This window comes from Pelecanus crispus, chromosome 2, assembly GCF_030463565.1.
Source record: "Pelecanus crispus isolate bPelCri1 chromosome 2, bPelCri1.pri, whole genome shotgun sequence".
Taxonomy (NCBI): Eukaryota; Metazoa; Chordata; class Aves; order Pelecaniformes; family Pelecanidae; genus Pelecanus; species Pelecanus crispus.
The window spans coordinates 132,522,021-132,594,109 of NC_134644.1; the positions used below are offsets into that span (position 1 = coordinate 132,522,021).

At 41.7% G+C, this 72,089-nt stretch overlaps 2 protein-coding genes across 2 annotated transcripts; one reads left to right on the plus strand and one right to left on the minus strand.

Moving 5' to 3' along the window:
• Positions 1–40,145: 40,145 nt before the first annotated feature.
• On the minus strand, positions 40,146–56,710 carry BPNT2 (3'(2'), 5'-bisphosphate nucleotidase 2). The gene is made up of 5 exons (XM_075705847.1): positions 56,324–56,710; positions 44,900–45,059; positions 43,881–43,976; positions 41,883–42,044; positions 40,146–40,440 (listed from the first exon to the last, which is right to left on the minus strand). Exons 1-5 carry the CDS (start codon positions 56,708–56,710, stop codon positions 40,169–40,171), a joined length of 1,077 nt encoding a protein of 358 aa, XP_075561962.1. The 3' UTR covers positions 40,146–40,168.
• Positions 56,711–64,635: 7,925 nt separating this feature from the next.
• Positions 64,636–65,823, plus strand: LOC142592889 (endogenous retroviral envelope protein HEMO-like). The gene is given in 1 exon segment (XM_075705068.1): positions 64,636–65,823. A coding segment is annotated over 1 exon segment (1,188 nt).
• The last annotated feature ends 6,266 nt before the right edge of the window (positions 65,824–72,089 follow it).

The following is a 72,089-nucleotide window of genomic DNA, read 5'->3' on the forward strand; positions in this document are numbered from 1 at the left end:
TCATATTACAACATAACCAGCCTCCATCCAAAAGTTTTAGGCAGAGAGAAACTGCACACTTGGGAATGGTAGAGCTAATGGAGACAAACTCAAGTTTTATATTGTGCTATAGATTTACCATGCAGTATATCATTGTCCCGCCTTGGAGTCTGGCAGAAATTTAGGGGTTTGAGCTGCCACTGCCACTGTAGCTTTAATGAGCTCTCCCCGGTTTGTGGGTTTTTGTCTGTTTCTCTGTGCCTGCACTGGCAGATCATTTTTATTTATTGTTTGTAATGTACTTCTCCAGTCTGTCTCCATCAGGTTACCAGAAATGAGTTGACCTATGAATAACACGCAATAGAAGAAATGAAAACATTTTCCTTAAAATTCAAAACATAGCAGTTTGTTTCTTAACCTGCAATAGGCCTTTGAACTGTGGAATGATCAGTGCAGTCTGTGGTACATTATAGTCTAATATGACAGTTAGAAAACTATACACAGTGCAATGACCCTACGGGAGAAGAGCAAGTGCACAGTTGTGGAACAAGCCTGTGCAGTCTGAATGCAAAATGTTCCAAAGACAAACCTGGAGGTGGGCTCTGTTCTGAACGAGGGTTGAAAGCTCCTTACCAAAACATCCCAACCCATGCTCTGGTCCCAGCCTGGCGTCTCCGTTGTCTCAGGAACCTGTCTGTCACCTGGAATCCCTGGGACGTGGCCATGGGGCTCTCGCACCGCAAGCGCTGGGCTGCGTTTGTTGGCAGACACGGGAGGAGCTGCAGGGCCTCTCACACACATGGAAGGGTGTTGCACGGGTCCCAGCAAGCTTTGTCCTGTGGGAGCAGCATCAACCAGTACAGCTGAGGTTCTGATGGGGGTACTGATCTCTGCAGGAGTTTTTCCACTTCTATATACCAACACTAAAAGATAACTGAAAGATAGCTAAGAAGAATGAAACTAGAAAAAAATCTGTCGTGACCTCTTATTACTGTTAGGGACAAATCCTGACCATTGCTGTGATTTTTGCAGTCTGAGACAGAAAGAGATAGATGGGGCCATTAGTATTTTCAAGAGAACTAATAGATCCTGCAGCTAAATGGCTAAGTAGGATGAATTTTCTCAAAGATTGTGGTAATTTGTTTACACAGGTATTTAGTCTTCTGAACCAGTCATTTAACTACTTCTGTTCAGCAACTTCTACGAATACAAGAAAAGAGAGGATTAAAACTGAACGGACAAAACTTTTTATTTGGTTAATCATTTTAAAACCCCAAAGCTTCAGCCTAAAAATCTGTTTGTGTTACACTAGTGCTTTATAATCTCAAACCCTTGCTCAAGAGGATAAACTTTCCTTGTCTCATCTTACTTTAACATTCACACTACAGGAAATCAATTTTCACATCAAAGGCATATTAATCACCCCAGGCTCCATGCTCCTCCACATTGCAATCACATGTTTTTGCAGTTGTCCCAACTTGGAGGTAAATTAATTTCACATTTGATTGTCATGCATTGTTCTTTCTTTTAATACTGTATATTTGTTTTGCTTCAACAGCATATTTATGAGAGGAAATCCTTCTGACTCTTTTCCTTCAGAACCAGCAAAGCAATTCTGGGCAGCACCACTGAGTGGCCATACTACTTGTTATGGGAATAGCTTGGGGAGAACAGTCTCATTCATTACTTATGATTTTACCATGATTTCTGTGCTTTAGATCTCTTTCTCATTTTATATGCTGGTACTTTGGTTTTTAAAATACCATAAAACATACAAGCACTTATTTTTTTTCAAAGTCTTGAAGTAATTAAAAAAAAAAATCAGAGGCTTTTCATTATATGAATTCTCTGAAGTCCACTGAAATTGTTGTAGATGTCTAATGACTCCTGCAACCTCCTGATCATGCCATATCTCTAGGATAAAATAAATTGTAATAGTAAATGTAAGCACCAGTATGCTGAGAGGTCCTAGTGAAACTTGCACTGATTACCATGTAAGTGTCTATCAACCTGTCAAAATTCAAGAACTGAGAAGGCGTGTAAAACCATATCTGAGTAAAAACAGATGGGAGAAAAAAAGATGAAAACTCTGGCAGAACTAGTTAGAGATAGCAATGAGATATCTCTAAGTAGGAATGATTTATCTTTCCAGGCATGGGGATTTTAACCAACATAGCTTAGAGATTCACCATCAATTTGCTGCCATGGAAAGATTAATTAGTGTTCAAATAAAAAGTCTTGATCAAAACAGTACTGTTAAGAAGACTTCACTTCAGAAAAATGCTGATCTTGTAAATATAAACTGTTTGGAAGACGAGACACAGAATTGTCTTCTGTCTCAAAGTCATGACTCCTGAGGGATGAGGAACCCAGAAGAGAAAAATTTGGATTAGTGTGGGGAAGAGGTTTTCTATTATAACAGATTTATTTTATTCACTAAGTTTATTCACCAGAAAGTATGTTTTTGGATGATCAGAAGTATTCATGAATATTTATCAAATTCCCAAACAGTTTTAACAAAAATGTGCTACATAGAGGGAACAAAGTAATGTCAGAAAAGTTAGAACGTTTCCTTTCTTTGAAACATAAACATTTTGAGATTTCATTTTAAACTTTTCATTACATAAACCAATTTTAAAAAGTAACATCTTAAGTCTATGCAAGCTAAAAAATTACCAATAAATATTTGATTTTATTGTTAAAAATTGGGTTTGTTATTTCAAAATTTTGCAGAGAAGTCTCTACCATTTTTATTTTAGAATGGTTAAAAACTGGGTCTGTTTTCTGCACATTCCAGTAACTAATTCTAATGACAGTAGGCTCAATATGAGTCAGCAGTGTGCCCTGGCAGCCAAGAGGGCAAACCGCATCCTGGGGTGCATCAAACACAGCACAACCAGCCGGTCAAAAGAGGTGATTGTCCCGCTGTATTCAGCATTGGTGTGGCCTCACCGTGAGTACTGTGTGCAGTTCTGGGCCCCACCATTTAAGAAGCATGTGAAGGTCCTTGAATGCATCCAGAGGAGGGCAACAAAGCTGGCGAAAGGGCTGGAAGGCCTGTCCTATGAGGAGTGGCTGAGGACTTTGGGCTTGTCTAGTTTGGAGAAAGGAAGCTAAGGGGTGACCTCATTGCTCTCTACAGCTTCTTGAGGAGGGGAAGTGGAGAGGGAGGTGCTGATCTCTTCTCCCTGGTATCCAGTGATAGGATGCATAGGAATGGTTCAAAGCTGTGCCAGGGGAGGTTTAGACTGGACATTAGGAAGCACTTATTTACTGAGAGGGTGGACAAACACTGGAACAGGCTTCCTAGAGAGGTGGTCGATGCCCCACACCTGTCAGTGTTTAAGAGGCATTTGGACAATGCCCTTAACAACAGGCTTTAACTTTTGGTCAGCCCTGGAGTGTCAGTCAGGTCAGGCAGTTGGACTAGATGATCGCTGTAAGTCCCTTCCAACTGAAATAACTTCTATTCTATTCTATTCTATTCTATTCTATTCTATTCTATTCTATTCTATTCTATTCTATTCTATTCTATTCTACTCTATTCTATTCCAGTTAAAATCTGATGATGTCACAGACACCTATGCCTGGAAATGTAAACACTGGAAAGATTTTCGGTTTCCTATTTGCCCTCACTGCATTGTATGGAAGTGAAGTAATTTGTTTATGATCTCAACAAAATTAATAGGTTATTTTTCAATAATTGTTCAACAGGATTATTCTCTTTGAGAGTTATTCTCTTAGGCACTTTACTAATGTTTAGAAGGTACACATGGTATATTAAAAAGTTCTGAAATGCTTTTAAAATGCTTTCTTTGTAACTGTGTAGCACACTGTGTATTTAGAGGCATACATTTTTTTTCATCAGAATTACTTTCTTGGTTTCAGCTGTCATTAATGAATCACCCAACTGAGTACTGGCTTGGTACAATAATAACATAGTATCAGTTAATATATCCATTTGGGCTATCCTACGTACGGTATTCAGCAAAATATCAAATATTTTCCAGAATATATTCTGGAGTGACATATCCTGTCAGTATCCTGAACATCATTAGTCATTGCTGCAGAGTAAATACAGACTGTCTTAAATGGACTTTATTACTATTTTGCCATTCATGACAAGTAAAGGTATTTTGTGCAGCGGATTGCTAAAAATTAAATTTGACATGGAGTATACGCTGTTTTAGGCAATTCTGTTCAACTTAAAATATCACAAAATTATTTTGCAAATATAACTTTATATTCATTTAAAATATTAGAAATAACTTCGGCACATTAGGTAATAATGTTTCCAGTTAGTGTGTGTAGACATGATCATATACCTCACAGACTAACATTACATAAAATATTATAATAGAATAATAAAATTATAGTGCAACTAGATAAAAGGTAAACATTTTTGATGGTTTGAAACATTTTCATTAAACACTACTAATTGCCTTTACCTCCAAACTAGCTGGTTTGGTAGAATTACTCCACAATATTTCTAGACTAATTTCTAGCCCAAACTGATTCAACTATCCAAATTTCTGGGTATTGAACAGAGGTCAAACTAGTAAGTCTTCTCCCATTTGTTTGCTACTAATAACCTGGGAGAAATACTTCTGACTTTCCCATCTGGAGGGCAGATCCAAACGAAAGCTACTGCATTGTATATCATCTCTATGACACCATGATAAGAAGGACAAAATTTGTTTGGAAGAAAATATCTTCATGGACATCTTCATGCTTCACGACTTTCTTCTTCTACCCACTGTGAAAAGAGCTCATCTTCACCTTTCCAAAAGCTGCCAACACAGTGAATTACTGGATGACTCCTGAGTCCATACTGAAGTAAAGAGCACATTGTGAAGATTTTCACCTGCAACTAAATCAAGGTCTTTTTTTTTTTTTTTTTTTTTTTTTAATTATTTAGTTGAAACCATACCATGTCCAAACATGCCTATTGCTCCCACTCTTCCAGGCACAATTTCTCTGTGGTCATTTAGATTATATTGGCTCTTGCAGCCATGAAATCAGGTGGATTTTGTGTAGCATAATTCAGGAGCATGCCAAATTTTAGACACTCTACATTGGCTGCCAGCAGGAGCTGTAATATATTCTGGATGATACTGTGAGAGGTTGAGAGAGGGAAGGGAAAAAAGGGCTATCTACCTTCATCCTAAGAGAAGAAATTGGAGAATACTAGTGAAAACCAAACATTTTCTTAAAGATCAGTGATGGCAACCTTACCTGAGGGAGTGCCTGACTGACTGGTATCTAATCCCTTCTTTAGAAAGTTGCTGAGGGTGAGTGAAGTTATACTGCAGTATACTACAGTTATACTACAGTAGGAAAAAGATATATGATAGTATGGATTAATCCGTATCTTTGGATATTTATACACATACAGGAACGGGTAGTGCCTTGAAATCCATAGCCAGTGCTATGCCACTGTCTTAATAGAACAGCAACATTTGCAAAGTATAATGCTCAAGTTTTCCAGCTATGGCAGTCCCCTATCCAAGCATGTGAAATGCAATAAGTACATTGTTTGAAATGAAAGCAGTAGTATATGTATGATGCGCCAAGTGAAGAAATCTACTGCTCTGTTGAATACTGTCAGCTACTTCTTGTTATATGCTGTGACTGGTGTTTTTAAATGGAGCCATGCAGCAGATGGCTGTGGCACTCAGATGTGCCCTTATCCTCTAGAATGAGCGAAGGCAAGAGAAAAAGGGAGGGGGTAGATGTGTGTAGGACTAAGCAGCCATCAGGGAGAGGACAGAGGAGAGGATATGACTGAAGACTGAGTATGACCTAACTCCTTTGCTGATGCTCCTAAATTGAAAGCTTTGACTAGCAGCACTGACCATTGGAAAGTCATACCCTAGCAAAGGAAATGATGCCTAAATTTTGTGAAGCGGTCAGCGCATGCTTTGCAAGGAGAAAAAAAAAAACAAAACTTGAAAGCAAAATTGATACTAGTAATTGTGAGACTCCACTCTCTATTGTTAAGTCAATAAATCTTGTAAGAGATCAAACCAGAGAACTGGTTTTTTCCTTAATTTTACCTTTATATTTAATCATGAAGAAGGCAAATCTGTGTTATTCCATTAATACTTTGTTTCCACAGAGACACTCAAGAAAGCTAAACTGAATTAACTAAAGATTTAAATTTAAAGCACACAGAGCAACTTGCATTAGACCTCTGCATGATAGTGCTCAGAAACAGCTTTCATTTATGAAAATTTAATTTGCTTCTGAACAATCCAAATCATTTCATCCTGAGTGAAATTTTTTGAGCAGAAATCTAACATGATTTTACATGTCTCATATTCATACCTTTGGATAAATCGACTGCTTCTTCTTAGACCAGTCCTGGGAAATTAGACCTCCACAGAAAAGTTTAGATTATTTCTATGTTATAACATAACTTCATGCCAGATTCTTCTTTTTAATATATCTTTTGAGTGATATAATTTAATATATAGTTCAACAAGAGAAACACAACTAAAAAATGCTACATTTGCCAAACATCAATGGGTTAACAATTTACAGCAAAGAGATTCATTAATACTACATGAGCAACATTTTTTACAAAACACTTAGAGGATAAAACACAAAACCTTATAGGTGAGGATTTACTTTACAATCCTTACATCAGGCGAAGTAGCATTAAAGCTCCATTATGAGATTTCTCATGAATTTTTAGCATTTCATGAGCCATATAAAAGGTAGACTAAATAACTTTATATGAACTGGTTATAATGATGATAGATTTTTATGCACATCTTGCAGCAGGATGCTGTACGTGTTTCTGCAGCCATGAAAAATCTATTTACTGAGATAGTAAGTACAGAAAGGGAAATGGAGTAGGATGGATAAGCAGAAATGAGAGTCAAATGCATGACTTCACTCATGTGCTTGCCATGCAAAAAAGTATTAAGATCTGTGTGGCACTTGTGGCACAAGGCTTTGTGTTATACAGGTCCTACAACCCAGCAGTCTTTTCATTTCTCTCCTCCCAGTGAAGAATACTTAGCTTGGGAACTACAGAGAGATTTTAAGACAAGAGGCTGATATTTTCTTTGTGAAGAAATTGGTTTTCTTAATAACTATTGGTTGAACATACTATGGGGAGTATAATTATGTTAAAGTCTATGTTAAAACATTTGAAAATGATTGAGACAATCTTAATGAGAAAATATTTTCTGCGTAACCGACTGCATAGCATCAGAACAATTTCTTAGGAATGCATTATGAAAACTACATGCAAAGTAACTATTCCCCAATGTACTGAGCCAATGGGTCCATTTTGAAGGCAGCAGGACATAATTTTCCAAAAGTCTCGTGGTCTTTTTTTACATGAAAGGAGGAAGAAATGAAGACGTGCTCCCTTCTTTGAACAGCAGTTAAAGGTGAGGGCAGGGTGCCTGGATTGTCTTTTTAAACAAAGAGCTGTTCAAGTCTGTGAACATAATACCTGGCATGTGAAACTATTTATCCCTCAAACAATGTTAGGTAAAAAAAGAAATAACTGTGTGGGCTGAAGGTAAAAAAGCACCTTAGGAAAAGGTTTCTGACTGAGTCTTAAACCTAACCGTGTGTCAGTAACCTACTGGTGAGAGTGCTCTCTCTGCACCCCCTGGACTCCCTCCTTGCCAGTCACCAGGCACATCCTGGCACATTGTCCTTTTCTATACCATAGAGGCACAACTTCAAGGTGTGGATAGTGAGATGCCTACTGGTATCGTGGCTATGTTCATACCATAGAGTGTACAGACACGACCCACTGTACAATGGCACAAATTTATCCCAGATGAATCACCAGTGTTTTACACAAGAATGGAAAACATGGGAAATGGGTCTGGTTTCACTTATGATTTAGGCAGATATATGTCTTGACATACAACATTACCCAACATCTGTATCAACAGGGAACACTTCACATGTTATGGTGTAAAATGAATGGGCAATAGTCTACATTTTCCACTGGAGAATTTCCCCTGTGTTTGGGAAAAGCCTTCATAGCATAAAGCTGGAGCACAGATTTTCTGTCTGATTTAAGGAAGGCAAGAGTTGCTACTTCTCTGTTAAAGGCTGACATGAAATGCAAAAATGAAGCTGTTGAACATGGTAAAACTCCAGGCTTACTTGAAAAAGCCTATCCACAGCTGTCCTTCCTTGCAAGGCAATGATCAGTAAGAAGCTTGGATCCATATAGATCAGTAAGGTGCTTGGATCAGTAAGGACCTATTGTGGCGAGCCCAGAGGAGGGCCACGAAAATGGTCAGAGGGCTGGAGCACCTCTCCTATGAAGACAGGCTGAGTGAGTTGGGATTGTTCAGCCCGGAGAAGGGAAGGCTCCAGGGAGACCTTATAGCAGCCTTCCAGTACCTGAAGGGGGCCTGCAGGAAAGATGGGGAGGGACTTTTTACAAGGGCATGTAGTGATGCGACAAGGGGTAATGGCTTTAAACTGCAAGAAGGTAGACTTTGATTGGATATAAGGAAGAAATTCTTCACTATGAGGGTGGTAAGGCATTGGAACAGGTTGCCCAGACAAGTTGTAGATGCCCCATCCCTGGAAGTGTTCAAGGCCATGTTGCATGGGTCTTTGAGCAAATTGTTCTAGTTGAAGATGTCCCTGCCCATGGCAAGGGGGTTGGAACTAGATGGTCTTAAAAGGTCCCTTCCAACCCAAACCATTCTTTGATTCTATGATTCTATGCTTATCCCCTGAGGCCAAATCAGCCTGGTCCTGGAGAGATGAAAACAAAATAACATGGCTCACTGTTTACGAACATGGTATGTTGCAATGTTTTACCTTTAGTTTTCCAAGGAAAAAAACTAAATAAAGACAAATTTAATAAAACAGGATTTCAAGCTGAATAGAATGCAATGTCCTATTCAAGTTAAACAAAGAAGAAAATAAACAAATTGGATATAAGCTTATCCTGTACTGAGACATTTTCTCACACACAAGCTTGAAGTTCTTGTTGCAGCTTATCTCCTAACTGTTTGTGGACATAGGCTCACATGTGGAAGCTGGAAGGCTGAAGTGGTTCACCTACATGATCTCTACCTCTCCTTTGGGGTGGCTGCTTGCACCATACAGCTGTTCCTGTAAGAGGTTGCCTGAAGGAAACTGGCAATGATTTTAGTTTGTTTTGATTCACTGACTGTGACACTGGAAAGCTCTGAAGCTGCCATACCTCCTGTTGAGCTATGACAGTGACAGGGTAGCACTTCTCAGAGAGGAGGTGGATGGGCAGGTTGAATAAGTTACCCCATCACCTGGCCCAGTTTAATCCACACTATATTCAAGAAGCTAAAATAGCATCACTCAGTACTCCTTCCTTAGGTGCACAAAGCCCTGTTGTCTTCAGCAAAACTTTTGTGGGCAAGGCCCATAGTGCAGTTCATCTGAGACAGGTTGAATCTGCACATAGAAGCTTAGGATGTTTGAAAAAATATGAATATTAGCGCTGACAGAGACCAAAGGACAACTGAGACCTGAAATAGTGTGCTGTCTAACAGACAGCAATTAGCTGAAAATGGAACTTCTTTGCTTCGCTTCTCTTCATTTATTCTCACAATACAGACATACATATTTCATGAGAAACAAATGTCTATGCAGATAAATGTCTGAAATTGGGATGTAAGAACCCATTTTGAACTCAGATATGAGTACCCTTTTGAAGCTACTGACTATAATACAATATTGTAACAGTTTAGAAGTCGTATAATGGAATCTGTGTTGTGTCCTGCTTCTCTAAAGATACACCAACCTCTTGACTCAAATGAAAAAAACAGATGAAGAACAGAGAAAGACATTTCTCATTTATTCTCATCCCTTGACTGATACTTTCAAAATTACAGCAAACTTCACTCCTTACCATATTTTACTTGTATTATATTTGTGTTCCATATTTCTGCAACAGAACAATGAAGAGTAAAGCAAGTGGCTTTGAATGCCAAGGTTGAGCTCAAAAGCTTTATTCACTTCTATTCTTCATCTCAATCTCCTGCCCATTTCTTTGAAAATGTATCCCCATGTTCACACAGAAATGATTGCAATTTGCAGTGTAGCACAGAGTATTCATATCACTTGGATTTGCATACGAGCTACAAACGTAGAAGGCAGAAACCGTCAACCTCCACACACAGAACACAGGAAAATTACTCTGAATTGAAATAATTTAATAAATCTACTTCAAGTTTAAAACAATGTTCATAAACATTCCATTGTATCTTCCAGCTGTTTCTCAAAAGGAAGGGATAAAGCTTGTTTTCAAAATACACCCATAATTTTGAGAAAAACTGCCAGCTCCTGCTGTGTCCCATGCTATAGAAGCAGGCACTTGACTGCCACTGTGGAATTAAAATGGCCACTTTTCCAGGTTTGAATGCACAAAGTCCATTCCTGAGATGAGCCAATTTGTTGCCAAATTCAGTTGGGGAAAGAGGAAGGAAACAGGGAATAAAAATTTATTTTCTTGGTCCTGGTATTGGTCAGAGTGATGATCGTCAGCATAATTTAGGGAAGCCTAATACAATGTTTGAATCTCCCCTTATGCTTGATCACCATCAGTCTTGCAAGTATTTCCTTCCAATGGTGCTTATATTAGAGATCAAAATGGGCCTAAAAAATCAGCCCGTGCAGAAAGTCACTGATTTCTGTGGCAGGATGTCATGCGGTAATAGGCCTGACACCAAGCAGATCGTCTTGTCCTCCCCTAGCTCCCAGATTTTTCCTCTTACTATGCTTTTTCCCATGATAAAGATGGTGTAAACACAGGACAGCGTGAGAACCACTTTCCCAGGCTGCTGTAGTCAGAGAGCTCACTACTGCTAATGCTTCTCCACAAAGATTTAATAAAATCAGTGACAACGAATGGAAACACGTAATGTCATTAATAGAGACTAATAAGCTTGTTGTTCTTAACTAATCATATTTCAGGATTGTTTGTGCAAAGATGCATACTCAGAGGGCCAAATAAGACAAGCCATTAAAACATGCCAGGATTGTTAGTTATTACAGCAGGCTGAAATCTCGTTAATTTTCAAAGTGACTTGAGCATGGAAGGAGCAAAAGAAAACAGAACAAAAGCAGTTTACAGGAGCTGTGTAATATGTGAATGACTGTGGTAACTTTCCAAGAGTTTTAGAAGTTAGTCCTAGCAAACTTGCTATTCAGTGCATATCATAATTATTATTGCTCTTGGACAAAGTTTTGCCATCACTTTATTTTTTGATCATAAAAGGAGCTATTGTGCATTGCATTGGTATTTATTTGCTTCTGTTCATGATTTTCTCTACTGGAGACTTTTGTAGGAAATACAGTCATCAGCACTCCAAGAAAATTCATGCATTCTGTCTCCAAATTATATGCATTCACTTAGTACAAAATAAGACCAAAAAAAGGAACACAATTTTTAGATTTTAGTTTTGTTTCTTTATGATTGCAGAGTTTCAAAATCTGCTGCATGAAATAATAGGAGAGAGCAGTGTTTTATTTTCCAGTTCCCAAATAATGAGAATTATGTTACTTCTTCTAATGAATGTTATGAAAGATGTGTGTCCCCATCCCCCAGGGTCCCTAAAGAACACGATGGAGCAGTTACTTTGGCAAGATTCAGAGAGGGCTGTAGCTGTCAGGAAGTTCAGTGCTGCAATAACTCTGATATCTAAGGTGGTGGGATGCAAAATAGCTCCAGCCATGCCCAGAACATGGGTGTTGTGAAGCCACGGGAGGGTATCCTGACATACCGGAAATACGCCAGGTGACCGGGGATCAGGAGAGACCTTTCTGCACCATAGAGTACCATGACGGCAGCTAAAACGTAGTAGGGTCACCAGCTTGGTGAGCTTTCCTTGGATACAGTCATCTTTTTTTCATCTGGAAATTTTGTCTGGGAGGAATGGGAACTTTAAATTTTTATTTGGGATTCCTGGACACCCTGTAGTATCACTGCGGCAGAGTCCCTGGCTAACCTGATGGATATCAAGAAATCCCAGAGCAATATCCCTGGTGTGTGCCCACCAGGTCCTGTGCATTCTGGATATGTAAACTGTGCATGTTTAAATATTTTGTGCAGCACATGCATAGTTAAGTCAAACACATGTAGATGCCCTGGACTGCCATAAGGCATATACTCAATTATTTCTACCAGATACATCCATAAATAGGAACATCCTACGTTTAAGTTCCTAATTTGTATATCTTCACTTTCAGGATTATATATATGTGTGTGTGTGTGTATATATGCATATATGTATATATAAGTGTACATGTGCACATGTACATACACACATAGAGGTCTTGTTGATACTAGCTCTTAAGTTCTGCCAGAACTTGGGGTGCTTTGTACATAATCATTGTTCCCTAGCAGGTGCCCATGCCCCTGAACACATCGATCCTCTAACAAGCTGAATGATTTCACCCAGGAAAGTAGAGCAGACTGCTGAAGCAGTATTGTAATACAGCTAAAGATAATGCGGGAGAAATACTATTGGCCTAATCTTAACCTTCACCTCCAAGCAATTCATTGGACCATCTATGAGTCAACAATTCATTCAGATTTGATTATTTCTAAAGTCTCCATTGACCTGACTGAGCCTGAATCATAAATTGTTCTGTGTCTGTTCAGCTAAAATTGACCCGCTTTGGTCTACTTTATTCATGTCATCTTTTGTGCTCAAACTACTTTTTCTGCGGTCTCCATGCTCTGTGACACCTTTTGTGTCTGGGCCCCAGTAATTCTTTTCCCGGCATGTCTTAATACAGATTTCCTGCCAGTGCACTTTTCTGCGAGCTGGCTGGGAATAACTGGGTACAAAATAATATCAGTTCCATAGAAGACTCTATGCAAAAACATAAGTTAGCAGAAAGACTGGATATTTGTTGTAGTATTTAAATTACAAAAAAATATTGACCTAATAATTGACTAGAGATGTAGAAAGAACAAAAAAAGACTGTGGTCCACTTGAAAATGATCTCTTTTTTTCCCCCCACTGTTTTGAGATATACATCTTTCCATGCTTCTGAGCTGTTCTTTCATCCAGGACTGACTAAACATAGCATGACTAGCTCCTTCCAGCTCAGAAGGTATGTATTTGGCATCCTTTCAGAGAAAAGAAAATAATAAGCAACTCGGACTTTCCAAAATTCACCAGAGACCACAGAACATAGTTTGCAAGTGCTACCGAGATTGAAACAGAGTGAGATTTCCAAATGCTCATTTTGGCTTTGCAATTGACACAAGATTTTTTAATTATGTTATTTAGTGACATGGCTTTTTACCAGAGTTTTTACAATACAATGCAATGGCTTTCTTCCTCCTACTGAAGTTTTTAATTTGTCAGAGTAACTTAAAATAAAATGCAGGTGTATTATAGTGAAGACGTGTAAAAATTAAGGATGAAATTCTGTCCTTAGCCATTTGTTACCATGTTTTCTTTCAAGGTTTCTATAGAAAATATGAGAGATTGTTGCAGTGACTGAGATTTAATAATGCATTAATCTCATAGCTATTAAAACTAAAAATATTATGCCTCTTGTATCAGACATAAAGTCTGATGCTGAGGCTTTTAGTTTCAAACTGAGTTTTTTCTGCTTTCAGGTTTCACACATCCTTGCTAAATAGCAGAATTAGGCCAGAAACATTTATTGCATTGGATAGAGTTCCTGTAATAAATATTCAAAGTACTGCGGACTTAAACAAAATCTTTCTTTAAAGCTCCAGATCTAAATAAAACAGAAGAAATGAGGGGATGCAAATGTTCTTTCTTAATGTTAATTGAGAGTAATTAATCAGTAATTAATCAAGATGAAGAGTAATTGCAGTGGCTCAGGCTGGGAACACAAGTGAGGTTTATTCCAGAGGATTCATATTTTTTTTCACATGGCTTCTTAATCTGAGTAATGTGGCTACTTGGCTATTTCTGGTAGAAGGCCGTGGTGCTCTTAACGACACTTCAAGGTAAGGCTTATATTACTAACATATCTGAACCACTTTTCCCCGCCATTGAATATGTTCCCCTCTGGACTGAAAACCACTAGTAAAAGTATAATTGCCAGAGTTCAGGACTCTGGTTCAATCTTCCACCCCTGGGATTAGAGAGGTTAAGGCATGACAGAATCACATACTGTTCCCATGGAAACTTTTTTGGCATTGATGCTTCCAGGCAAATGACAATACTGGTGAATGTTTAAAGGACAGGATTTCAAATGTCTGTTTTAAATACTCAAATCCTGTTGTTGCCTAAGGGAGAAAAATAATAATAATAAAATACCAATATTAATAATAATAATGTTCTGACTCATGCACATTGTCTTTAATTCAATTTTTAAGTGACTCAGCATGGCTTTAACTGCATGTCAGGATTCATTTTGGACTGGGCACTATAATCGCATCTGATCTGGTAAAGGCTAGAGGGGTGGTTTTTCAGGGGTAGTTTTGTTTTGTTTTGCTTTTGGTATTTATTTTAAAAATCACTGAACTGATGCTTTATATCTGGGGACTGAAGCTTGCCATAGCCTATTCTGCTAGCCTTCATCAGTCTGAGACAGAGGAAGAGGGGTGTTATCTCATCCTTAGGTGCATGTTCCAACACGTGGCACTAGATATCCCCCCTTGCATCTGTCCTCGTAAGTGCACAGGTCCTACCTGTTGTAATTCAGACATCAGCGGTCTGCCCAGGAAAGCTGGGATCTGCTTCTGGGCACCGAGGCTGGAGCACGGAGGGAGCAGAACCTTCTCCAGCCCTGAAGCAGCACCTATTCACCCACAGGTCACTAGGGGAAAGTCCCTTTAAAGAGCAGCCTCAGCTAAACCATAGCAGGAGGTCTTTGTGGGAGGGGTAAGGTGAAGGCTTTCTCCCCTGTTTTCTTAGAGATGCTACATAATTGGACAGGGGCCCTACACCCCTAGGGGTCAACAGGGAAAACTTGCTCCTTCCTCATGCTATGTACGGGGCAGCCCTGCTGAGCAGCCTGGGGTGAGCACCCAGCACAAAGCCCTTCCTGCAGCTCTTCATGCTGATTGCAGGTACAAAGAGCATTACATAGGCAGCATTTTTTCTTGGCCTGTTCTTTACTGAATTAATCCATTTGATCTTTTGCACTGCTTACTGGTTAGCCTTATTAAAGAAACTTCATTGGTGTGTTACCTGTCTTCCTTGGCTACCATTAATTACTTTTCAGTCCATAAGTTACTTTCCTCCAAGAGTATAAAAGACCACTTTTCTTCAATAATGCTGAATGCCACACATAAAAATCCCTAGTTTATAAACATCCCTAGTTTTTTTCTCTTCTAAAAATACCCCAAAATACAGAAAGATAGCAAAGAAAAAAAAAGCAATACTTCAGAAATGAAATTGTTCATTAAAACAAGGACAGAATGGAGAAAAGAGAAGCTAAATTGTAGGGAACAGGGAGCTGTACAACTCTGGGGCTGCTCTGGTAAAAGCTTTGTCACCCATGGACTTTGAGCTGATGCCAAAATCCTCACAACCAAGCAAAAGGTGACAGTCAAGGTCTGAAAAATAAACAGCACCAGTTCTTGCTGAAAATTTATAGCAGCAATGAAAATGACAGAGATAATTTTGTACTGTTTTAAAAAAAAAAAAAAATATGTAGTGTTCTATTGAACCTACCTTTTTTGTTCTCCCAGTTCTGTTCTTCATTGGTGACTCCAAGTGGCAGAGACATGATCATTACCAGCTGAAATGCTATTTGTGAAATAGAATATCTGGCACAGTGGGCACATAAATGTGTGTTCTGTCAAACCCTGTGTTTGCTTATAACACTGCTCAAGAAAGGGCCGTGGGGAGCTAACAGCCTAGTAAGGGAAGTAGTCCTCAGGAGTGCTCGCAGCTACATATCCTAAACTGGACAATTCACTGCACTGTTTTCCCTTTCTGAGTCCAAAGTTTTTCCTCTGTAAATGTGGGAGAGAGAAAAGGGTTATTCTTACAGATAGACAGCATGTTGACCCTTCCAGGAAACAGCACGATTACTAGACAGGTTTTGCTTAACATTGAACGAAAACCTGTGCTACCAAAGGAGCAGAAACTACTAATTATTGCTCTGCCTTCTGAAATTGATTCATAAATGAGAAGTAAGCGCTGAAGTGCTGGAGGGCTGAAGTGCTATGAGGTGTAACATGAGCAGGTACAGAATTGTATTGCTGTTGGAGCATACAAGCAAGCCTCCAAATATTTTGACATCTTGACCAAACATGCACGCAAATTTGTCTGTTTAAAATCACTTCCTTAATCCAGCCTCTGGGCAAAGATGACACATAATACTGAAACAAACAGCCATACTACTTAGTAATTTACTTTATGCAGTAAACCAATACATATAAAACATCATTCTTTTTCCCAGCCCCAGAGCCATTCTTTTGACTTGTAACAATGGTGCAGTCACCTTTCTGATGTGTCTAACCTGAAGAGGGATAATAACATTATTTACTGCAGGTAGATTAGATGTCAAGGATTTTGATTTCCAACTGGGATCCCACAGTCTCACATGGTATGGCATTTCTGAATTGCTGTTGCAAAGCTCACTTGTCCCCCCTGACTAGGAACAGATCCACCCGAGATCTCGATGCTTTGTCACCTGTTTGGCCAGAAATGGGTGATGAGGAAGAGAGACAGAAACTCAGTAACTGTGACACATGGGAATACAAAGTCTTCTCTACTTTGAATTAGAATCATAAGGAAGCTAAGAAGAGTCAAAACAAATATTATCATCTGTATTTTAACATTTTCATGAAATACTTAATAAACAATGATGTATGCTATTTGTTAGAATCACAGTTATTTAAAACTCCTGTCTCTGTAGCAATTTTCCTTCAGGAAGTGCATGGGATTTCCAGTATTGTAAAAAGAGTTGATTTTGCATTCTATTTTAACACGAATGTTCTGCTAATAGCTTGCCTAGGCAGAGGCATTAAGAAAAAAAATCAAAAAATATGACTGAAGTAGTGAAGTTAAAGTGTTTGTGACCCTTGAATAAAAGCTATCCTTTTAAAACAAACACCAGCACCACCCCTAAAAAAAACCCACAAAACAAACAAAAACATTACCACACTATGACTTAATTCTTCTATTGAAATAATCTTCACTGTAACTGTTTTCTGGGTAAAAATCAAAACCAAGTTTCTCTTTCTGAAGGTTTGTGGGATTTTGTAATCACTTTTCAAATTCTTGTACAAACTCCTCCGTTAGAGTTTGGGCAGGCAGCAATCAAGGAGAGCTGAAGTGATGAGAGATTGGCCTCACTCCAGCTGAGTGGACAATTGCATCAGCAGAGCAATCTTTCCTAATTGAAGAAAAAGATGAGAGGCTGGTCAAGCACCAAGAGAGAGGAAGACATCACAAACCCAAAATGTTAATTCCAAATCCACTGGTACATCTCTGACTATACAGAAAGTGAGGAGAGGGGAAAGTCACCCAAGGGAAGCATTCATGGTATCTTGAAAATTATGACAGAAAGGGAATGAAAGTAAAAAGGGGGTTACTATTCCTGCCTGTGCCATGAAGCTGCCCACCCTCACACAGACAAAGTGGGCACCTGTTGAATGAAACCATAATGAAAGGGCTTAGAGCAAGGACAGGTTGCAGGATGTCAATGATACAGGACTTTCTTTTCACAGAAGACTGGCCTCTGGCCTTGTGATTATAAAGTAAGTTCCAGGTTTTCTGCAGGACATATGTCAGACAATAAAAAGAGGTAATGGAGAATGAGAGGAACCTTATAATATCTCCCCACCATTTGAGCCTGGTGCCAGAGCAGGGAACTAATAATCACAGGTGGGCTTCTAGGTGGACCATACATCTGGTATACCACTACAATTAGACTTCTAAATAAAGAAGAAAGTGGGTGTTGATCACTACAGAAGCCTGTGGTTGCCTCTCAGTTACAAAAACTCATTATGAAAGTATTTAGCATTTCTGGTATTAAAACTTCAGGTGTGCCTCTGGGAGCCTTTCCAATAGTAAATACCTGTATTTTCAGGAGTTTTCTTCTGTACCTTAGCAAAGGAAAAGAAACTTTGGGATGGAGATTTCTTGTCTTAATCCATCTCCTCCAGGAAAGTAAATAAGATGACCATAAGTTTCTCTGGTTGAATAGGGCATATCTCCTGGCACAAAGGTTCCCATGATTCTTCTCTGAAGAATATGGATGACGAAGGTTTTGCCCTTTCTCTTCTAGTAGGCAGTCCTTATTCTACAGAATTTTTCTGAAATGTGGGGAAATGGGCAACATGCAGCTGTCAGCAGCAGGCAAGCTGTAAGGACAGATCGGTCTGGTTCACTTACAAGGTTACATGGGGAATGAAATGGACTCCCAGGAATTCCTGGAAGTAACTGGAGAGCCGGCAGAGGCAGGCTGGGCTTGCCAGGGTGCAGGTGTGTATATGTGCACTGCTGATGCAAGTGGCACAGGTCCCAGCGCTCTTTCTGTACAAGGAGACGGTGCTGAGCATCTTATCCTGGCAGGGACACTCATTTTTGCTAAGCTTTTTGTTGCCACAGATGACCAATTTCCACACCCAAAGGGAGCTGCAACATCAGTGCTACATTGCAGCCTGCCGAAGAAATACACATCACCCTGGGAAATACCCTTGAGAGGTGTGAACATGAGCTAAATGTACTCGTTACAGCAGTGGAAAGAGAGCCAGTTAATGGGAACAAAAAAGGTTAACTTAATATCCCTGAGGCTTACAGGCCAGCAGCTAAGGTACCCATAGGTTTTCACTGAATGCTACAGTGACAAATGACTCTTAAGCTACTGTGGGGGTTACAGGAAGAGATGCTGCTTCTTGCATCTGAGATGGAAGACCTCAATCCTGACCGTGTGCTCAGATCTACCACCAGACCCTGTCCTGCATCCTGGCTGGGAGGAGAATCCAGCTCAAACCAGGAACATGGGTGGTACAGCCCCGGGAGGCTCAAGGGCTGGAGTACAGTCCATCTGCTGGCTCATTATTGCAGATGCTGTGTTCTAACTCCTTTCTTTCTTTTAAGATTAATTTCTTGCTCCTTTGGCTCTCAAAGCTCTCCACAACTTTTTGTGAGCCAGGAAGAACTAACAAAGTAACTAATGCCTTAGCCAGATCAACATTCTTGCTTTTCACATTAGTCTTCACCAGACAGCAAATTATAAAACAGAATTTTCAAAGAAGGCTTTTACTGCCCGTTAGCAAACCCCTAAGCAGCATGCCTGAATCAGAGGACAGTGTCCTGCCATGTTAACATCTGTGCAAAAAAAAATCCCTCCCACTCACTTCAGTGGGGACAGCTTTCCACATGAGATTTTCTTTGGGCTGCAGCCCTTTGTTATGTTTATCTGAGAGCACACTATGGTCCCTACAGAGGTAGCGGGGCTATTATTAGCTTTCCAAGTCGATACACTTGTAATTCAAAAAGAATAAGAATATTAATCTGATGGCGTCAGTAAATCTGATGGCGTTAGTAGGACCTAGTTTCCAAATTAAGCTTCTTCATAGCAGAGACTGCTTGAAATAACTTCTGCAATTTTTATCTTTACTGTTACCCCTCTTGCCATTTATGCATTTGTAGTCTCTTCTTCGCAAAACAGCTCCATGCAAGCACATTGCAGCATTCCAGACTGTTAACATCCCAGATGATTTTCAATCTCTCTGAAGCATGCACATACAAACATTAGAAAGCAAAAGCAACAAGCTTGCACATACCTAGTGCCCAATACTGTTACATCCCCTTTGTACATAGGCTAAGCCACAGGAACTTTCAGGTTCCCCCCAAACCTCAAAGTTTTCTTTAAAAGAAGTTCTGTATGGAGCCAGCTTGGTCAGGGTCATATTCACCTCTGTAAATGTCTGTTCTAGAAAATATTTACCCAAAGGTCTGACTATATGAAACATCATGCAATAATGCTGTCACATTTCCAAGCCTGTTCATGTGAGTGACTTATACAAATAAATGCTCCTTAGCTATTAATGATGCTTCTGTTCCACTGACATTAAACTTCTGTGTTCCTCATCAGCCATTTCAGTGAAAAGGCACCTGATTAACAGTTAATCAGTACCTTCTAAGATGACATTCTTCATTTTACGTCACAATCCTGACATCCCAGCAGAAGACTAGGGAAATTCTTCTGAAGCCAAGCAGTACATTACAGTCCAAAAGGAGAACTAACCTGTGAACAACCTGTTTCCAGGCAGTTTGCCCTCGAAGAGAAATACTGCAAAAGTTAAGGTTTACAATACAGAAAAGCAAGATTTTTATTTTCTTTCTTTAAATAAAAAAAAAAAAGTTTGGTGCAGGAAAAAGTTCAGTATTTCAGCTTTTACTGACAAGGCTTTAACTCCATCAGAAAGCAGGGGCTGTTGCTTGCACTGACATGGATTTACAGCGATACTCTGCTTCCCCTCTGTGGCAGAGTTTGATAGCTCACCAGTCATGAAGCAATATAGCAAGGAATGGAGGTTTGTACTTCTGCTTATTACAGAATTTTAATGAGAAAAAGGGAGAAATTAGGAATGATTATCAAGAACAGTTGTAATGGTATTCATCATTTCATTACAGTAATTCATTTTTATTCCCATCTTCCATCTGTTTCAAAACTATTTCTGTTTTATATCACACTTCAAGACAGGTTTTTAAAAATCTTCCTATTACTGTACTTCCAGACTTCAGGCTCACAGCTGTGTGGAAGAGGAAGAACGGTGGGGAGGAAGGCTTGCACTGCAGGTGGGGGGTCATCAGCACCCCCCCGCCTTGCACCCAGGCACATGCGGGTCTGAAAGGAGCATCATTGCCATTGTGGGCTTGTTGATTTGGGCACTGTCGTACCTGTGTGCTGCGGCGGCGGAGCCCAATCGAGTACATCCATGCGACATCCCACTGCGGCATGGTCCCTTCCAACCCAAAGCATTCTATGATTCTATGATGATTCTATGATGATTCTATGTTGCTGTGCCGGCATGGTGGGACCAGCGCGGTGGGACAGCTGCTCGGGGCTCTCCGCTCTGGTGCTGCTGGGTGCAGCAGATATGCTCTTTGGCTCAGCTCTGTGTTGGAGCTATAAGCAGAAAAAAAAGGGAGGCAGCCCTGGAGTGCCTTTTCCAGGGTCTATGCTGAAGTGTTTAATAGGAGGTCCATCCAGGTGTGCAATTTCCTTTTCATATAAGGAAACCAGACCCCAGAATTACAAGTCAATGTTTTCCAGGGGCAGAGAGTCACAGTTAAATCGTTCAAACAACTAACTCTTCTCTACAGGGACAACCCCCAAAACCCACAGGCAGAAGGCAAAATAAAACTTGATGACTAAAAATGCTTTAATTAAGCATGACTCCAAACATACACATTAGCAACCACTGTCTGCTTATTTCACGTTGTTGCTAGAAAACAGTGTTAAATTTTAGGTAATTCAGCAATGCATTTGTATAACTTCTATTTCTTTCTTTTAAATATAAAAAATGGTATTTTAATTTCGTTGCTCTTTTCTGACTTTGACTCTGGAATTCTTTTTGGGGGGCAGATTCTCTAGAATTTATTAAATCAAATTTCTCCTATTAATCTGAAAGTGGTTTATGTCTCCAGACAATGCATATGACCATAGCCTAAAAGTTAATTATTACTGTGTCTCAGGAAAAGTAATATATTGGTATTTTTAATAATGCAAGCAAGTACATAATTAAAAATGGAGCTGCATCAGTTTTAAAACTATTGACCAGTGAATCTCTGAAATATTATTGACTTTATTACAATGATTTATAGAATGGCTTTGTTGCTCTGTAGGCCATTTCTTAATGTCTTACTGTTCTACATCTTCCATTTTCACTTTTTTTTTTTTTTTTTTGGTATTACCTGCACTAGACACAGAATTTACAAAGTAAGATGTGCTGTTTCAGCTGCTGCTGCTCACAATTTTCCTTTCTTGCTTAAGCCCCAATGTGGGCACAGATCTGAGGCAGATGGAGAAGAACATGGCACAGTTACCGATCCTGAACAGGGGAACAATATCCTGAGAACCCAGAACGCGCCAGTCAGAGATTTGCATTGCCATTGCAACAGGCAAGGCAGCTGTCATTCCTCACTAAAGAAATCATTAACTGGTGCAAAAGGGGAGGAGAAGCAGCTTGACATTTAACACTGTGTGGTGGGAAATGAGATTGAGAAAATACAGTGAACATCTTTGTAGACTCTAATCAGGAATGAACAAATCTGGGACATCAGAAGCACTCTGTTTTAATGATCTCTTAACTGAAAGGTGGTCATTTTGGGAGATTCCTGGCTAGCTGCCCTATGGTAAAGTTCCTTTTTGGACTGATCTGTGTATAAGGCATTGGTCGGGTGGGTACTCTGCACACTGACAGTATATGGATGGATTTAAAACTAGCACTTAAAATTGACTGTCACAGGACAGAGGGATAAGAATTTGAACACATCAGCAATAGCAAAATGTAGAAAATATTCTGACAAAATATGGGCACCCTGATTGTGGCAGAGTTGGGAGAAGTGAATGGGAAACTACTACTGGTTTTACTGGGTAGCAAATTTGCCCAAAGTCACAGACAAAGTAGAGGCAGGGATTTGAATCTCTAGAATTGCAACCCATTGCATACATGTTTTCTTCTCTATGAAAGTCAGAACTTAACATTTCATCAGTACCCAGAATCATATCAATGTTACAGCTGAAGCTGAGAGACGGGCAGTCCAAGCTCCTTTCTCTGATCCTTTGGACACCAATGCTGCCAGATCACAATCCAAAACTTGAAACAACAGAACAACATCTTCAAGGAGCAGACAGCCAGCCTGGGTTTTTTCAAGAGCAGCACTGTGTGATGGTTGCAGAAGCCTCCTCACACAAGCATCTTCCAAAAGTCTTTTTATGAGACTAGTTATGAAGCTATAAAGATGTTCTATGGTTGTTTCCTAATTGTTAGTATATTGAACTCTTCTGTCAAGCAATATGAAGGTGAAACATTTTCCAAGACTGACATAACATAGGTGCCAGAAGAGCTATACATTGCTTCTTCAGTTCACTGGAAATAGAAAAAGAATATGATCATACAATTGCATTTCAGGAGCTACGAGCACAAAGTGACGGCAGGTCAGAGTGCACAGGCAGTTTTGTGGCAAGCAACAGCAATTCAGCTGCTGCCTCCTGCATCCTCCTTTCAAGTGACTGCCTGGACTTGACCTGAAACATTTCCCTATTTTTTGTCAGGTGAGTTGTGTTGCCTTAGAGAGCTTAAACAGCTCTGCACAGGGTCAGGTGAGTGCTCAAGGCAGCAAGAAGGCAGAGAAGGGCGGCAGCAGCCGATGTGCTCTGCTGCGGCAATAACACCTGAATCCACCGCAGAGCAGGCTTAGGCTACGGGATGGAGGGAAGGAGGTGTAATGAGTGAAAGGAAAAGGAGAGGTCTGAAGCCATTCTTTCCCCTAAGTGGCTAGAAGTTGACCTGAAGCCTTTGAGGGTATTTCTAAGAGCATTTTCCTGAAGGTTTTCTCTGTTACATCTGCCTCATAGAAATGGAGAAAGAATAAACAAAGAAAATACCCCAATGAAAGTTAGCCTTGAGGCTTCTCAACTGCAGGGACAAACCACATTTTCCTTCTCAAGCCTGTGCCTGAACAACTGGAGCTATTCTGCCAGGGATATATACTCTGCATAGCACGAAAAGGTCTATTAAATTCCATTGTTTTCCGCTAAGAAACACCTGAATTTGAAATAGTCCCAGTTTTGCCTGTTCTCCTTTCTCACTAATTTGTCTGCCCTGCTTGTCTTCACTTAGCTACAGTTTATGGAAGTAACTCAGTCATACACAGACTGTCAGTAAAGGGCCTATTTCTGTAAAAGGTTGAAGTTCATGTATACTGCTCCTGCTCACGTTCTTCTGAACTACTAGGCACTGTTTAAATCACTGATGAGAAATTTGCATTAAAAAAACCCCAAAACAGCAAACAAGGCAAATAGTAACCAATGAAAAATCACTAAAAAATCCTGGAATTCAGGTCTCCTGTGAAGTTTTAATTCAGACCTCTTTTTGCCTTGCATTAAGCTACAGGTGTCTTGCACAATCATCCTCTGCTGATCTGACCCATGATTTGCAGAAATGCTGAACGCACATGGCTTTAAAGAAGGCAGTGAGACCTGCGCTCTAACCATGTGAAACCTTCTATAATACTATGGAATCCAAAAGCCCTGCCAGAGGGCTTTCCCCACAGCTAGTGGGAACTTTTTAAGCTTAATCTCACATGCTCAAGAAATGTTATGAGGGAGGGATTTCAAGAGGTCGCTAGTCGAACCTCCTAGGATGTTGCTCAAGTGTGACTGTAACCAGCTCTAGATCTGGTTGCTTGTGGCTTTGTCCAGCCAGATCTTGAAAACCTCCAGTCTGGAGACTCCAGAAGAAGTTTTTGTGAATGCTCTTTATTACACCATCTGCCATTGCCAAGAAAAGTGTAACCCTGACATCTTTGTAGCTATGCTTTAAGCTGCTTTTAAATTGCCCCTCAGCCTTCTCTTCTCCATGCTAAATGAGCCCACCCTCCCCCTCAGACTTTTCTGCTACATTGTGTGCTCCAGAACCCCCAGGACTTCTCAGCAGTCTCCTGCTGGAGACTCTTCAGTTTCTCCACAGCTTTCTTGCAGGAAGGTGGGGGGCAATCCTGGGCAAATTGTTTGGGTATGGTCTCAGTGTCACCAAGGACAGTAATAATTTCCCTTGATCTACTAGCCATGATACACCTGGCATGTGTTTTGCATTTTTTGCAAAGAGACAGTGTTACTGGCTCATATTATGGTGTTCGTTACAAGCTTACTTTTCTATTAAAAAGATCATTCCCTCACCTCACAAGAAAAAAAAGCATTGGAACATCATTTTTTTGACACTTCTCTTTAGCACTTATTGAGTGACTGTGTGATATCTTAGCACTCTCAAAAAGAGTGAATTGCAACAGTAAAAATGTAGGTAAAGTTTAACCTCATTCCCAGGGCACGGCAATGAGCTTAGTAAGAGTGACATAGGTATAAATTCATGCTCATTTTTGAAGTTGCCATTATACTGTGCTCTTAAATGTAATTCAAAAATTTCTAAATCAAAATGCAGGCAGGGGAGAACCAATTGCAAGCCAAGTCAGTCCCAGGCTTCAGGCATATATCCGCAAAGAGGAAGAGCTGCTAATTCCCTGCAATTTAGTCCTTTCAGTGCAAAGTGGAGGACATGCTGTACTTCTAGATAAATGCACTCCTGCTTCCACTTCTACTCTATAGCAGAAGGAGCTGACACTGTTCAAGTTCACCTAACATGAGCCCAATCCTTTCCCAGTTAATCCTCTCCCAGCACAACTTTCTGCTTACTCGGATGTATGCATGTGTCATGAACTTAGAAGAAAAGAGAGGAAGTGGCAATTTGGAAAGGTTTTGATTTTTAGATCAGATATAAATCATTTAATGCCTGACAACAAGACAGAAATTGAAAACAGATCTTGTCTTCAAATCTACTTTCACCATCATAGAAATTGTTCTACAGACTTGTTCCCTTTCCTTTTTATGTGCAAAGTATTTGAAGTCCCCAAGAGGTCTAAGAGAAAATAGAAAAAACAGCTTTGTCTCTAAAGTTTAAGATGTCTAACAGCTTTATTGATAAAAATGCTCAGAAATATACCTATTCTTACCATATACACAAAGAAGGGAAACTCAGAAATTACTCTTGCCAAAACCAGGCATACATCTGAGACAAAACCTGGAATTTCGTGATTTAGTTTTCCTCTAAATTTCTATCCTGAATTTTCTTTTGATGGACTTCTGTGATCCACCTTGGAGGGGTTTTCTAAGGGCTCAATTATTTGCAGTTCTCACTGAAGACTCACAAACACTTCCACTGTAACAATCAGCTGAATATCACAGTCTAGATTTAAATCAGCCCCCATCATAAAATACTTTGGAGAGTCTTCAAGACATGAAAAAATCCTGAGACCAAACTACTGTCACCTGCATAAACAGCAAGGGTTTCCACTTAGGCTTACAAGGATGAAACAAGAGCCGACCTCATGTCCTTACACAGAGGATGACCTGAATTTCTACCTAATGCAATATAGTTATACCTTTTGGCTACTGCTCAAAAATTTTTAGGCAAATATGGCTATACTGAGGCAGTGGCAAATGGATGTACTCCATCACCTCAAGTGCCTCAGACCTGAGATGTTCCATCCACTCCATAACCAAGGGCACCCTAACGGTGGCAGGAGAAGCTCAAGTCTCTTTGTCCTTACTGTCTGGGCAGAAGATTCCCAACACCCAGATGCTGAGTCTCTATATTTTAAAGTATTTATTGGCAAGGCAGCCATTTTAATCACTTAAAAGAAGTATATGACCACATTGATCTCAGGTAGTCTCTTGCCCATTTTTATTCCATACTTGTTGAAGGCAAAAGTGTTAACAAAAGGCACAGAATATGATATTTGTAATATTGTTCTTTCCCTTTGAAAAGGTACAAAAACCCCAAACCCCTTGATGGCTGAAAAAGGGAAGACATGAGAATAGTCTGTTATTGTCAAGAATTTTAATATTTAATATAGTGAAATATAAGATTTTTCTATGAAGGGAAAAACATTTCTAGAGACACTGAAAAGACTGCACTGCTGATACTGAAAATCTTTATTTTCTATTATTTGTCCCATTTTTTGGTAGGGCCACTTATAAACTAGGGCAGGGCAGGCAAATACAGATGAGTGGGTCCTCCAACACTGAAAACATCTTTGAAACTTTAATTGTTCATTATCATTTAAAGAAAACTCCCTGTGCTTTGTCTATTACATATTTACAATATGATACTGAAATATTGAAGCATACAATAATGAACTTTGTGGTTTTAATTAATTCCTGTGTTAATGGATGTTAGTTCAAGTGAAAAAAAACCCAAACCAACCCAAAACCTAAGTAGCTCAGCTATGCCATTTTTCTATTTTGCCTTAAAAGTAAGTTTTATAAAATACCAGCGATAGAAATTTTCTTCTTGCTGTCCATATATCACCATCATGTTTTTCATCTCATTTTGATAAGAAATTTGCTGTCTAAATATTTGATCTGAGTGATCTATGATGGAGTGACTAGGAAGAGCTATGGACGTCATCTATCTGGATTTCTGTAAGGACTTTGACACAGTCCCCCACAACATCTGTCTCTCTAAATTGGAAAGATAAGGATTTGATGGGTGGACTGTATGGTGGATAAGGAATTGGCTGGATGGCCGCATCCAGAGAGTAGTGGTCAACAGCTCAGTGTCCAGATGGAGATCTGTGACGAGTGGTGTCCCTCAGGGGTCCATATTGGGACCAGTACTGTTTAATATCTTCATCAATGACATAGACAGCGGGATCGAGGGCACTCTCAGCAGGTTTGCAGACAGCACCAAGCTGAGTGGTGTGGTTGACACACTTGAAGGATGGGATGCCATCCGAGGGACCTGGACAAGCTTGAGAAGTGGGCCCATGTGAACCTCATGAGGTTCAACAAGGCCAAGTACAAGGTCCTGCACCTTGGTCAGGTCAACCCCCGGTATCAGTACAGGTTGGGGGATGACGGGATTGAGAGCAGCCCTGTGGAGAAGGACTTGGGGGTACTGGTGGATGAAAAACTGGACATGAGTCGACAATGTGCCCTCACAGCCCAGAAAGCCAACCGTATCCTGGGCTGCATTGGAAGAAGCGTGGCCAGCAGGTCGAGGGAGGTGATTCTGCCCCTCTACTCTGCTCTGGTAAGACCTCACCTGGAGTATTGCGTCCAGCTCTGGGGCCCTCAGCACAAGAAGGACATGGACCTGTTGGAGTGGGTCCAGAAGAGGGCCACAAAAATGATCAGAAGAATGGAACACCTCTCCTACGAGGACAGGCTGGGAGAGTTGAGATTGTTCAGCCTGGAGAAGAGAAGGCTGTGGGGACACCTTATTGTGGCCTTTCAATACTTAAAGAGGGCTTACAAGAAAGATGGGAATGGATGTTTTTAGTAGGGCCTGTAGCAATCGGACAAAGGGTAATGGTTTTAAACTAAAAGAGGGTAGATTTAGACTAGATACAAGGATGGCATTTTTTATGATGAGGACGGTGAAACACTGGAACAGGTTGCCCAGAGAAGTAGTGGAGGCCCCATCCCTGGAAACATTCAAGGTCAGGTACTTGGGGCTCTGAGCAAGCTGATCTAGTTGAAGATGTCCTTGCTCGTTGCAGCGGGGGTGGACTAGATGACCTTTAAAGGTCCTTTCTAACCCAAACTATTCTATGATTCTATGGTACAAAGTAATCTCAATTTCATTTCCAGTTAGATCCTCCTCTGTCTTTCTCCTCCTCCCAGTGTTCTGGACATGTGACTCAAGCCACAGAAATTCAAATCACACTCCCACAATTGATCAGGGTGACAGAATTTAGGAATTATTCATGTACTTCTCCCCCCTCAACTGCAATTTTAATAAGAAGACCGAGTCTCAGATGTAGAGTTTCAAAAATGGGTTGTAACTGTTCTTATTTTCCTTTTTCAAGTGGCCTGGGGAAAATTACTCCTCTCTTCCCGACAGAAATGGTGCCAAACTGGAGGCAGCAACAGGCATCGTCCTAACGGGCTTCTCACCAGGGAGATTATTTCCATAGGACTTCGTTTGCCCTAATGCAATTTGCACAGGTGAAAGTGTTAGACATGGAAACAGAAATCCAGAGGGTGTTACTCAGTAAGGATTTTTCTCTGATGACCCCAATTAGTGTGTAGAACGATGAACCACCACCCCCAGCCCACCCCTGCAGTCAGAAGAGAGATGCATAGCAAAGCTCAGCCGAGTCCTGATTCAGACAGTCAGCATTGCAGAAAGTGCCTGTGACGAACACAGACCAAGAAAGATTCAGTGATTCAAAGCATTTCAATTTATACTTAGGACAGCTGTCCAAACAAACAGAAAATGCTCTCTTTTCTTTTTTTATTTTCCCTAAACATAACACTAGCTTTCTTTTTTTAATTCTCTTTCATCTCCCAAAGTAGCTAAGGAACTTAGTTTTCATACTATTTTTAAGTGTTGTACTTAAATATGCAGCTATATATAATTAACAGAAGGAATTACTTGCACACACAAATGACAGCTCCCAAATTAGCATCATATTTGGACAGAAATGTAAAACCATAGAAGTCCCAATCTATCTTCCTCGCTGTCAGCTCTCTCTTTAAAATTAGGATGCCTATTTTTCTCCAGCACTTCTTCTTGTTGTTAGACTTTCTGGTATCCATGCCATACCTCTGGCAGGCAAGGACCCATTTATGTTAGCTTTCACCATGGGAGCAACAATCCCTGCAGCTGAAGACTGAAATTTGGGTTGTAGAAAATGGATGTTCTTCAAAACTGCTCTCTTTTTTCTTGCCTCAGGTTTGACTAAGCAAGAGTGTGCAGAGGCGGAGAGCAGCACACACTTGTTTTTTCTGTGCAGCTGGAGCACAGGGGACATGGACCTTTTCTTTTTCTCTGTTCCACAGGCAGGAAGGTGACAGTCTCTAGAAGTCCATGTGGTGCAAATAAAAGGCAATGCAAAGAAAGCAATAACATTACATTTTAATGTTGTTAATACAGTACTGGAAGACAGTTATGGAGAAAAGCACTGCAAACTTGCTGTAAAAGGCTGGAAGAGAAAATGACTTTTTTTTTTTTTGTCCATGTGAGAAATGAACACAAAGGGTAACAGATGCCAGTGACAGAAATAAGAAAAAACTCCAATTTCAGTAGCAACTAGCTGATAAAATATCAGTGCATGCTCTGTTCTTGCTGGCACAGTGGCCAGAAAGAGCCTAGAAAGGTATGATGGAGCTGCTTCAAGAGGCCCCAACATGCTGCTGCAAGACATAACTTTTCTAGATAAAGATGGGTACAATAGCTCTCATGCAAGAAAGGCCAAAACAGAAGCTTGCTCTTTGCTAGCTGGAAGGAAGTTCAAATGATATCAAAATATATGTCAATTTATATTTATTAGACAACCAAGTCTTAGTATTTTAATGGTAGTAAGATGGGGTTTTCAATTGCTTAAGCAACAGAATAGGCTTTTTTTTTTGTTAAATAAACTGATAAAAATTTGTCTGGTGAGGAAACACCTAGATTTTAAGAAAGAAGCCAAAAAAACAAGGGGTGGGGGAGAGGAGTTACAGAAGGTCATCAAGTCATGCTTATGGTGGGTGAGAGTAAAGATATTATTTCCATGAGCCTGAAATGTGGAAGTTGTTGAGCTGATCGAAGTGGAAGAGTCACTCCTCTAACAATATCAGACACGAGCAATTAACTTGAAGTGGCAGGTGGAGTGCTTATGTGCTTAAAAGCACACAGAGCTTGGATGTATAGTTGTCACAACTGACCTTATTCTCGTGACTTACAGAAGCGAAACTTCTAGGAAACGAGCACGCACACAGACGTTTTCATGGGAAGTTCACAGCATGACTTTCAAGCTCTAGTTATACATGTCTGTCAAATGACGGGATAATTTTCAGGAGCCTAAAAAGAGCTACTTAACAAAAAGTATATTGCCAGTAGCTTAAACCCACTGTACAACAGTGTGCACTTTTACTGCAATATTAAATCAAATTAAAAATACAAGAGAAAACATGAATTAGAAATAAAAACAAGCTGTCAATTTGCACAGTAACAATTCAGTGCAGCCCTCTGGATCAGGCCCTAGAATGCTGTGGGTGCCCTCTTAACAAAAAACATGCACCACAACTGAGAAAGACTGGTGAAAGACTTTCCTTGGTAAAAAATGAAATAGGCATGTGAATTCATAGTCCCCAAAATCTTTCTGGCTCCTCAGGGCATTCATGAAATGACAGAGCCCTCTACTGGCCTCTGCTTTTTTTTTTCCCCCTCCCAAGTTCTTCAGTATTAAAGATAATAGCTAAAAGTTATTCTGGCATATGTAGTTTTCTTGGTCTAAATCTGTTAGGATGGAGTGCAATTTAGGTTCCAAAAGCCATTGTTACACCTGCATAAAACTACTCCTGTAAGAGAAGTTTAGGATCTTATCAGAATAGCAAGCAGATCTGTGTCAGTTCAGTCCTGTAGAAAACATTACATACAAGAGATACTTTTCTTCTGCTAAAATAATTGAAAATCTTTGCTGTTGATGCAAGTATTTCCAACAGATTCATGTACTAAGATTTCAGAAAATTATGGGAAGCAGGTTAAAACACTTGCCTTTCTCCTAATACAGAATTCATATGTATTTGATCCCCTTCATTTATTTTAGTTGAACACTATTCCCTTGCAGAAATAGTGTGCACTATGTTACCTGCTCTCTGCAAATACAAAGACACCAGACCCACCCAGCCTGGGTGGAGTTCACACAAGAGGAGTGCAAACTTGATATATTCTTAAGTCTACAATAAGTATATCCCTTCGGAAGAAAAATGTGAGAGTTTAAAATGTAAAAGCCAAATCTGTGTAATTTCATGTCAGTCCATGGCCCTAACAGAATTACTATAGATTAGCACAATGCTTGTTGTGCTTTTCATTTAGATCATACCACTTAATTTGGAAGAATTCCTGTAACTTGGAGTCACTTTACTTAAAATGTGTGACGAGTAAAGGGCCACCAAGTCTAGGCCCACAGCAAAGGCGATGGGCACCCACTCCAGTTCGTCTGACCCGAGTGCAAAGCACTCCCACAGCCCCTTCCCGCCTGCCTGCCTGTGCTTTCAACGCTTACGTACCCACCCATGGTGCCAGGTCAAACTTCCATCCTCTGCAGTGGGAGTTCAGCCCTTTCCCTGGGGATGAGAAATTCTCTTTGGCTGATGGAGACTCCTACAATGCCTTTAAGCAACTGAGTTAGGGTCCAGACCAAGTTGAAACAATGCTGCACAGCGTTACCCTGAAAAAACAAAGTTTAATTATTGTAGCACTACAAGTGAACTGATGTTTGGAGTTGGAGACCATGACTGAAAAGCCCTCAGACATTAGACTACCATGCAGGATGCCTTTGTACCAACAGATGAGAATTCTACTCAGGACAGTCCTACTATTGTACAAAGAAAGAAATGTGCAAATGGCTCTTAGGCATGCACAGCCTGAACTGAACTTACGGTATTTTTAATGATTTTTAGCTTGCATTTATGAATAGTATATGGACAACATGACCACCTGAAAGAAGTATATGAAAACAAGGAGGTGTAGAATACGATATATGCAAGGAGCTGATCCAACAGACAAAAAGGAGCCGTAACTTGGGTTAATGTTGATGAGCAGGATGCCACTGCAGGCTGTTCAGTTTTTGTACACAGTGTTACGCTTGTTACCCATCACGCTGCTCTGAATAATGAAACCTCTGAAAACGCCGTCCCTGGGGCAGGTTCTGTGGCTCAGGCAAAGCTGAGCCCTGGTCAGAGGTGAGGCTGGAGGCTGCCACTGGGACCAGTGTTGGTGGCCAGTGGGTGCCTTCACCAGCTCCAAGCATGGATCGAGTCTTTGGTGTGATACCAACGTAACATGGCAGCACTCAGAGCTTGGAAGAAGCACTGCTAGTGACCCAGCTCTTACGCCATACTGCAGCAATAGCTCAAGCGGGAGAAATGCAAGCTTGCGAGCTTCATGTAAATGGCTGACAGCATAGACATTAGCCTGTAACTCAATCCTTCAGGTGTCCCAAAGGATACAACCGTTTTTAACAAGCCAGCCACCAACTGCTAACATACTTATGCAACTTCCACAATTTCCTTTGTTGTCCAAGTGTCATTATACTCGTGCTTTTGCCCTTCACATGCCTTAACACAACCCACAAAAAGTGCACTTTCAATGTTTTCCTAACCAGTGTACTTGAAAAGACAGTATTTTCAGTACAGCAAAGTTCCCAAACTGGCCGCAGGAATCAGCTAGTCCAGCAATTAGTCACATGAAACAGCAACTAGACACACGCTATGCTTTCCTCAGACAAGACTGCCACAGGGTGCTGCCAGTTGATGTCCAGTGTCATCAAAGGCAGTTGGGAAAACGTCAATGCCACTTATAAATGCAAATACCTATTTTCACACACACACACACGCTTTGCAAGTTGAGAAGAGTTCCTCCCTCCTCTGGGTTGTTCCTTCCCCAAAATGCTCTTCAGAGCACGGCAACACACTTCTCTCTCCAAATTACTGCCAAATACTCCACACTGATTATCTGGTTAGATCACGTACGATCAGCAAGGGTTTTCAAAACATCCATACGCAGCCCATGTGGCATATATTGCCTATGTCCATACAAGTCAGTTACACAGTCCAGAATGATCCTGGAACCCACACTTTGCCGGTTAGTACTACAGCATGACCCTCAGCATGTTTTTGGCCTTAGCAAACCAGCTCCATCCCAAACAATTTCCCAGGCACAGTTCAGAAGTCTGCAAGAATCCAGGACACTTGTCAATGAGCAGTCCACACGCAGCCACCCCAGTTTGGAGTCTGAAAGTGTTTAGTAGTATGTACAATCAGTGTTAGTGCCAGAGCATCATTTTAGGCATCCTAAAACATAGCTTTTGTGAGTACCAACTGGACCATGCTGGCACACAGGCTGCCTGGCAATTTCAGTTCGTACCTGGAGAAAGATGAAAATCAACAAAGCATATCAAGGCCAGCATTGCCAGGGTGACACCTTGTACCTCCAGTCTTGCACATATTGGTAAGGGTGACAACAACCATATTTGAAGTTGCACCCAAGAACAGCCCAAAATGCCATACTGATGTGGGATATTAAAGCATCTTTTAACTCATGGTTTCACTCATGAAGAGTGGCACATTATTAGATAAAAGGCTAGTAAGGACAGAGTTTGGCAGGATACTAGAAAATCATGGAAACAAGAGACTCAAGCAGAACAAAGTAACATATTTAGCAAAAGTCTTGGAGACGATGTTGAAAAGAAAGCTTCTTCAGATCCAAGGAAAAATACTATATGGGGGATTTCTAAGCACTCCTTTTCCATCACACAAATCCACCAACCTGTGGACCTGCCAATAAAGATAATCCCTCAGGCAGAACGTCCTGCACACACGATGGACATAGCACAGCTGAGGCAGCCTGACACACATTACCAGAAAAAGACAAAAAAAAAAAAAAAAATTTGGTGCACAAAGAAACAATAAATACCCAACAGAAAGACAAGATATAGGAAAATACCCTCACAGACCAGTATTTTCAGAGAGTTTATTTATAGAATTTTTATTTCAACTTGGCACACAATCAGAAAATGCTAATACAATTTAGTGGGACAACAGGAAAATTGTCGGAGTGTTGCTGGCCCTTTGGGAAGAAAAAAGAAATGTGAATTACAAATAAGGAACATTTGGGGTTGAAAACAATATTATTTGAAAGTGGGCTCTATCAGCTGTAGACCACAAAAAAACCTGAAAGACTTAGAACCTTGAGACACTGGGATGATGTTTCCAAGTCCTCCAGTAAACATAGACTGAAGCCGCCAGAGGCGAGTTTAACACAACCCAGGTTGTTTGCTCTATTGGCAGAAGCTGAGCTCTTCAGAACTTTGCTTAATTTACTGTTCGTGTTTTATCTGGCTTCCTTCTGCTCACACTGAATTCACTGGGAATACTGCTACCGACTTCAGCAAAAGCAGGCCTTTCACAGAGGGCCAATGGAGCCTCTTCCATAAGAAATGAAACTCTGCACCCAGAGGAACAGAAATACCGAATGCTTGTAACATTACACTGAAAAACCGTTTTCTTCTCCTCCTTTTTAACATGTTTAACTTCTCTTTTAGTCCATTTGCACCTTTTCTGCATGTCCAGTTCCACCAATCACATGAACCTCTCTTGAAGATGCCTTTATTTTGTTGGCATCTATCATACTTTTGGTAGGATCAGCACCTTAGACCTTGGTCCCAAACATTAACAGCCCGAGGATAAACTGGATAGTTTGCTGCTGTGGCTCGCTCATTCTGGGACTGTTTGCACATCTGATCTCTCTTTTTTCTTGTCCACATGGACTAAGAAAGCAAGGCTCAGGAAGGAACAGAAAAATGAGGAACAGCAAAGAGGGAAAACTGGCCATTAATTGCTGGCTCCAGAGAGCCTCAGAACGAAATTGGATGAGCACTTCTGAACCCCTCTCAGAAGAGCTGAAAGAGCTGGTGTGGCATCTGAAAACCATGAAGCGTAAGGCTTCAACAGCTTCTCGATATGACCCGTGAGTGGGACAACCTGCTTGTGGGGCGGGAAGACACTCGCAGCAGGTGCTGGCACTTCATTGTAAGAGCTGCCATAGAGGAGCTGCCATACAGAAGGTGCAGTTTAAAAGTCAAGCAATCTTTGGAGTCATCAGTTACCACGGTCTTGCCTTAGCGAGTTAGATTACAGTGAAGCGCATGTAGCACAATTTTATCATTGAGGCTAGCAGGTCAGAAGATAGACTATGAATGATATTTTGGCAAAGTCAAATCTGTAATTGTTTGTGTGAAAGCACCTAAATCTCTGCACCAAAGCATTGAAAAAAGGCTCAGTGTGAATGGCTTGACAGGAAGCTATCCATCCAAGCAGTCTCCCCTGCCCTCATCCTGCTTGGGCTTAAAAATCACAGGCATTTATCTGTGGTCCAGTAAATCTTAACTGTATGGTTATCTAACCCCTGAAGGACAAGAGAAATGAAACTATCGATGTAATTTAAATCAGGAAATGGAAATAAGCATTCTCTGTTACAATTTCTCCAGCACAGCCATCTGCTTCTTTCCTCTCCACTTCTCTAGTTTACTTTAGAAAACAGATCCATAAAGGGGTTGGGCGTAACTGGGGAAGACAGTAGCCTACAAAAACAGTTTTGCCATCAGAGAAACTGCAACTGGAACAACATCCATGAGACAACACAGCAGCCAGCCTCAGCTGCGTAACACAGACAAGGCCCAGCACAGCACTTGATCACTTTTCATTGTACTGCTCTAGGGGATACGGACTCCTTGGTTTATGCTATTAAACCAGGAGGATACAGTATTGCACCACTGTTGTACAACTCCAACAGATGAGAGGATGCTACAAAGATGTTGGGGTACATTTGTTTACAAACAAAAAAGCAGACATGAACTCCAGTGCTGACCCCCCTCCATGCCCTTGATCTGCAGCCACTGGCCATTTAAAAAATCTCTTCTCATACCTGAAGCCAATTAGAAAATCTGTCCACTCTAATGACCATGAAGTAAAAGCAAATATATGAAACATCACTGTATCACTTTGTAGCTTCACCTATATGGTTAACTCACTGTCCAAGTAAGCCATCTCTGCAAAGTATTTTCATTACTATTACGTGCTCTGTAGATCAGAACAAACAGCTCTTATATAAAGTCCATGTGTAAAAGTCTGGCAAATAGGTTAAACTTGAAACCAGTTAAGTCCAATACTCAACCCTTTTATTTCGGTGTCCATTTATTTAGAAAAACATTCATTCAAGGAATGAAAGTTAGGACTCTTGGTACAGTACAAGGTATCATCTACACTACCACCCACTCTTTTTAGCAGAATGAAAAAGAGAAAATACATACAGCTTTAGAATAATTTCACTTGCAATTGCCTTAATCATAATAGCCACTCAAAATCCACCACTGGAAAACCAATACATTCTCTTACCTCCCTTGTTTGGAGCTAGAATGATACCATGATGGTTTTTCATTAAAATTTTTAGAAAATACATACTTTTGTAGGACCCACCTACACCGTGCAATTGTTTTAAGTAGCATCCCTAAAAATGGTATTAACAGTTTTATGTGGAAAAGGCTAGAATGTAAAGAACAATGTTCTAGCCCAGCAGCGAGACATGGGTATGGTATCATTTCCTACCACTCTAGGCATAAGCTTAGATCACATCCACACAGCTGAGACCAAACAAATATTTAAGCCAGAACAGCAAAATGTTTTAGAATGGAGTGTAAACATAGTCGAAGAAATAGGACATACTGAGTGTTAACACTATACAAACAAATATCAAAGTGCGCTGGCACACGTGCACTAAGCAAGCACTTTTGAATACTTGCTGGTCTGCGTAAGAGTTGCATTTATTGTAAAATGGCATCAGAAACTGGTATTCACCAGGTGCTTACCTATTCTCATATCAAAGCAGCTCCTCTTTAAGCTAGACTGGGAGACCCCAAGCACCACCTCAGGCCTTAGCTGTGGGAAAGCTCTATGAGCTCAGGCTGTACCAGAAGTAATTAACTGAGCACCTCACTCTCACCTCTTTATCATTTTCACAGGAAGTGAGATTGTGCCAATAAGGGTCCAGTGTGAAAGGTACTGAACACTGTGATCCATTGCAACAAAGCAATTTAGGATATAAACGGGTCTAAACAAGCATATGTCTTCCTAATGGAAGACTAGGTATTTTAGCCCGCATATGGGAGGAAGGAAAGTAGGGCTGAAGCTCTTCTTTGTATCTTATCTTCTTAAGGGAAAATAATTTAGGCAAATACTTCTGTTTACTGCTCCATACCTTCAACTAAGATGCAAGTAAGCCCTTGTACGATATGTACCACCTTCTTTTTCATTTTCATACAGAAGCTAAGCCTGATCACAGCTTATGCAAGGAAGCGATAGAATCATACCCAAAATACAAGCAGTCACATTTTCACAAGGTAAGTTTACACGTGATTTCAACCTGAATCTAAAACCACAACCTGCCACAGGCTTTGTCTTAATTGCCTATTTAAATATTGTGCATTCAACTTCTGTGACACAATTAGGTTTTTATACTAGGCTAACTATGGCTATTTCTCACATTTAAATTTTAATCCGTGTTCTTTAACTAATGAACAAAAGAGCTGCATTTTTTATTAGGCTTTAAGTCATTTAAATCAGCCTGAAGGACAAAAAGCTGCAGTCTTCTTGTAAAATATTACTAAAGCCTTGATAAATATCTCAATTTTTATTCTTCACTGAGGTTTGGAAGCTCAACAAATTTTTCAAAATAGATCAACCCCTTTTCAAAAAGGGTATATTCACTTATTTGTCATAGCATATAGTAGTTTATTAAATTTAAAAATTGGAAGTTAAGTTGTTCTGTGTATTATCTACATGTGTAAAAGCTATTTTCAAACAGCAGCAATAGTGTCAATTTTGGAAAAACAGTTATCTAAAAAAACCTACCCGTACCAAAAGGCTAGTAGGACTAAGCTTCAGTCTACTCTGCCAGTAAGTTTACAAAATAAAGGTCTGTATCTGTAGTTATGCAACATCTGAGGAGGTCTTCTGGCAATGAGAACATTAGCTAGAAGTCAAAAGAGGTATCTAGACATGCTCCACTACTGACATAAAGAGAAAAACCTCTTTTTGATCAGAACAGCAGTATGATGAAATAAGTTAAAGTAATTAAGAATTTGGTTTAAGCAGCCTAAGCTTATACCGAATAAGCTTTGAACAGAAAACATCTGTATTAACTAAGAACTTTAGCTTTCTTGAGGAGAGATGGGAAACTCATCTACTGATAATTCAAACAACAGGTCCACTTTAACCTTCTGAAACCCTTCAGAGGGGTGCAGAGAACAACAATACAGATGGTTACATTTTTGCAGATAGAAGTCCACATATTTTAGAGATGCAACAAATTGCCATTTGATATCAAAGGGCCCATGTTCTGTTCTGTGCACAATGGATTGACAAAGTACATTTTTGGTAAAGTTTTGCAGACCCTGCTGTACTTCAACCGTCACATGTTTTTCAAACTTGCTTAAACGGATTCCAATTCAAATGGTCTCTCTCTATGTAAATTTCCACAAATCAAGTAACCACAAGCTGTTTGGGATGGCTCAAGAGCTTTCTGCAGAAAAGAGCATGCATTAACCTAAAAAGACAGAAAGTTATTTCTGGATTGCAGAAAGATTGGTGGTTTATATCTCATGTTGCTCTCTACAACTACCTGAAAGGAGGTTGTAGTGAGGTGGGTGTTGGTCTCTTCTCCCAAGTAGTTAGCGATAGGACAAGAGGAAATGGGCTCAAGCTGCACCAGGGGAGGTTTAGATTGGATATTAGGAAAAATTTCTTCACGGAAAGGGTAGTCAAGCATTGGAACAGGCTGCCCAGAGAGGTGGGGGAGTCACCATCCCTGGAAGCATTCAAAAAACGGGTAGACGTGGCACTCTGGGACATGGTTTAGTGTAGTCTACCCTTGATTGTTTTAGTGGTGGACTTGGTAGTGTAGGTTAATGGTTGGACTGGATGATCTTAAAGGCCTTTTCCAACCTAAACAATTCTATGTTGTAAATGGAAACAACCAACCAACTTACTATTTGTTAAACTCATTCCATATGACTCTGTCCAATGGAGAGAAAGAAAGAAACAAAAAAACAGGAAGAGGCTGCTTCTATAGGCACAAACATCAAATGATGAACAAGTCCTACATTAGAGAAAAATCTAGCATGCATCTTCAACACTGTACGCAGAAATCAAGGACAAGAAGTAACTGTTAAAAACTATACAAGGAAAGTTGCCTTCTTTTAAAAAGGTATATGGAAATAATTACACTGATTAATAAAACACTGATATTCACAACCCATCTGAACTAAATTGGTTTACATCTTCAGGAAAAAAGTCAAAATAGTACAGAACATTTCTTTTTTTTCCTTCTTAAAAAGCAGACGGAGTGCCACGCTGTCAAAGATAAACTGTTGCTGCATATAAATTTGTGTCAACCTTCTTGTGCTTTCTGTTCAGGGGATACAGAACACAGGGTCATGTCTCCTGCTAAACTGTTTACAGAGTTATCAGATGGCTATACAAATCAACCTTTTTTCCTACCTAATTCATTATGGAGTTCCTACAACTACAGTAACAAGATGTAAAAGGTTCCAAGAAATTCCTGTGAGAACCACTTAGGTTATTTTATGAATCAATTTGGATTTTTCTTTAGTTCCCCTATGTTCACAAATATATACTGTATATGCACCTTGAGTATAAGAACTGCATGAAAACAGTCTGAAAAAAACCCAAAAACGTGGCAACTGAAGTGTGAGGCAGTCATTCCCCTTCCTACTTCTAATTATTATTATTATTTTATTCTTTTTTAAATACCACCTCTGAAGAAACCCAATGCATGATATAGTCCCTACACCAAACTGCTTTGCTTTGCTGTGCATCTTTCCCAGCAGGTTTTCACACCTGCTTCTTCAGACAGAGCATTTGGAGGCTCCAAAAAGCATGACTTGTACTTCCCCATCAGTGAAGTTTATTTGTGTGATGTTTTTTCCAGATCTGGAAGTTTTTCAATTAGTGCTTTATGGTTCATGTTGATACTGGCTATAAGTCCTCCCTCATTGCCATCTGAGCCAGTGTAACTAATTTCTTCACCAGTCAGGGTAGTCATATGGCCACCTAATGCTCTCAACACTGCATTTCCAGCACATATGTCCCACTTCTTAATGTAGGTGACATGGATATACACGTCAGCTTCTTCTTGATTCTTTTCAGCCACGTCAAGGAGGGCCAACACTTTATAACCTAGAAGAAACGGGCAGAAGTAAAAAAAAGTTAATCTAAGTTTTCCTATTCATCACAAAGGATAAATCTACTAGTAAGTGTTAATATGCACATGCAAGATTTGGGAAAGTGTATCATTAATTACACCCTGCCATCCAGTATAATAGCAGAGGCACCAATAAATTTTGTCTGCCCTCTGAACTGTAGAGAAAATTTGAAAAAAGAGCCCCCCCTGCCCCCATTTTTCCACTGCACCCCAATTAAGGCCTTGAGTATTTGGGACACATTATTTTTAGACAGCCTTTACCAACATGCTACATAGACATATCTAGAGACACATTAAAAGAACAAGACCGGAAACTCAAATATAGTCTTGCTCTTACGTTCACTCACTTATTTCTCAATCTCTGCATTATGCTGAAGTCTACCTTTTTTTTTTCCCTTACTTTTTATTACAATAGAAGGAAGATGCATATACCACTCTCTAATAAAGCAACTGAGCCCAGGGCATTCCCCTTTATCATACATTATGCAGTACAAAGTCATTGCTCAAAATAATATTCTTTCTTTTATGGAATTTTTTTCAATTTTTCAACTGTTCAAGCAATATCCTTGTTTCATTAGACTGTTCCTTTACCTTCTTATACAGAGTCGAGCTGTGGCAAAGATCTACTATAATCAGTTAAGCTTTCACTTTATCATAAGAAAACTTGTTTAGATTCATTGTCAAGAACCTATGCAAGATCTTCTTGACTAAACAATCTGTAAGGGAGCTCTAGCTTTCCATATTAAAGACACAGAAAGATACATTTCTGTAAAACTGAAATTTTGCATGGCTTCTCTGTTTCTTTAAAACAGCTATTGCTTCACAGTAGTGCCTCACATATTTGCATTCTGCCAGTAATATGCACAAGGATACTGTGCAAGGTTACAAAAAGTACGCTAAAACCTCTTTGGACTGAATATGAGGCAGATAAAAATGGACTTTAGTGACACCAGTTTTCTCTTTTGACATAAATGCAAGAAACAGTACCAACCTTTAATGGCTTTTTCTTAAACCATCGTTTAATTAAATGTACTACTAGTTAACTAACAACCAACGGATTCTCTTCCATGATTCTGTATTTGGTCACACAACCCTTTTTCCTCCACAGAGGCATTGGTACCTTCAGTGAACACACACCAGTGTGAAAGGACCACAACAACATTGCTGGTCCAGGCTTAGATTCACTAACATACTAACTTGTGAATAGCCTGAAGCCTGAACTAAGTTTGCATGTAGGTTTCTATACACCGGGAAAACTGTGTCCCTATTGTCAAGTGCTTGCTTTTAGAGATGTGAAGAACAAAAGGTAAGAGGAAAAAAGAGGAGATGCCACAGTTATACCCTTTTGTCTAATAACAGCTATCCCGTTAAATCATTCGGAAGCAATAAAATGGATAAGATGCTTAAGGAACCAAACCTGCTCCACCAGCTGGGATTATCACAGTCTTATTTCCAAATGTCTGCCGCGCAACCTGCTCAACTTTTCCTGCATGGGAGCGGGACACAATAATCCTTGGAGTTTTCTCATTGTAGGAGGAACGAGCTTTTACGTTTGATCCGCCATCCACCATTGCCCAGGCTACAAGAGAAACACAAATTCTGCTAAGGTTTACAAAAGAAAATCTCTGTTAAGATAAAAGGATACTTATCTGAGAAAATGGAATTGATGCCTCTAAAAGAGAAAGTTAGGGCTGACAGAAGGAAAGGCTGCATGCCTGCATGTGCACACAAGCGGAAGAGAAAGAGAAATAGCGCCCCCCCCACACGCACTTTTGTGCATATGGCATTATCCCATGCCTGACTATTCTTGTATGATACTTCCAAAAAAAGAGAGCAAGAAGGAAAAATCCCAAGTAGTAATATTTAGAGCTTGCAATTGGAAAGCCACAGAAGTTAAAAGGATGACTCTGAATCAGAAACAGATCCTATATTTCCTCCAACAACTTTTTTATAAGAACAAAAAGCCCCAATATCCTTCAAAGCAGATAGCAAAAGTGTTACTGAGTCATTTTGTTCAGAAGGATAGTAATGCTAAGGAAAGAAATAGTTCAGGAGGATAGTAATACTAAGGAAATATATAGTAATACTAAGGAAAACATTTGATGGTGTGTTTCGGAGGACTGGATTTAGAATACACAACCTCCCACTTGTTTCATCATGAGGTTCAAAGCCAAGCTTGGTAGGTGGCATCCCCTAACCATTAATTTGACATTTACTTAGCAGACTAACCAGCAATTTAATCTCAGTAGAGGGCCAGATTGTACGGCAACAGACTGAGTTATGTGTAATAACAATAATGCTGACTGCCCTTTATTGCTTTGTATTTGTGTGGTAGTATTAGGAACAATCCTACTCGTAACGTATTGGTATTTCCAGCTTGGGAAATGAACGCTCTTCACATAGAATGACAGAATTCATTGCATCTCATCTGATGCCATGCTTGAACATCTCACACTTTGCTATTATTAAGGGGGAGAAATTCTCAAAATTACAGTGCTAAAAAAATTTCTTTAGATGTTGATACTTAGAAAAATATGTTTCAAAAAAACCCAAGATTCTCACAGCATATTGGAATATAGCACCTACTTAAATGACTGGAAATTAAGTTTATATTTAAAGACAGTAAAATACTTAGCACAAAAAATTGAGTGTTCAGTGGGCAAAAAAAAGAGAAAAAGTACATTTATTCAGTTGGTTTCGGTGCCAGAGCTACTGCATAACTTCACAACTCTAGAGGTCAGTATTGCCTAAGGGAAAATGAGAACAGAAATTCCTGTTTCAAATATATGACACAAATACTAAAACTACTTTGAAGCTTTCAGAAGTGCATACACGTTGTCAAACCTGCAGCCATCCTCACTGATACGTCATTAATACTAAAGAATTAATTAGTCCAGGGTTGCGGCATTAAAAGCATGTTCAGATAATCAATAAAGCTATGCTAAACAGTCTTGCCCGTTATATACAAACAGGTGCCATTAAGATCTTTAATCTATCTTTGTTATTCAAACTGAATAAACACCAACTCCTGGATATATCATGGATCCACGGTCTTCTGTTGAATGACCAAAGTACTCTTCTGCTAAAGACTAACAGCACATATAAGACCGGTCACTATGTGTAGGTTTCACTTTCTTTGGTTTGCTATAAGCACTCTGATGGAAGGGATCTTAATTCTGAAACATATTTTCAGTTAGTTTAAATACATCATTTTTAAGTTAAACAAAGGCAGCATTTTCCTTTCTAGTTTTATAGCACAGAACACATTTGCAGATCTAATTCTGAAGTCTACAGCAGCACTCTTTTGCCCCAGGTACTGTTTTCTCATTCATACCTACAGATGTTCTCTCAAACATCAAATTTTAATTAACACTGTGGCTGAAGATGCTGGAAATATGTGAAGGCATAAAGGTACCTGTATATGCTGAGAACGGCTTGTGTATCACTCCTATTACTGGTTTACCATTTACAGCCACGCAAACCATTGTTGTGACATACTGTCGAAGATCCTCTGTGGGCAAAACAAGAAAGTGAGCAAGTTTACAGCCAGATGCCACAACACAAAAAGAAAGCAGACCTGACATTATAGAAATCTTGTTCTTTGAAGACTAGTCTACATTCTGCCTCTTACAATTATGTAACTTTGTTGTATCTTCAAATAACCTTGCAGTTTTCCAGAGACTTCAAAGACTTCTCAGTTTTCCAGCAATTTTTCCTGTTCAGTAGATACTAACAGCTGTGTCTTAAATAGCATGTATTTTCATGGACATCTGTGCCCCTATATTCTCCCTTCTCTGCCCCACCTCCTATCCTCTATTGGTTCAAAGCTCATAATTCAAATACCAAAGACCATTCAGCTGAAAAGATGATTGTATCAATGGAATATTTGCAAAAAAAATCCCCATTTTTCTGTTTTTTCTGCAGTACTTATCAGCAAGAACTTTAGCTGCATTGCCTTGAACTGTTTATGTGACATCTTAAAACATCTGAAAAAGGGGAGGATTGAATTATGCATGCTTTTTTGAAAAACTTTAACAAACTTTTTCATATCAAGTTAAATAGGATATTCATTTAGTATTCCCTTTAAATAAATAAACAAAAAACATTGAGATATTTAGTGTTGCCACAGTGACAACTGAAATAAAGAAATGTGTAATTCCAGCAGAATTCATAAAGGTCAGTAACCATTTATTTTAGCAATTACTTAGTTGCAAGGAATCCCAAAGTCATTTCAGAGTCAGTATATATATAAGTAAATGCTACGGTCTGATAACTACAGAGATTTTATTATGCAATTTGTTCAGTTAAATCACACTGGCTTTGACACAATACACTTTAACAAGAGATGCCATTTTAAATACTTACTATTTTGTCTCCAGTATAAAAGGCAGACATCAGAATTACACACATGATTTGTCAACAAGAATCAGCTACCTGTGTATTCTTGTGTAGCATCTAACGGATCGATCCAGACAGTAACACTTTCTGCTGGAACCTCTTTTGGCTGTATTTTTTGTTTTATGTCTTCAGGAATACTGCGATCCCAAGAGACTGTCTCCTGATCAGCTGTATCAACACGCTCTTCAGAGTTTATCTATGATAAGACAACAAAAGTAGCTGCATTAACTTACCAGATACAGTAACTATGGTACTCAGGAAAATTACAGGTTTGTTCATATGTTTCCTTTCTCCCTTCACCTCCAGCTAAAAGTGCATGAATTATTCATTTTTCAGCAACTCACAAGCTATTACTGTCATGCAACAAGCAATGGAAAACCACAATCCATAATTTTACGGCGAACCACACCACAGCTGGACACTGTTTCTCTGGCTGCAGCTCTTCCCACTGAACGATCTCACAGTATGAATCACAATTTTTTTAAATCAGAAGTAAATGCAGTTGCTTCAAACACTACAAGCAGAACATACGACTTTGGAGAATTATGTGGTATACAGATAGAGTAGGGGTCTAATACTCCATTTATACAGATCAGTAGATGCAGATTGAAATGTACAGATATTTTATCAACAAATATTTTGCAGACTGTGGTATGACTCGGGGGAGTAGGAATCCTAGTATATATTCCTGCTTCCAGCATTGAGTTACAACTAGCAATTTAAGCAGCTCAAATACATGTACGCATTACACAACTGTCAGATTAATGTTATTTTATAAACAAGTTAATAACATTCCATATCTGTCTTTAGGGTAGGCTGTGCTAAGGACCTAAGAAGGCCCATGGAGTTAAGCCTATTGTCACTTGCTGCGTAGGTTAATGAATTTTATTCTGGACCAGAGGGCATTTCAGTATGCCAAACAGTTTGGTCCAGCAGCAGAGCACACAGTCCCAATCTGTTGAATGGAACAACGTTCTGCAAAACCCAATACAATGTCATTGTGACTGCAGTAGCAAGATATTTTTGGATCACAAGCGATGCAGTTATCACAAAACACTGTACGTAATTATTTCTCATGTAACAAAATATCATATAACCTGGCAGTAAGAGCTACTGGGGAAACATGCATCAACCTGCCTTAACCCATCCATACCAGCTTACTACCACTGCAAACATGGTTTACAGGAGAGCTGTAATGCACCTGGACATAAGTAGTGCTAACTGGACTTTAGACAAACTCATCCCATTTACTTTTAGCACCTCAGTTACATGAGAAGACTAGTATTTCTACGCTCCTTCTACTGCCAAAAGAAAAAAAGGAGATCATTGCTACTGTGCATTTCAAGCTTCATCCTCTGTGAACCCTTCAGAAATGCATCATTCCACTAACTTATTCAGTAGGACAATGATGCTTATGGCTTAGATGAGTCAGTTATATGTCTGAAGTTGAGTGTAACCAACCTGGACTTTTAGGACATTTTAGAATATTAGGAACACAAGCTTTTTTCATTCTTGCTAACTTGAAAGGTGGCTTCCTCTAATATAGTTCTAAAGGGATGCCAAACTGACTAGCTCTGATGTCCTGCAAAGGCAAAATAGTAGGCGCACATGGGATGCAATGTGTCTACAACCTAGAACCACTGATACCCCTTTACTTGCTACACATGGAGTTGAGACTGCTAGCTCAGATTCAGTTATCTGACTGCTAGAGCAGAAAAATCCCCTCTGACTAAAACAAGTTGTTGTTACAGATGTCGTAGACAAGTGACATTGAAAGACAATGAAAATAAAGAAACGGTTGGACTATGTTTGAATGTTACATGCTTTGTATCACCAGGATTTTTACATAATCCACATCATGACAAGAAAAGACTTCATACACCTTCAACTGTAACAGATTATTAGCAAAGGGTTAAGGGCCACCTTCTCAAAGAGAATTGAAAAAAGAAAGCAAGTAGAACTGCAACAACTCCAGCCATACATCATAGCTGTCTTCTCACATAAAACCAGTATTTGAAGCATTGTATGCCAAACACGAAGTCCTTGAAGTTGCCGTGACATTTACAAATTAAACATCTGACACTGTACAATAAACCTGACAATTGTGTTTTCCCCCAGGGGAAACAGTCCTGAAAAGTCAAGATGACTAGTCCCACAGACTTGGCAGCCTCAACACAGCCCCTGGGCAGTTTAACTTCCACTACAGCGTATTATGCACCACCATTTAAAAAAAAAAAGTTTCCCCAACAGAAGGAAGAGGCCTCCAAAAAGTTAAAGAGTTGGAACCAATCCTCAAAAGGAAGAGTATCTTGTTAAACCTGCTGTTACAGTACACTGAAATTAAAAGACTGAAACTATCTGAAAGGTACCGCTTTCAGAGAAAGACCTCCTACTAGTTCAAATTTCACAGCAGTGGCCATGATGCTGCAGCATTTATAATGCTTGTGAGGAGTCTCTCCCAACAGCCATGATTAGTCTGCCAGAAAAAAAAAAGAAAAACAGGGAAAAAAGGTAACAGCGATGAGGTTGCAGAGCCATCTGGAGAAAAAAAAAAACAACAAAAAAACCCACAACTGGGTCACTAGTTCTTCCATTCATATGACCATTTACTCTGTAGCCTTGCGTGAATACTCCACAAATCATAGTTCAAGTAGAAATTCATACCCATTCCACCACAAGCAGTTATTAAATGTATTTACTGTTAGGAAGCTACATTATAGGTTTTGCAAGACATAGTTGCCTGAAAGAGGATCACCAAACCTTAAGTGGGGAAGTACTTCCCCCCCGCCACCTTTTTTAAAAAAAAAAAAAAAAAAAAAAACCACCACACATGAGAATACCCCCAGAAAACATGCCTTTGTGTTAATACGATGCTCTGTTCCTACTTGTCATTCTCAGTTGCCGGAAGCCTCCAGAGGCCATGACCTTATATTTCAAGCTTTTCTGTAGTGACATGGGTATGTAGTTGACTGCATTCCCAAGACTTCACTCAGAAATTAGCAGTAGCTATGGTAGAAAGACAACCACAACACCAAGTATTTCAGACAACAGAGCTTGTTCCAGCAAGACACTCGGAGTCAATTAAACTGCTACGTTAGTGTAAATAATTATAAAGTTTGCATGCTTGCTATCACATACATAACTTTGCCTACTCCTAAGAGTCAGATTTAGATAGCAACCCATCATGCAAGAACTTGAGACAGCAAGCAGAAGACAGATAAATAACTATTTGGGGTTAGCCACCTAATAGCTGTAAGCTGTAAAAGCCCGTCTCAGGAAGTTCTGTAAGTTGCCCACCGACACTGAGCTTAACTACATTTCAGCAATCTTCCCCAGCTATGCTTGAGGGGAAAGTCCTCCTCACAAAGAATAACTGCATCGAACACAGAGATTTAATAAAATATATGTAAATCAGTGAACGGACTACTGCTGAAAGGTCAACAAAAAAATTATTTTATAAACAAGGCAGACCAGCTGCATCTCGCCAGTGCAGAGGTTCCTCAAAATGAGTCTGTGAGGCACAGGATTCCCATAATGGACAAGGGATGCTGCTCGTGGGAGCCAGCAGCAGAGGTCAAATGGCAACACCCCAGGATCAGCCCATGGCGTGCCTTTTGAAACCACCCAGGCATTCCCAGCCATCAGAAACCCATTGCACAGAAAACACTCTCCTCTGGCATGTTGGTGACTGGAATACAGATCTGCTCAGGGACATGGGAAGCAACTCAGGAGTGTACTACAAACGTGTGGATAAATGCAGCGCTCTGAACAAAACAGCCAACAGTCCCAGCCACATAAAGACTTCAGGGAACCTCACAGTCGCTCATTGTCCTGTGTTGGGCTACTCCCTTCCAAACCAGCACTTCACGATGTCTGTGTGGCAGCTCATCACCTAACAAACCTACTTGAATACTAGATGGCTGTCCATGGCGAGGTGAACAAAGTCAGGCTTTTTTCTGGTTTGAAGGAGTAGGACACAGCTGTAGCTTTGCCTCTCAATTCACCCATTAAAGATAAATTAAACTGAAAAAATATATGCTAACAAAATTAAATACAAGTTTCTGTTCAAATACATATTTTTTTTCTTAAATAAACATCAGCACATGCAAATACAATGCTTTTCTTAGAAAGCGTTTGGTGGCATGTGAATTTTATTTAAATTTATTACTCCCCCTCCTTCCCCACATGCTTATCCATCCCAATACTCATTTTACATTTTAATGTGCAAATAATCCAGTATCTTGAAAAAATATGAGGTAGTACAGCTCTTTATTCCTGAGAGTGTCAATATCCCCATCTGATAATTAAGTCCTCTCAAATCCAAATCTCAGTGCTGTTTTATTAGAATAGAAAACAAAACAAGACCACCACAAATACTATCCCACCTGTATTACAAAGAAGAAATACTAATTGAGCTACTTGAGGTAAAAACAAAACAAAAAACCCCACAGTTCACCTAACAACAAAAGATAATATTCACTAGTCAGAATATGAATATAAGAGTATTCCATGGGTTACATTTCAAGAACAGAACCTGGAACAGGCTGCCCAGAGAGGTGGTGGATGCCCCGTCCCTGGCAACATTCAAGGTCAGGTAGATGGGGCTCTGAGCAACCTGATCTGGTTGAAGGTGTCTCTGCTCATTGCAGGGGGGTTGGGCTCGATGATCTCTAATGGTCCCTTCCAACCCAAAGCATTCTATGATTCAACAGGTAAGTCTGTTGATTTGAATGGGACCATGAAAAAGAAAAGCCTGGAGGCCCAGACAAAATAGCGTGCACAGGGGAACATTAGTAAAGTATTAACAGATGTTTGACTTTCTTTTTCTGTTTTGTTAGGGCGCTCACTCTGCGTGACATACACAGCCACTTCACCAGCGATTATGCAACGTAAGCATTACGCATACTCAAGATTCAAACTTAACTTTGCCATTTGTATTCACATGACAGGAAATGGAGGACAGGAGCGGAGGGACAGAGGTAAGTAAAAACAAACATTTACAAACAATAAACCAACAGTGATTCTGATACCTTCTTAGTGGCTGACTGAGATATGTCCCCCGAGGACAGCGCAAGATATTTTATCACTATATGCACCCTCTGGACTAATGTCTGCAGCAACCACTAGGAAGATACCCACAACTACGCACCTTGAAAGGTGCACTGACCTGCTAGGTGGCTGCACAGGACTGTACTTGATTTGCTGTTACTTGACTGGGCTGCAGAGATGTCAGAGCTCAGGGGAGAGCAGTTCAACCAGCAGCCTTTGGGCTTTCCCCTGCATACAGGCCAAGCCTCACACCTCGCCCCTCCAACCACTGCCATCGCACTGCTCCAAAGAGCGGAAGAGTGACATGCCCTTACGCCCACTACACTGCTACAAGTCAGACTGTTTTACCTCCATTTGCTCAGCTTCTCTCTGTTTTTTCGCCTCAAACATATCAGAGGTGAAAGCTGTCTCATCTTGTTACAGCACCTGTACATACACAAATTGGGTGAAGGAATCAGATGCCAAAACCTCTGAATGTAAACACCCACTTGAGAAGTCAGAATGTATAAATATGCACAACAGGAGAGCTCTCTCCAGAGGAGCAAGAAGCGGTCAAAGCACCCTATCTGCAATAACTGAGGAAAGTACCTAACTTACCCTGGTTACGAAACAGAGCTCCAAAATCTGCTACAGAGGACGAACTCGCATTCACACCAAGCCTTAGTTCATCTGCAGCCAGGACGACTCATGATCCCTTCCTTCCAGCTTTTGAATTTGGGGGTGGCGAGTAGTAGTTTTCTCTATGAACTAAAGCTGGTGCTTGGAAGCTTATGTTACTTGACACTGAAAAGAATGCAAACTTGGAAATCAAAATATCACTTCCCTTTTTTAAGTTTAAAACACCTTTAAGCTTTAAACAATTTGAATTGTAGCCTTGCCAGCAGAGTAAAAAATTCTAGTTTTATTCAATACGCTGACATTTTTAAAGCCAGCTGCTTCCTTTTGAAAGGGTTCTTTTCCTCCTTAGATTGCCACAACATATTAGAAAGGAAAAAAATGAGCCTTTACAGGTGATCATCTTCATGCCTTTCCAAAATGTTCCTCTTGCTAGGGTCCAATTTAGAAAGAATTTTAGCAGGGTAATTTTTATAATGAGAGGATAGAGAGGACCTTGCTGAATCACATGGTTCTCTATATAAATAGCTTGTTAAAAGGTAATAAAGTATAATAAAAATATAAAATATATTTGTATACAAGTGTGGAAGGTATAAAAATATATTAACATATAAAATAAGAGCTATAAAACACCACTGGTCTCATGTTGTAATTCATTTGAAATGAAAACAACAAATGCTTCTATAATAATGCCATGACACAGATAAAGGAGGCATGCACTTTTCAAGGCACAGAAGTCCAGACATACAGAAGTTCTCCTCTACCATCAACTACATCATCATTTACTTTTCATGACAACAAGAAGTCACTTCATGCAAGAACAAGATGACAGGATGTGCAAAGAATATGGACAAGCCTAAATGTCAAAAAGCCTCACTAGTTCTTATCAAAACTCGTTACCTGGCTTTGGTCATTATGCCAGCAGGAAGCAAAGCTAAACAAACAGGTTTTCATAAATGGTAAAGACGTTATCAGATGACAGCTCTGCTTCTACCGACTTACGATCCACAGAAGTTGGTGAAAACAAAAATACAACAGAGGGAATCAGCACGAATCACAGAATTCACACAGTTTACACCACTAATCCATTGAAACAACTAGAATTTAAAACCAGTTAAAGTAATAAAGTCATTATCTCACAAGTTGTTTCAGTAGATGGCAAAATTCTCCGTTAAGAGTTCTGTACAGATGCAAGTCTAGCAAAGAGAAAGGGATGACTAGCTTGTCACAAGAGTTGCAACACTACTTTTCATTCTAAGAAAACAGCCAAATAAGGCCAGATTAGAAGTTTACCAGTACAATAAATAACACCAAGAAAATTTTCGCTGTTTGCGAGTGGCTACACTGCTAAGAAACTCAAATCTTCAGATGCTCAGTTGACAGATTAAACACCCCCGGTATACACACAAGCCAAATGAACTACGTGTAATTACATCTGAAAAGATAATCACAGAACTCATTACCATAAAGTTACAGGCTTTAATTTAATTTTAGGTAGAGAGCCAGCATAAGTAATCTAGCATCAGTTAAAACCCATGTTAAGAGATGCATCTCCAGACAACACCTATTAATGAGATTTCAATTAACATTCACAATTCCTGCTTTACTTAGAAACCTGTTGGCAGTTGCTAAGATCATCTGGTTCAGCAGAACGTTAATTTTGTTAAAAACCCTAAGTCCTGAGGATGCCATTCTCCCAACATGAAGAGACAAACAAATTACTGAACCTACTCAGCAATGCACTGAAATCATTCTGAGGTTTAAGTAGTATTTTGGGTTTTAAACCTACTTCTTTAACATATCTACCTTTCCCGCAGAATCGGTATCAGAGGCAGAACTTGCCATCTCAGATGAAATTCCAGTTTTCTGAGTATGATAGTTGGCACTGTGGTCAGCAGCTTGTAAACAGCACGTTTAAACCTAGAAAGTACTTCAGGTAGCTTGATAAAAAAAAGGACTGCCTAGATACATTAATCTTCAAAAAGTGGAATTAATTTAGAAGAAAATCCTATTAAAACTGACCTGTTCTTTCCATTTCAAACACTGACACCTGATTCCACCATTATCGTGCATAAACTTGAAATGAGGTATTTATCATCTGTCTTAACTGGGAAAGAGATAGAAGAACATTTGGATTCAGGGCAGTGGCAAGATGCTTGAAGAAAAAGACTGGGACAGAGGAAGACTTGATTTCCATCACAGTCACAATAAAAAAAAAAAGAAGAAACAAAGGGTATTTGTCTATTCAGTATTTACACTAGAAAACAAGACATATAGCTGGTGCAACTATAGAACGTAAATCAATGCACTGGTCAAAAATAAGCCCAAACAGCTGAAAATGAGAGTATAGGGCAGAATTCATTCTGGCAAATAAGACTGAAGTCCGCATCCTGTGAAAATAACGCTAGCATAGTGCAGAAGCAAAATAGCAGAATTGTGTGGGCCACTTTAAAATGGGCTTTTTCATAGTCAAAGGACAAGGGGACTTTGGCCAAAGTGCTAGTTTAAGGAACACATCATCCACTGTCAATCACTCCTGCCTTTGTGAGTAAGTAGGACTGCTCCTTCAGATGTGCTGACGCAGGCTGTTGGTAGGGCCATGATGTGAAGTGAACCAGGGTATGCCTAAATCATCTTTGATTTACATTTTTACCTTGGATACATTCGGCTATCAAGCTCCTGACACTGGCCCATGAACAAGCGGTGTTAGAAAAATGCAAGACCCCGATGTGTGGCGCTGAAAGAGAAGCTCTTTTACCAGGTAATGCTGCTGAAGACCTGGCATCATGAGATCATCTCTTCAAACAGAGAAGCTCTGGGCACAACATACCACTGTTTCTGGCCAGTCTCTAACTGGATTTGGAAACACTGCTTCCCCAGTCCCCTCTCCCCGCAGCGGCAGGGCTGGCTCGAGCATCTCCTTAATCCCCTCACCCAATTCCCATCCCAGTCTTTATCGCACCACTACTGTGCTAGCACAAGGAATAAAAGAATCATAGAATCATTTAGCTTGGAAAAGACCCTTAAGATCATCAAGTCCAATCATTAACCTAACTCTACCAATTCCACCACTAAACCATGTCCCTAAGCACCTCAGACAGACTGTTTGCATGCTTTCCCTTACTACGCCCAGCAGCACAATACAGGGAATCCAAGGCTGCTCACTGACTTAAGTCTATTTCAGTCAAATGACTTCTCCCCCTGATTATATTTAAACATTGGAAAGCCATAGCTATTCTTAGATGATAATTAATGGATCATTTCCTTTGTATTATAGGCATATTTTGGCACCCAGTTTTTGTGCTGGTTTATTTTTTTCCTGGCTGCAGCATTTGGCACCAATTTACATGCTGGGTTACCCCTGCTAGGCTCAAGAACTCCATGATGTGAGTAATGCTTGGAATTCTTTCAGTTTGTGTTTGACAGCTTTTGTAAGCAGCATCTTCTCCAGCAAGAAGAGAAGAGGGGTTTTGTTTGACTTCAGCAATGTTTTTTATTCTGGAGCATCCCTCTGTACACAGGGATAAAGGCTAGAGGTATAAAGTATGGTGCTCCTTACAAGACGCAGTCTTATACTGCCTCACATGAAAGGTGTCTCAGGAAATCCTCTATAATCCCCATATTCACACTAAAACTGCAGCAGGTCTGTTCTATGAAACAGTAGCAGTTTTAGATGTGTTGTGCTGAAGGTACACATGAAGGATTTGCAGATTGAGATGAGACCTTGTCTTCACACCTCAGAAGTTGCAACATGTATATAGTAAAACAATGTTTTTATTTTGGTTTGGACAGATGTGTATGAATGCATCTTCATCACAGTATAGACTTCAAGAGACAGCATATCTTCCCAGTATATACTGCTTAGTGGATATTTTTTAAACGCCACGTGAGATAAACTGTTATTATCCAGATCATGTACTGAGAATACTAAATATCTCAGACCTGATCTGTCAGATTGATCAGCTGAAAGATTTGTCAAACTAACGCTTCCTAGACATCCTCAATGCTCAAGCTCAGCCAATCTAAGGGTGGTGGGAGAAGGAGAGAAGAAAAAAAACCCATATATATGCCTGATTTTTTTCCAGTTCCACAGATGTACACACACAGTTTTGTCTTCGTACTGTGTTTGATAACACATTTGCACTTTAGAAAGTACCACCTATTTTTAAAGACTGGCAGCACAAGTCAAGTGTAAGGAAAATAAAAAGGAGTACCGAAGTTTTTTAAAAGTAGATGTTCAAAGTTAACACCCTCTGAAAGGAAGACGCACAAATCAGACTGTCACTGCTATGCATCCCAGGCACCACAGACATGGAACAGGCATACAGTTCACTGAGCAACTGAAGCCCAAACTGAACCCCCAGCCTTCTCTAGAAGCATGGACAACTCTCAGATCTAAACTAATGAAGTCCCTCCATCTGTGGAAGGGGAGAAAGTGTACAGGTATGCTGTAACGCCAGGCTCCGTGAGGACACTGAATAGCACAAGAGAGCAAGGGACAATACTTTTTTTTCCTTTAACGTAGGGCCTGCGAAGGTGGCTTGCCATTGCAGACAATCCAGCAATCTTCAGAACATAACCTTCATTATCTTTCTGTAGAGGAAGATTAATCACATATCAAGTTTATATCTGATGTTGAAGAATGTGGCGTTTCCTTTAGATTTCATATTCAACTGCTTCTCTACAGCACTTTAAAAAAACAAACAAAAAAACGCACCACACAGCACCCCCCTACACAGACACCACCCTGAGGAAATTCCAGAACAGCCACTGAAAATTCACTGAGTAGTGACTAAACTTAACCAAAAAATAAACTTAGCTACACTACTTTTTCTCTCAACCTCTCCAGGAAAAGCATGCAATTATCACCCCTGGAATCCAAATTCAGGGTTTTCTGTCTGTTTCAAATGACTGTAAAAAGCTAAGGAATTTCACATCAAGAGACTGAAGAGAAGTTCCCACTTGCTAAAGCAAAAGTGGAAACAAAGCTGACCACAACCAAAAAGCCTCGAAGCGTGGTTCTGGTTTGAGTCGGACCTCAAGTGTTAGACACAGATTCTGGAGGCAAATGAGAGAAGAGGGAGGTGTACACCTCTGGGGAAAAAAAAAAAAAAAAAAAAAAAGATAAATTCATTTTGACCACGTAGGCAGTGCTCCGTAAAGTGATACAGCTGTTAGCTTATCTGCTGTCCCAAAGTCACAAGAGCTGAAAAGTCAGATATCGTAACACTACGTCCCTGAACCTCAAATTCTCAATCCCTCCTCCTCGCTCCTGGCTCTCCCTGTAACTTAATGCAGGACGGCCAACTGGCAGGAAGGGCAATTTAAGGAATGAACAGCGTCGCTAATCGCAGCATCAGAAACGTGCGCAGAACCGGCGCTATGAAGTTACCTGGATCCTTAACCAGAGACAGCACAAACCACAAGGCTTAGACGCGGCGCTTCCCTCGCCCCTCACGTCCATACCCTTCCAAACGCGTAGTTCCACCCCGCACGGCTTCGCTTACACACGATCCGGCTCCTTCCGCTGCAAAGCCAGCAGGCACGGCGACGGGCATGAGGCGGCACTGCCGCAACAGCAGCGAGAAGGGGAAGGAAAAAAAGAAGAACGCACGATACGGGCAGCGCTTCCCGCCGGCGGCCAGGCGTGCCTCCCCGCAGACGGCCGGCAGCCCCGCGGTTCGCCTCAGGCCGCCCGGCGCCGAGCGGCCGAGCGCTGGAGCCCTGCCGCGGCCGGGCGCCCGGCCCCGGGCCCGCCTGACCGGGGTGGGGGGGTGGGGGGAGGCCGGCACCCACCTGCACGGCGGGGAAGGCGCCCTTCAGCAGGTAGAACATCCTGCGGTTGGAGAGGAGGTCGCCGCTCGTCAGCTGCTCCTCGGCCCCCTCCCGCGTCTTGCCCTTCGCCTTGGCGTTGAGGACGTTGCCCTCACGGACCCGCTTCACCTCCTCGCCGCCCCGGGTGGCGGCCAGGATGGACACGGCCAGCAGCTCCCGCAGGTCCACGGCGCCGGCCGGCTCGGAGCCGCGGGGGACCTCGGCCCCGCCGGCCGCCGGTTCGCTCAGCATGAAGAAGGCGAAGCGGCCGGCCAGGAAGCCGGAGTAGAGGTGGTAGAGGACGCCCAGCCCCAGCAGGCAGAACACGGCCATGCCGAGCGGCGAGAGGCGGATGCCCATGGGGGCCATGGCCGCGGGCGGGGAGGCACGGCAGGGCGGGCGGGCGGGCAGCGGCGCCGGGCGCTCACCACAGCCCCATGGTGCGGCCGGGGCGCTTCGCTCCCTTCCCTTCCCTCCCTTCCTTCCTTCCCTCCGCTGCCGCGGCGGCGGCTGGGCCGGCCCGGCTCCACGCTCCCCAGCAGGCCGGCGGGGCGGCAGCGCCGTCTGTATCCGGGTCAGGCGGAGGCGGGGCCCGCCGCTGCGCTGAGCATGTCCCGCCGCCCTGCCGCCGCGCTTGGCCTGGCGGGGGGGGGGGGGGCGTGTGCGCGGCGCGTCCCGGCCGGAGGCTGGGGGGCTCCTGTCGTTTCCTACCGTGGTAGCACGCACTGCTCTTCGCCTGCTAGTCTAGTTGAGGGGTGTGGGTTTGGGTTTTTTTTTGCTTTGTCTCCTTCTCGGCAGCGTGAGGAGCGTGCGCTGCCGGGCAGCGGCGGGCCCGGTGGAGCCGCCCTTGCCCGCTCGGCCGGCGGCTGCCTGCGAGGGCTGCACCGCCCGCGGGTCCCGGGGCGGCAGCCGGAGGCGGCTCTGCAGGCTGGCAAGAAGCTTTCTGTTGGAAATCGCTGTTTGCCTAAAGTGCCACGTAATTTCTGAAGATGTGGTGGTAATGGTTCTGAGCGCAAGTGCTGAGCATCTCTGGTTTTTCCCATACTGCTTAGGCAGCTTTGGGACTCTCAGCCCTTTTGTGCCACAGCCTGCGGGGAAGGGGCTCGAGGTTAAGGTTTCCATTCGTTCAGTAAAATGAAGCAAGTCCAAGCGCTTTGCCAGCCGAGTGATGTGCTAAAGGCCTGCCTGTCTTAATTTATACTTTTTCTTTACCCCTCAGTGGCTTTGGGGGAGTGTGAAACTGCATGCTTATGATTAGGATGGACATTGGGTAGAAACCAGAAGTCACTGATTTTTTTTTTTCCCCCTGTTCTCTTTTCTAATTCTTTCTCCTCAGTGGCTTTGGGGGAGTGTGAAACTGCATGTTTATGATTCGGATGGACAATTGGGTTTTTTTTTTCCCCTGTTCTAATTCTTTCTAGTAGCTTTGAGAAAGTTAGAAACAAAAGAATGAAATTAATTCAGCATTGTTTGAATTAATTACGTGTTCTTTTACTGAGGCAATATTCTTGTCTGTTGATAGACGTGTTCTAGAAACAGGCCTTGCTAATAACTCTGGAAAGAAGTTCGTTCTAGGGATCATGCAATATAACTGTTTTCCTGGGATCCTGTGTTTTGGGTTTTTCTTAAGTGTTAAACTTACATAATCAAGAATGTGCAAACAAGGAAAGACCAGAATAAAGACTGCCCTTGTAAACTGCATTTGCTGTATCGTCTCCTTTGCATCTCCATTTTAATGGCATCATCAATTACATGGTTACATAGCAAGTGTCCTGCAGGATCGCTCCCTCTCCGAAGTGCGTGTGTGCGTGCACGGGCCGCAATTGAAGGAAAGGGCTGTAGGAAAAGAAAGGATTGCATGTGAAATGGGATTCAAAAGAGCTGGATTTTACTCTTAACTATGCAGGGTTTTAACTTTATATGCTATTAGGCGACAACTAGAATGTCCGTATTTTCCAGCTTCCCATTCTTTTTAAGAGAAAAGGTTTTTTTCCTATGCAGCTGTGAAAAGGGGCTTTAGAGCGTAACTATAGAAGTGTGACTATCGCTTAACGCTTATCTAACTATCGAGGAAAGCGCTTGAAGCGGGGAGTCCTGTCTCAACACAGGGCAGCTCCTGCTAAGAACGGAAACGCGTCTCAAGAGCCCGCTGACACCGACCCCGCGGTGTGGACAAGCGCCAAGGAGCAACCGCGTCTGGGCAAGAACAAGGGGCTACTAGTGGCGACGAAGAGGAGCCATCAGCCTTCGTCCCCCGCGACCACCAGCCGCAGGCACTGCGCAAGCGCAGTTGGGCGGAGTTTATGGACGCGACTTCTCCGGGCTCATTTTAATACGGGGTGGTGGGGGGGTGTCAGGTCATGCATATGTATAGGCGTACTGGTGCAGGCGCGCTGGGCAGCCTCGTGTGCCGGCAGCGCTCCGCTCGCCTGCGGGGTCGAGGGCGAAGCGGGCGCTGGTGGGCGCGCCCCGCGCATCTTCCTGGGAGGAGCCTGCGCTGCCCGCCGCGCCGCGGGAGCCGCGGCAGCCCGCGGGGGCTTGCGCTAGGCGGGGCGCCTCACGGGAAGGGTCGGCAGGGGCGCCCGCGCTTGGCCGGGGCCGCTGGCAAACCGCGCAGAGGCGCCTGGCGTGCAGCGTCGTCCCCGTGAGGGAGGAGGGTGCCCTGCCTGCTAGCGGAGAGGTTTGCTGGCGGCAGCGCGGCCGCTGGCGGTCCTGCGGGTGGATCGGGCAAACCTGAGGTCACCGCTGCATCCCGCGGCCGGGAGCCAGGACGGACCTGCTCACCACTGTCTAAGAAGCAGGAGGAGAAGGGTAAGCGGACCTCTCGCAAGGATCGTTTGAATCCTTGCAGCTGCTGAAGGGATGTCAACGGAGCGATAATTACCCGTTTCATTTGCCCGGGTGTTGTATGGTCAAAACTTGTGCGTGTGTGTGTTTGAGACACAGCATCGCTCCCGCAGGGGAGCGGGAGGCCTGATTTGCGGTGCCGTCACTCCGCGAGCACAGCCAGAGACCGACGAAGCGCCTGGAACGTTTATAAAATTCGTAAATCTTTTGATGGGTAAATTGGGCTGCCGTGGTGCTTGGCCATTCTCCTAAGTGTCGGGGAACTGGCTAATAACTAGGGTTAACAAGAAGTAATATAAAAGGTAGAAAAAGTTAGAGAAATGGGTAACACTCGGGGCGGAATTTTAAAGAAGAGTCCCCTGGGTTGTGTATTGGCACATTGGAAGGACGTTGTTGGAACCGGAGGTACAGAGAGCAAGAAAACTCATTAAATATTGCAACCAATGGTGGCTGATCTCTAAATTGGAAGATGGGGCTAAGTGGCCACTTAATGGGTCAATTGATTATAATACCCTCTTACAATTAATGTTGTTTTTAAGGAGAGAAGGAAAGTGGGATGAAGTATCATATGCAGATATGCCTTTCACCCTCCGAAGCCATCCAGAGTGGCAAAGGGACTGTAGAACGGTGCCACCACAGGACCCTATGGTACTCGCCCTTGAGCGCGAAAATAACAAAGAACTTAAAGGTAAACTGAGACGGTGTTGCTCGGCGTGTAGTATTGGACAAAGGTGTACGAGAATGAATAAAGTCCATCAAGCACCAGAACAAGATCTAATTTGATTTGCTTAAGCCTCCCCCTCGATCACAGGAACAGGGTGCGGACTCGGACGCGACCTTCACTCCCCTGGATAGTCCTATATCCTCCCGTACCAGAAAGAAATCTACTCTAACAGCTTTACACGCACCTCTTCGAGAGGCGGTAGGGCCTGATGGCGGGACAATGCTAATTAAGGTACCTTTTTCCACCACCGATTTAGAGGCGTGGAAAAGGGTTGCAAAAGATTACAGGGATGATCCGGTAAGTGTAACTAAACGTTTTCAGTTTATTATAAGACAACACAACCCCGACTGGAATGATACACAATTATTATTAGAATCCATGACCAAGACAGAGAAACAATTGATTTTAAAAACGGCAGGGAATTTGGCTGAAGATCATTATAAGACTACAGGAGGGGACGTTAAGGAGTATTTCCCTCTCCAAGATCCAAAGTAGGATGCAAATAGGACTCTGCATATGGAAAGATTGCAGGTGTATCAGGAGTGGATTTTGAAGGGGATGGAGAGGGCCATCCCCAAAACCATAAATTGGTCAGCGTTATATGCAATTAAACAAGGTCCTTCCGAGTCCCCATCTGAATTCTTGGATCGATTGAGGGATGTAATGCGCCGCAGCACGCCACTGGATCCTGGGTCAGAGGTAGGGGTACAACAACTAGTTTCCCTGTTTTTGGTCCAGTCCACAGGGGATATTAGGCGCAAACTCCAGAAGTTGCGTCTCACAGAAAGCAGAAACTTGGAAGTGTTACTGGATGAAGCATGGAGGGTGTTTAGTAATAGAGAGGAAGGATACAGACAAGGACAGAGAAGAATGGTGGCGGTTGTTAGGGAAGAGGAAGGAAGGACACCTAAGCGAGAACCGCCCCGATTAGGCAGGTATCAATGTGCGCTGTGTAAGAAATTTGGTCATTGGAAAAAGGAATGTCCAAGAAACAAGGAGCAGGGACGAACCCACCAGACAGGAAGAATAGTGGCCCATATGGAAGAAAATTGACGGAGACCTGGGGAATCTACCCTAGCGGATCCACTGGTTATAATGAAGCTAGGGAGGGGACAACAACAGGAGGTAGAATTTCTGGTTGACACAGGGGCAACGTACTCAGTTTTGAATCAAGCCTTGATGCCCCTGGGAGATGATTAGATCATGGTAAAAGGAGAGACTGGCCAAAGTGAAAAGGCATATTTTTGTAAGCCTCTGAGATATAAATTAGGAAAACAATGGGGCATCCACAAATTTTTGTATATGCCCAATTCCCCAAAGGCACTTTTGGGAAGAGATTTGTTGGAGCAATTAGGTGCAAAAGTTACATTTAAAAAGGGAAAAATTACTCTGGAGGTAAAAGACCAACAGTACAACCAAATACTGAGTCTCCTTAACTAGTTTTCCCGCAGAAGGAAATAATAACAAGGAGATTCTAAACCAGGTATATCCTGGAGTATGGGCCACCGATGTACCCGGGAGGGCAAAGAATGCTCCACCTGTTGAAGTTAGACTTAAAGAGGGACGACAACCAGTAAGAATTAAACAGTATCCTGTGAGGAAGGAGGATAAGGAAGGAATTCGGCCAGTGATAGAAAAACTTTTACAATTAGGATTATTGAAAGAATGTGAATCTGATTTTAACACCCCTATATTGCCTGTCCGCAAATCTGACGGATCATACTGGGTGGTTCAGGACCTACAAGCTATAAATAAGATAACTGAAGACCTCTATCCGGTAGTGGCGAATCCATATACCTTGTTGACTGTATTGACACCTGAACTAACCTGGTTTACTGTTCTAGACCTGAAGGATGCCTTCTTTTGCTTCTCCATGAAGCCAGCCAGAAAATATTTTGCATTGGAATAGGAAAATCCTAGAAGTGGATGTAAGACTCGGGTCACTTGGATGGTGTTGCCACAAGGATTTAAGAACAGCCCTACTTTTTTTGGCAGTCAACTTGCAAAAGACTTGGAATCTTGGGAAGCCCCATCTGAGGAAGGAAAACTGTTACAATATGTGGATGACATCCTGATTGCCACTAAAACAGAGGACGATTGTATGACCTGGATGGTGAGTCTACTAAATTTCTTAGGGCTCCAAGGGTACTGGGTATCTAAGAAGAAGGCCCAAGTAATACAGCGCCAGGTGATTTATCTGGGCTATGAAGTCAGTGCTGGACAAAGGACTTTGGGACAGGCCCGCAAAGAGGCAATATGCCAAACTCAGAGACCGCAAACAGTGAAAGAATTACGGACCTTTCTGGGGATGACTGGGTGGTGCCGACTGTGGATCTATAATTATGGACTGCTCGTTAAACCACTATATGCACTAACAACCACTGAACAGAAGCACCTTAAATGGAACAAAGAGACCACACAGGCCTTTGAACTGTTAAAAAGGCCTTAATGTCGGCCCCAGCCTTAGGACTCCCAGATGTGAGTAAGCCATTTCTTCTTTTCTCCCACAAGAAGCAGGGGATTGCCCTAGAAATATTGGCACAAGATCTAGGCCCATATCGACGAGCAGTTGCCTATTTTTCCAAACAATTGGATGTAACTGCAAAGGTTGGCCTGGATGCTTGCCAGCAGTCGCGGCCCTAGTACTAAACATACAGGAAGCCCAAAAAATTCACCCTGAGCCAGAAAATGACTGTATTGGTGTCCCATACAATATCAGTAGTATTGGAAGCGAAGGGTGGACACTGGCTTTCTCCACAAAGATTCTTGAGATATCAGGTTATACTGCTAGAACAAGATGATGTGGAGGTCATAGTTACTAACGTTGTCAGCCCAGCCTCTTTCCTCAGTGGAAACACAGGAGAACCAGTGCACCATGACTGTCTGGAGACCATCGAGGCAACATATGCAAGCTGTCCGGACTTGAGAGACAGTCCTATGGGAAACGGGGAAAACTGGTTCACGGATGGAAGTAGCTATGTCTTAAGTGGTAAGAGACATGCGGGATATGCCATTACCACCAGTCAAGAAGTAATAGAGTCAGGACCTCTACCCATGAATACCTCTGCACAGAAGGCAGAAATAATTGCTCTGACACGTGCTTTGGAATTGGCCCAAGGCAAAACTGTGAATATCTATACAGACTCAAAATACGCCTTCAAGGTCGTACACGCGCATGGAGCAATCTGGAAGGAGAGAGGACTATTGAATTCTCAGGGCAAAAATATCAAGCATGCAGAAGAGATCTTGAAACTGCTGGAGGCAGTCCAACTCCCTGAAAAAGTGGCGATTATGCACATTAAGGCACACCAGAAGGTGAGCTCAGAATTGGAAAGAGGAAATGAGCTGGCGGACAGAGAGGCAAAACAGGTAGCCAAAGCAAAGGTAAAAATAGAAGGGGCTTTGGTCCCGGATGGGCGAATTTCTCTAGAGGGTAAGCTAGAATGTACCCCAGAAGATCAGAAGCTTATCACAGATCTAGAAGGGTTGTATAACAAAGAAGGGTGGGCTTCCACCCCACAAGGGAAACTAATCGTTCCCTCTTGTCTAACACGGCATCTGGTAAGAGACGAACATAGGAAAAGGCATTGGGGAACAGAGGCTCTATATAAACATTTAATTAGAGAAACCATGGCTAGAAGTCTATATACCACTGTGAGACAGGTGATGCAACAGTGTGATCTTTGCCTCCAGACTAATCCCAAAAATACCCCCAGACCAGAAATGGGCCAAATTGGGAAAGGCAGTAGGCCTGGGCAACAATGGCAGATTGATTTTACAGAACTCCCAAGAGAAGGGGGGTATCGATATTGATTGGTACTAACTGACACCTTTTCAGGTTGGCCAGAAGCATTCCCTACCAGGACAGCCAAGGCTCGGGAGGGAACTAGAATATTAGTGCAAGAGATAATACCACGTTTTGGGGTTCCAGCCACCATATCCTCTGACAGAGGACCACATTTTATCTCAAAAGTAGTACAACAAATTAGCCGCCATTTGGGTATAGATTGGCAGCTTCACACCCAATATCGCCCTCAGTCGAGTGGCCAAGTAGAAAAAATGAACCACTTAATCAAACAGCAGATTGTGAAATTGGGACAGGAAACTAACTTGGCCTGGCCTCAGTCTCTCCCTTTGGCTCTCTTGCGCATACGAACCAGGCCAAGAGCAAAAGAAGGACTGAGCCCTTTTGAAATCTTATATAGATGACCCTATAGAATACAGAAAGGGATGTCCACACAAGCTGGGGATGAAATTATGACCTCTTACATGGTAGCATTAAGCAAACTCAACAAAATTGAGAAACATGTGGTCGGTACTCGAAGTAGAGGTTTAGATGGACCTGTACATAACATCCAACCTGGAGATTATGTCTATATAAGGTCTCTTGCAGAAAGAACCCTGGAGCCACAGTGGGAAGGACCTTTCCAGATACTCCTTATCTCCTTCACTGCAATCAAGATCAAGGAACAGACGCCCTGGATCCACTACTCTAGAGTAAAGAAAGCACCAAGAAAAGTCTGGACTTCTGAAGCTCAGGAACCTTTGAAACTTAAACTGCGGAGGCAGGATGGGGACTAAGACCTTTTTGCTTTTAAGTCCTATGTATTTAATCAGTGTAGCTACTTGGCAAGAAAATCTTTATATACAATTGACGCAAAATGTAAGCAAGGTTTTTAATTTATCAGATTGTTGGATATGTACAACTCTTCCCAGAGGGAATATGGAACTACCTCTCCTAGGAATCCCAGTGCCTCACTCCAATTGGAGTTGGCCCTATGATAACTTCAACAACTCCACTCTACCAAATGGGGAGACTATACTTTGGTCATTGAGTACAAGTTCATGTTTACCTGGTTTAGAGGAAACATGGCTTCCAACTGGTGAGAAGATTTGTTGGGGGTTAGAAACAACTCCTCTTCCCAAGAGCCCAGCAAAAATTCCCAGTTTTACCTGTAATACTGGCATTAATGGACCTAAATTTGAACTAGAAGGCTTGGAAGGTGGGAACCCGATTTTCATAGAGCGGCGATCTGGAGGGCTGAGTGTAGGGAGATTTCAGAATGTTAGTGGAACTGTGTGTGAATGTTCAGACTCTTCGTGTCTTAATGACACTAGGAATAAGAAATGTCCGCCTCAAATCTTGTTAGGACTAGCGTATAACCTAACCTTTGAATGTGCTCCTCAAGGACTCTGGTGGCTGTGTGGTGATGGACGAGCAAGGAAAGGATTACCTGAGAACTGGGATGGTACCTGTACTATAGGTTACCTAATGCCCCATGAAAAGATATTTAACAACCAGAAGCCATTATCTGGAATCCTGAGAACTCCATGGACTAGGATTAAGCGCACGGCAAACCCCCTAATAATAAAACCCACAGGTGATGACAGTTTTGTGAGATGGTTAATACCATCTTTAGGGGTAAGTGAGTTAGAAAAAGCTATTGTGAACATTTCAGCCACTTTAGAGCAAATTGAAAATGCCGCAGTTGATGCATTAAAGAATTTGCAGACAGAAGTCTCCTCCTTGAGCAAAGTGGTTTTGCAAAATCGATTGGCTTTAGACATATTAACTGCTAAGGATGGTGGTGTGTGCACCATCGTTAATATCAGCTGTTGTGCATACGTAAATAAAGAACAGGAGATTGAAACAGATCTTTCCCAAATTTGGGAAAAAACAAAAATCCTACATCAGGTAGCCCAAGATGATACCTCTTGGGGTTTCACTGAACTGCTGGAAAAGTTGACCTCCTGATTACCAAACTTAACATGGCTAAAGAGGTTGTTTGTCACTATAATAATAATCATAGCTTTATCCATAGTCCTTTGTATAGCAGTCAGGTGTGCTTTGTGGTGTTTCCAGAATACAGGGGATTCCTACAGCGAATGCAAGAACCACCAACTTCCTTGAAAATTTAAATCTAACAAATATTTTAAGATGATAGAGAGGGAAACATTATATTAGAATAGGGTGTAGTAAAAGAATTTACTAACTTTGTAGAAAAGGGGGGGACTGAAAAGGGGGTTTAGAGCGTAACTTATTATAAAAGTTTGACTATTGCTTAACGCTTATCTAACTATTGTGCAAGATGATTGAAGCGAGGAGTCTTGTAATGTCTCAACACAGGACAGTTCCTGATAAGAACAGAAACTTATCTCAAGAACCAGCTGAAACCGACCCTGCCGTTTGGACAAGAGCCAAGGAGCAACTGATTCTGCGCAAGAACAAGGGGTTACTAGTGGTGATGAAGAGGAGTCATCAGCCTTCATCCCCACGACCCCCGCGACCACCAGCCGGAGGCACTGCGCAAGCGCAGTTGGGCGGAGTTTATGGAAACGACTTCTTGGGGCTCATTTTAATACGAAGCGGGGACAGGTCATGCATATGTATAGGCGGATTGGGAAACCTTATGTATATGTAACACTCTGTTGTATAAATCCAAGACAAGCTGCCACGCGGGCGCGCACGATTTTGGCGGGATGACCCCCCCGTGCTGCCCAGCGCTGAATAAACATACCTACTTTACAACCTTAACAGGTTGTGGAGTCTGGTTCCGCACATCAGTTGCTTCTCTGGCAGAAAGGCAGCTTGAAAGGATACACTGATCACTTTCCTTAATACTGATTTCACAATTTAGCATTTCATATAGTAATGATTAATGGTAAGAAGCTATGCAGTAATACAAGGTTGGTGTTGGAAAAAGAGTAGATTTGTGTCTGCAACAAGCAATGAGTGTAAGACTAACTACAAGGTGTGCTTGTAATGTGTCCCCTTTTAAAAAATGCTGGGCAAAGTAGTTAACAGCTGTGCTGCTTGGTGCTATCAGTAATAGTTTATGTGTGTTCAGTAAACCAGGAATTTTAAACTACTGGTGGAGGAAACCCGGAAGAAAGAAAACCTGCAACTTTCTGAACTGGTTTCTTACTTAATGGAAAGAAAGTAAAATGCTAGGCTTTTCATCCCACTGAAGTTTGCGAAGACCTTACAGAGGCATAGAAAAATGATGGACTTATTACGTGCTGCTAACATTTCTATGCCTGCAGTAAATATTAACAGTAATGTAAACTGTGAAGAGGTCAGTGAACAGAGGGCTCTTTATTTCACTGATACTCTATGTACCATCTGTGCCAGGTTTGAGAATAAGCAGTTTTTATTACTGAGTACAGTCACATAACCTGTAGACAGTATGCTGGAATCCTTTTTCTCTGTAATAATCTTATTCTGTAATTACCGATACAATTTTTTGAAGGTCTCAGTCTGGCACCTCCCGTGCTGTTTTCCCAAGATCCCTAGATCGGGTTCCTCTTTTTTATCCAGGGTGCTGTTGATTTCAGCTCAGCTCCAGAACACCACAGAGATCTTTGCAAAGTGCTCCTGGCAGATGGCATAAAGAGAGTTTAGGCAAGGTTTTCTTTATGGTTTCAACCTGTAAGATGGGTTTCCAGAGATGATGATGGAGGCACAAAATGTAAATAAACTTGGGAAAAAAAAAGTTGTCTCAGTTCATTCCTAGCAAAAGGACGTTTATCCCTTTGCACGAGGAGTGAGGTAAAAATTTAATGGAGATGTTGCTTTGGAAAATGTAAAATTATTCTTTTGTACACTTTACCTAATTGTGGGCGAAATAATTTGACACATTTGAAAAAAAAGCAGTTTTGCCTGAATCAAACGAAGTTTTTAAACAAACATACTTGTGTTTTTGGCAGGAAAATTACATCCATCTCTAATACTGAAGTGTTCCTTAACTGAGTGAAAAACGATGTTCCAACCTGAATGCCAATCGATGTTATGTACATCCCTATGGGAGCTGTGTCAGCTGCCATCTTAGGAGTGTTGGGAATGCAGATTTGTGAATCCTGCTGATTATGTTAATTTGTCGTGAATGAGTGACTTTACACAGTTTGATTTGGTAGCAGTTTAGAATTCACTTGTGGCAAATTGCAGGATTTGATTGTGAAATTTCATAGCACTCAATGATCAGTGATTAACAAAGTGATTAGACAAAATCGATCAGAACAGTGACTTAGTTAAAGATTGGAAGATGGCAAGGTTCACTCTATTATTACACGGAAGAGGTGCATAAAGGAAAATTAAATCATGCTGAATTAGAATGATTCACAGAGAGATCGTGGATGCAGGGGATAAGGAGAACCCTCCCATTAAGTCATGAAGTTCCGAATAGACCCCCTTGCTTTCTAAATGCCTTTCAGAGAGGAGTCTAGGTGTGGCTGGGTCCGATCTTAGTCTCAGACTTGGTCAATGGTTCATGTGAATAAGGATAGTATATATGTGTATATCTAGCAGCAGTATAAGACTCACTTTGTAATTAAATCATACATCTACAGACTACTTAAATTGATTTACACATGCATACACAAAGACATGAATATGTATATATTTATATACATATATATAAATCATATAATTGTTTAGTTTGGAAAAAATCTTTAAGATCATCCAGTCCAACCATTAACCTAACATTACCAAGTCCACCACTAAACCAATTAAGGGTCGAGTAGCAATTTTGTGTTTCCTGGCTTGGTGGCTGGATTATTTTTAACGAAAGTAAAAACTACGAATCATTAAGATTGGAAAGGATCTCTAAGATCATCAGGTATAAAGGTATACCTGTTAAAAATTCCCCTTGAGTTCAGTGAAATACTCATGTCAAATGTCTTGGCATTTCTCAGCCAGTGAGGGTTGAGCCTCAAGGAGTGAAGGGTTTCAGCCCAGGCTCCACCATCAGTCTGTGCACGACAGGGTGACAAGGCGATATTGCAGTCTGTTCACTGCGACATTCATGGGACAAGTGGTGGTGACTTTGGCAGAAGAGTCATACGTCGAATTCGGGAAGTCAACAAATGAAGAGACCACTTGCTGGTAGGGAAAAGTCATTAACAGAGATGTCCTGAGCCCTGGGCGGGGATCCCCAGAGAGCACCCACTGTGTGGAAGGCTGTGTAGGTACCGGTAACCCCTGGCCATTGCCAGGGGAGTCAGTGCTGGAGAGAAGGAGAGTGCCATGGCCATACAGAAAGCCCTGGGTTATGCTATGGCTATGTGGGAAGCATGCCTGAGCACAGGGAGTTTGGTGTCTCTGACTTGCAGAGTCTGTAGCAAGAATGTATAACCTAGCAAGCTTCCATCCTTGTCCAGGCGGGCAGTTTTCTGTCAACAGTACTTTAAAGTGTAGTATATCACCATAGCTGCTTTGCCAGCGTCAGTGCTGACTCGTGGAAAAATAGGCGATGCCTGCATCTTCCATAGCTCCAGCCATGCGAGCAGGTTAACAGGGTGTCGTGGTTTAGCCCCAGCCAGCAACTAAGCACCACGCAGCCGGTCGCTCACTCCCCCTACCCCGATGGGATGGGGGAGAGAATCGGAGGAGTAAGAGTGAGAAACACTCCTGGGTTGAGACAAGAACAGTTTAATAATTTTGAAATAAAGTAAAATAGTAATGATAATAATAACAATATAATAATGATAATAATAATAATAATATACAAAGCAAGTGATGCACAATGCAATTGCTCACCACCCACCGACCAATACCCAGACAGTTCCCGAGCAGCGATCGCTGCTCCCTGGCCAACGCCCCCCAGTTTATATACTGAGCATGACGTCATATGGTATGGAATAGCCCTTTGGTCAGTTGGGATCAACTATTCTGGCTGTGCCCCCTCCCAGCTTCTTGTGTACCTGGCAGAGCATGGGAAGCTGAAAAGTCCTTGACTAGCATAAACAGTACTTAGCAACAATTAAAAACATCAGGGTGTTATCAACATTCTTCTCCTACTAAATCCAAAACACAGCACTATGCCTGCTACTAGGAAGAAAATTAACTCTATCCCAGCCAAAACCAGGACACAGGGTCAGTCGGCAGCAACAGAAGTGCTGTGTTGCTGGTTGTTTCTCTGTGACTCCTGTCTAATCCCAATGGTTTATGAAGCCACTCACAGACAGCCTCCCTGAGTGTTCGGTTCTTGTGTCTGCAGCTGCAGTGTGTCTGTGGAAAAGATGGGGAGTCCCTCAGGGTCACAGCTGAGTTTGATCTGCAGCACGTGAAAAAGATCTGCTGTGTCTGTGCTTCTGAGAGGCCAAGAAAGAGCAGATGGGATGGGACCACGGTACTGGAGGGGAACCTGCTGTGCAAGTGCCAGTACCAATTGCAGCCACTTCACTTGCCTGTCAGAGCTGGGAAGGTAGCCCATGAGGGAGGCCCATGGTTACTATTGAGTGTAAAGTCTTTTGTAGTGTGGGGTAACTTTCCCTTGCATCGCACATTTGATTGGTGCAGCGTGTGTATTGGGAGCTATGAATAGTCGTCGGGTTTTTATAATTGGGTTCTTCTTCCTTCTTTCCCTCTCCTTGCTTTTCTCCTTATGTTTCCTGTTCTTGCCTGGTAATTTTGCTTGTAACACCACCTCACCCAATCTTAGTTGCAGTAGCAGTCCCAGTTAGAGCTAGCTCTTATATCCTGGCTGGCTCTGCAGGGCTGAATGCCTCGAGAGGGTTGTGCAGAGATGTACTGAAGCTGAGGATATTTTTAAAGGGCTTTATTTAAATAAGCATGTAAAATAAGAGCAGAATACTACAAGATGTGTGAAGCACAAAGGTGGATTAAACAGGGCAAAGAAGATGGATGAATGTCTCTGTTTTAGAGTGTATCCAAAATAGGGGTGGGCTAAGGCTTCTACCATGCTTTTTACTACCCATGCTTCCTCAACCAGAGCATGAAGTGAGTGTTCAGAGGTATGCATGGGAGAGGCACGTAAAGCTCCAGCTGTAGGGGCTGTATGTGTAGTGGAGAAGACAACAGTGAAGTAGTAAGGTATGTACAGAAGGACTCCATGGCTGCTGCAGGACCTTGATTAGATAACTTCTGATATCTGTTCACCTTCCCAGACCAACTTTATCTTTATTTGTAAGAAACAAAAATTATGTACTTGCCACATGACTTCCCATGGCTGCCATAGAACAACCCACTGCTACTTCTCTGTTTCTTCTCAGCACTACTGCAGTGCCTTCCCTGCCCTCACACTGCTGTGGATTCACCATCTGAAGTAATATGCATTCTTGGGGCAATTTTGGAACTCATGAGAGGGACAGGCGGTGTGAAATCTTGCTCAATTTTATCTGCCATGGTCTCCTGTGGAACAGACAGGCTACACCTTTACCTCTGTCTGCGCACTGGATCTCAGTTTTACATAGTTGGCAACAAAATGTCAACTAGTAGGACCCATGCCAAAGCATATGTGGTACAGGTTAAATGGGACATTTGTGAAAACCATCAGACCAGCTGCAGGATGGGTCTGGATCATGGTGAAGACAACAGGCCTGGACACTGCTGGAGGTGAGGCATGCTGGTTGTTGTTTTAGATCACTCTGTTGCTTAAATGCAGAAGAGAAGAAGGGAAAACAACTATGTTAGGAAAGGTCCCACAGAGTGAATTTCTTATCTGGTCTTGATCCTAGATCTGTCTTGAGGTCCTGGAGGAACTGAAGAGTCCCTAGGTACCTGTAGCCCAGCTTTTCTCAAAGGTTTCCTCCCCATAGCAGTGTGCTCCTTGGCTATGGATGCTTCCTGTTCCTAAGTGCAGAAGAAATGGATCCAAATCCAAATATGGGAAGGGGCCATAATCTACAGTGCATGTGGGAATTACATCTGTGTTCCTCACCAGGATAGGATCCAGCTCCTGGAGCTTGCAGCAGGTCACGCTGCCAGAACCAGAGCTGTCACAGGCATTCATAGAATCATAGAATCATAGAATCGTCTAGGTTGGAAAAGACCTTTAAGATCATCCAGTCCAACCATTAACCTACACTACCAAGCCCACCTAAACCAATCAAGGGCAGACTAGACTAAACCATATCCCGAAGTGCCACATCTACCCATTTTTTGAACACTTCCAGGGATGGTGACTCCACCACCTCTCTGGGCAGCCTCTTCCAATGCTTGACCACCCTTTCCGTAAAGAAATTTTTCCTAATATCCAATCTAAACCTCCCCTGGCGCAGCTTGAGCCCATTTCCTCTCGTCCTACGCTAGCTACTTGGGAGAAGAGACCAACACCCACCTCACTACTACCTCCTTTCAGGTAGTTGTAGAGAGCGATAAGGTCTCCCCTCAGCCTCCTCTTCTCCAGGCTAAACAACCCCAGTTCCCTCAGCCGCTCC

Coding starts and splice junctions, on each gene's coding strand:
- BPNT2 (XM_075705847.1), bottom strand. CDS start 56,710: ATGGCCCCCATGGGCATCCGCCTCTCGCCGCTCGGCATGGCCGTGTTC. Junction 45,060..56,323: donor GCGCCTTCCCCGCCGTGCAG/GTGGGTGCCGGC, acceptor GTCTTATCATAG/ATAAACTCTGAAGAGCGTGT. Junction 42,045..43,880: donor GCCGTTCTCAGCATATACAG/GTACCTTTATGC, acceptor TTTCTCTTGTAG/CCTGGGCAATGGTGGATGGC.